Source organism: Heloderma suspectum, chromosome 1, assembly GCF_057233095.1.
Source record: "Heloderma suspectum isolate Gila_16-S chromosome 1, 16-S_ref, whole genome shotgun sequence".
In the NCBI taxonomy this organism is placed as follows: Eukaryota; Metazoa; Chordata; class Lepidosauria; order Squamata; family Helodermatidae; genus Heloderma; species Heloderma suspectum.
Genome location: NC_139458.1, coordinates 268,169,844 through 268,241,932, shown reverse-complemented (window position 1 = coordinate 268,241,932; position 72,089 = coordinate 268,169,844). Strand labels below are relative to the sequence as shown.

The window sequence follows — 72,089 nt, the reverse complement described above, 5'->3', positions numbered from 1 at the left end:
GGAGCACGGAAGTGGGAAATTCCGGTTCCAATTCGAGGCGGGTACTGCGTAGTGTGAAAGGCAGGCGGTGAAACCTCATTGGAAGTGAAAAAAGGTGGTAAGTGTAGATCCAGCCTGAGTCTTCCATTATCTTTCATTGATCTTGCTCCTCTTCTTGCCGCTTTTCCTCTTTTCATGGGGGGAACTCAAGCGGAACACAAGCAAGGTAATTGGATAGCTCATCATTTCCAATCATTAAAAAATGGAATAAAGGCCATTTAGTGCAGGAGATGCCCTGGAGGTTGATGACATCATCTAAAGGGCCCAAAAACTTCCGTGAGTGAGCAATCTCAACAGCAGGATAAAAGCTCTGTGTGAAGAAGCCCTATGTGTGTGTGTGTTTGTGTGTGAGTGAGTGTGTGTGTGTGTGTGAGAGAGAGAGAGAGAGAGAGAGAGAGAATTAAAGCTGCCATCCTATACATACTTACCTGGGAGTATGTCTCATTGCACTGAATATGGCTTACTTTTAGTAGACATGCCTAGGACTGTGCTGCAAATGTCTTTTGGGTCTTATATTCTTAATGTGATACCTTCAAGGCCGTTCACAAAGGTACCTAAATCACAATAGAAAATGCAAGCAACTCCTACAATTCTATAAAACCTGCATAACAAAGCAGCAGAAAATAATAATCTAACATTACATAAAAAAACAGTAGGAGTGAAAAAAAAAAAGAATGAAAGTTCAGCCACTGCAAGCATGAAAGGCTATTTTATAATAAGGAAAAAGGCTTATCTGCTTCCCTGAAGCCAGAAAGATAAGGGTCAAAGGCAAACTCTTCTGCTTGTGGTAAAAGTGAGAATGAGAGGCTTCCTAGGAAAGATATGTATATTTGTAAATAAACTGAATATCACTGGGTATTCCATAAATAAACTGGGTGACCAGTCAGATGGGCGATTAATAAATTTAATAAATAAATAAACTGAATATCACAACATGGCATAAGTCTCCAGTGGTCTCTTCTCCAAAGGAAACCAGAACTCAAGTAGCACAGCCCCTGGAACTTCTCACCACTTGCGAAGTGGGGAGTATGTAACAGAACTGTGTTTGAGAACTGGTCTGTGAATTACAATTACTATGGAACAAGGCATTCCAGTACGAAGTCCCCCCACCACACACACACACACGCACACGCACACACACACCAGCTACATTGCTTCACAACATTCAGCATATTGCATGGCTGGAGATATTCATTATGCAGCAAATTGTGCTCCACACTATAGCCAGGTGTATATAAGAGCATGAGAAGAGCCCAGCTGGGTGAGATCTACAGTGGTCATGTGTCCTACTTTACAGAGGACAGTCCTCTATTTGCAGGGCTGTCCAGTCCAAATCAGGTGTAAAGATAAAGAACCCCAGAAGGAAGAGCCGGGCCTTGAAGTTGCCCATCAGCAGCACCTGGACAGCAGACTGAGCAAGGCACACAGGTCCCCTGCTCACAATCTTCCACACTATGGCGAGATGTACAGTCCTTCTATTTAAATTATAACAACATTTTCTAAATTTGCAGCTGTACATATAAACTAATGTATGCAAATTTTATGCAAATTGCGGCCCTGTTTTGTCCTCTGTTTTGGTGATGCATAATCTCCTTGGAAGCCATATGTGAGTGGCCACGCAATTCAGATCAAAAGGAAGTCCTTCATGCAGTGCATAGCTAAACAATGGAATGTGCTACCACAAGATGGAGCAACTCACTTAGACAGCTTTAACAAGGGATTATACCAATTCATGGAGAAGAAGGCTGTCAAGGGCTACCACTCATGCTGCCTATATATTACCAGTTGCTGGGGAACATGAGCAGAAAGGTGCTATTGTGCTCATGTCCTGCTTGTGGGCTTCCTGCAGGCATCTACTTGGCCAATGTGGGAATAGAACGCTGGACTAGATAGTCCTTGGATCTGATCTAGCAGGGTTCCTCTTAGGTTCTAGTCCATCTTCTTGCTTGCTGATGGCTCCAGGTTTTGGAGAGCCCTTTGGCAAGATACCTTCAGTGAGCCATGTCACCACTGTCCATTTGCTCACCTTTTCCCTCTCAGTCAAATCTGCACAACCAACCTGGAGGGACAGTGCAAGGCCAGTGGAGAGTCCGTCTCCATCCCCTCACTCCTGCTGCTGCTTGCATGCTCAGAGAGGGCAAGTTAACAGGCAGCAACAGTGAGGTTGAGAAGGAAGAGGAGTGGGGCCAGGAGTCTCTGGGGGTTGGCAGTCAACCCCCTGTAGAGGTTGCCCAACAATGCAACCCCTGAAGCCACAGGGGTCAACCAGATTCTTCCAGGAAGCCCAGAAGTGCTATATGAAGGTAATAGCCCTTATATACTACATAGTTTTGTATAAAATTTGAATGAACTTTGAGAGGATTTGGGATCCTATGAAAGTTCTGTCTGTGGCAGGGGTGTTGAACCTTTTTCAGCCCAAGGGCTGAATTCTCTCTAAGTGACGCTTTCAGGGGCCTCATTCCAGTGGTGGGTGGGGTAACAGCGGGGTGTCGAAGGCAAGAGGGGCAGGGACATAATACAAAAAATGCCAGCATATGTTGGTATGAAGTTCTTCCTGCCAGTAAGTCAGTCTTAGGAGAAGCACTTCTGCCTTTTAGAATGGGAAAATATCTGTGCAAAAGCTAGGAAACCAGCAAATGATTGGTGGCCAGGGGAAAGGGGGTGGGGCCAGGGAAGGCAGGCATAGCCATCTGGGAAACCAGCAAATGATTGGTGGCCAGGGAAAAGTGGGTGGAGCCAGGGGAGGCAGGCATAGCCATCTGGGAAACCCCAAAGGGCTGGATTGGGACCCTGGCAGACCAGATGTGACCCACAGGCCTGAGGTTCAATACCTCTGGTCTAGGATGCATGCCCTGTAATGGCTCATTCACACATGCACGTTTATGCTTGGGTCTAGAGTTCTCAAGATGAAGATACCTGTGTGTGAACCTGTGTTCCTGAAAATCTCCTCCCCACAAATGTGCTAAACCTCAGGCACTGCTTCCAACAGTTCCTCTGCATGCCCATGTTAAGACAAGCAGATTGGTCTCCAAACAGAATGCTGCTGTTTGTGATAAACATCTGTTCTCTATTTTGCAGGAACCACCAAAGGGAAAAATACGGGGGAAGGGGGGAGGCATCTTATAAGAGCAAATCTTTTCATGCTCTGTGTCCCGCCCAAGAGAAGCACATCATATTTTGTCATTATTCCGCTAAGCCTGCTGCCTTTAAAAGTCAAGAAACTGATATAAGCTCTCATGGTTGTTAAATCACGCTCGGCTTCCTCCATGGTTCCATCTGTCCTCTGGGACTACAGTGGAAAATTTGTTTTTACATGAATCTGAGTCAAACTTAGCGAGGCAATGTCAATCTCAAATTTGTCTTCTGGGGATAGCACAGTTTACAGGATTGCTACTTTCTTTGTGACATTGCTTTTATTGGGGGTAGAACCAGAATACTAAGATCATTACTTCCAGATGCAAAGGTTGGAACGACCAAAAATAAAAATTGGCACTGGAAAGGTGGACAAACTGGTGGGTTAGGACTATGACATATTGAAACAATCTAGGCGGAAGATGCAACATTAGCCAAGGCTGTCAGTTATATACTTTGTTACAAGGTATTGCGTATCCTGCAAAACCTTCTGGACAAATGCTGGAAAGACTGAATGCAGGGGATAGTTGCTTGTTTCGCTGTGTACACTTACCTGGGACTAAGCCCCATTAATCACAGTAGGACCTCCTACTGATGGGTGAGAATTTACTAAAATTCACCAAGTTCTCCATAGTCAGGACAAGAAGAACTTGAGACTGAAAAAAAAATGAATGTGGGAGAAACTGCAACTGACAGATTCGTCCATCCAGGCCCAGGGTTTTGAGTGCTTTGCTTCTCAAAGTCTGAGCTTGAATTCCTGTGTCTTCAGCCATGTTACCACTGAATTAGGGTCACCACCTTCTTTTCAAACAGACTTGTCATCTTCAGCGAGTATATGGCAGTCAGGTCCTCTCCTTGCTGGGAATATCTGTAATTATTGAATTAGGCAGGTGCACATGGGTGAGGGATTTGTTTCAGTTCACTTTTGATAAGGATTTACCAAAATGCACAAAGTTCTTCATATTTTGGAGAGAAAGAATGGGAGATTTTAAAAATCTGAATGCAGTTGAAGGAAAAACTGACAGATTCTCCCATTCCTACTTGCATCTGAGTAAACATGTATAGGATTGAAGGCAAAAGGAGAAGGGGACGGCAGAGGACGAGATGGCTAGATAGCATCACCGATGCCATGAATATGAACTTGAGCACACTCCGGGAGAGAGTGCAGGACAGGAAGGCCTGGCGTGCTGTGGTCCATGGGGTCACGAAGAGCCCGACAGGACTGAATGACTGAATGACAACAACAACAACACAGGCTGAATAAACGTGTATGTATATTCTTTGCTTGCTTTTGAAACTCTTTTGGCTAGTGTCTCTGCCCCCCCCTTTCTCCTTTCCTTCCATAGAACACAAGTTGACATGCAAGGCAGGTCCCCAGGAGGTCTCTCCTCCAGGCACTATCCAGACCCAGGCTTGCTTAGTGCTTTGGCAAGTTTGCTGTACCAGGAACCTTCAGACAAATGCCCTGGGAGGGCCCACTTACTATACAAGTAATACGTTTCAAGCTACCATTTTTAAATGACTCTGGGTGCTTATAGCCCAGGATTCATTTCTTCCCTGGGTGTATAAGTCAGCCTTCCCCAGCCTGGTGCCCTCCAGGTGTTTTGGGCTATGACTCCAATCCACGGGCCATGCTGGCTGAGGCTGATGGGAGTTGAAGTCCAAAACATCTGGAGGGCACCGGGTTGGGGAAGACTCACATAAGGAATGGTGCAGAGCTTTAAATATGAATGGATCTCCAGTTCAATTCACACATCCCCCCCCAGCTGCCATATTTCCCTTTACAGAAAATGCGAGGGAAGACATTGGTTTGTAAGAGAAATCCCAAAAGCCACAGTCAGGCAATCTCTTTATAAGGACCAATACAAATGTGACAAAATCGTGCCCAGTCTTTTGAGTTCTCAAGAAATTTTCATCAGGCTGGATGTTAAGCAAAGTTGGGGGGTGGGGAGAGGAAAAATTAAGCTGAGATATGGACCAGCCTTACACTCATGCATATGGCCTCTTTCCTCTTGCACTCATGCATATGGCCCTCTTGCACTCTTCCCTCTTCCCTCTTGCACTCATGCATATGGCCTCTTCCCTCTTTCCTTCTTGGCATGCTGCAGTTAACCCTGGAAGCCTTCAGTTATCCGTGGTTTCCCATTTTGTCTTCACTGGGAAACTTTGGTCGCCGGATTTGGAAGACGCCAGGATCTTAAACCAATTTCCAACCATAGTTTAAGATTCTGGCTTTTTCTGAACCTGGTAACTAGAATTTCTTGGTTTGGATGTAATGGGAAAAGATGGTTAAATGAAGACTTCCTGGCTTATCGTAGCACATTGAGTGGGGAGGAGGGAAGGGGATACACTAGGAGAGAGCACATAGGCAAAGGGCTCATTTACATCTTGGCTTATTAAGCCAAGATAATGATCATCCAAACCAAGTCAAAGTCTGCATTTGGTTACAGTCTTAAGATGGAGTATAAGAGGAAATAGTGGACTTAACGGCAATCCTAAACACATTTCCCTGGCAATATGCCCAGCTGAACTCAGAGCAGGGCTTACTTCTGAGAAGGGAGGTATTGGATTGCAGTGTTGATTGGATTAGGCTCAACTAGGCGCTATGCAGGTCTCAGGTTGCACCTGGGGTTGCTGAAAGAAGAAATGCATGACACAAATATAAAAGCCAGCAGTGCCATCTTAAGACTGTGGCCAAGGGTGCCTCCAGACAGAGAGGGCTGTTGGCACGACCAGTCAGAAAATATTGTGCAGCTCTTCCATTATTTTCTCTTTAGTGGAGTTTCTGTGGGAAGTAAAAAGATGGAAGACTTGGTGGGAAAACATGGGAGGGTTCCAAGAGGAAGACATTGTCATCTGGACTCCCATAAAATTCCATGAATGAGGCAAGGCGATGCATGATAAAAGCCTTGTCTGGAAGCTCCCCACATCACAGCATCACAGAGCCCCTGCTCAATGCAGACTCTGCACCCTGTGAGATGGCCATGCAGCCTGTTTAAATCCCTCTAGCAAAGGAGGGCCTGCCGCCTCACGAGGCAGTCTGCTCTGCTGCTCGACAGCTCTCGCTGTTACGTTTGAGCTGAAATCTGCTTCCCTGCAGTTTCCTCCCGCTGGTTCTAGTCTTTTCCTTTGGAGCAACTGCCTTTGTTGCTACAAAATCAAGCCAGCTTCTCTTGCCCTGCCTCCCCAATTTTACTTAACATCTAGCCTGATGAAATTGTCTGGAGAACTTGAAAGCTTTCCCACTATTCTGTGCCACTTTGGTTGGTCTTATTGAAGGTATTGGACCCTGGATTTTGGAACTTCACTTTACAGAGATGGCCTTGGATGCAGATCTGAGCAACTACACTTTGTTTTTTCCCACTAGGGGGCACCTAAAGCACACAAAATTAACCACTGAGTCTGAGTCCTACATCGTGTATATCTGTATGTATATATTTTCCAGATGGTGGTGTCAGTGGAAAATGCTTAGGGCTCTCTTACTTTGACTGCCATTATAAGGTATGCAGCATGCAAACTGCCAGTGTACTAGCTAAGTTGAAAAAAAAAAATGGGAAAAGTTCCCATTCCCAACACTATGTAAGTTAAGCGAATGTCTTAAGTGTTTAGACAGTGCTTGCTTGACTGCAGATTTCTTGTGTTTGTTTGTCAGTGTTCCAAACCTGCATTGATCAAACCACTTTTAACAGAGGAAGAAAGCTAGTAAAAACAAATGTCGGCCCAATTCTCATTTACATTCACCCTTTTACAAAACTCAGTTCGCCGTTCACTAGCCATGCTGATGTGCAGGTAAATCCCATTGAAGCAAGTGGGACTTGCTTCTGGACAAGCATGCACAGAAGCTGGCTGCACAGTTGGATGCCAGCCACTCCCAAGCTGGTGCTCTCCAGATGTTTTGGATTACAGCTCCCATCAGCCCCAGCCAGCATGGCCAATGGTCAAGAATGCTGATAGTTGTAATCCAAAATATCTGGAGGCACCAGGTTGGGGAGGGCTTTTTAGACCTTTATAAGACTAAGTTAAAAAACAACTTTGTTTTCATTCTTAAAAGGGCTCATTCTTAGACTTCGTACACCGTGGTGACTAGGTAGACTTTGGTCAGCTTAGCTGGAAGGTAAAATGGCAAAGGGACCAGTGGAATAGTCTGCCAGAGACAGCAGAGGCTGGTGGCTCCCATGTCACTGGGGCTGTGAATCTGATCTGGGTTCCTGTCAGAAGCAGTCAGAACTCTAAAGGAGCTATCCAAGGTTCTGAACCTAGTTTGGGGATTGGGTTCAGCATTTTGGACCACTCCTTTAGAGTTCTGACTGGTTCTGGCTGAAACCCAGAGTGGTTTCACAGCCCCACTGATGTTAGAGCCACCAGCCTCCACTGGCCCAGAGATCCATATCCCAATTTAGCATGTGAACAGTTCAGAAAGATTCTATGCAGTGGAGTGCCAAGGTGGTGGCTTCTTGATTGCCTCATTAAACTCAAGCTGGCCAGAAATGAATGAATGAATGAATAAATAAAATTATTGTATTTATTTATATCCCGCCTTTTCCCCAATACTGGGACTCAAGGCGGCCTTACAACGTTAAAACGGCTACAGTTAAAACCTATAAATAGGAACATAAATACAACTGTACAAAAGTTAAAAATATAATTAAATCATCAATATTAAAATTGTAAAAATATTAAAACATTAAAAGACAACCAAATGGCATCCATACGTCGCATTTTCCCAGGTCCAGACTAGTTATCCCCAAAGGCCTGCTGGAACAAAAAAGTTTTTGCATGCCTATGAGAACATATCAAGGAGGGTGCCACTCTCGCCTCCCTGGGAAGGGAGTTCCAGAGCCTTGGGGTAACCACCGAGAAGGCCCTCTCCCACGTTCCCACCAGGCGTGCCTGTGATAATGGCGGGATGGCGAGAAGGGCTTCCCCTGAAGATCTCAGGGCATGAGCAGGCTCATAAGGGAGAATACGGTCTTTCAGATAACCTGGACTTGAGCCATACAGGGCTTTATAGGACATAACCAACACTTTTAAATAATAAATAAATGTCACCACACATTGAAAAAGAAGTCCAAGGACATGAATGGTCCCCTAAATCAGGGGTCCCTAAGCCTTTTGGGTTGGTGGGCAGATCTGGAGTTTTTTGAGAGAGTGTTGTGGGTGCTCCCACAAAATGGTTGCCCTTGTGGGAGGGGGACTTGCCCATTCATTAAGTGGCTGCCATGGTGGACATGGCCAGTCACAAAATACTCATTTCCCAGAAGGCAAACTAGTGAGATTGATAGGAAATAACTTGTCTAAGATCTTAGGTACAAGGCAGGCATGGGGGCTGAGCTCCAAAAAGCAAAGCCACTCTTTTGAACCTCAATAAAGATGGTGCTGGTGGACAGCCCTTCGCCTTGCAGCATGCCAGCCTCCCAGTTATTTTTGTAATTAAAAAATACCCTTAAATAAAATAAAAACCAGGAGGGGCAGGGAGCCTGGCGGGTACCAAGTGAGGTGTCTGCTGGCACACTGGTGCCCACAGGCACCAAAGTGGAAACCCCAGCCCTAAATTCATTGGTCCTGATACAATGAACGTGCTGCAGCCCCACCACCACCACCCATCCAGCAGCTAGGAGCACCAGTGTTGATAGCAGACCCTGGCAGACGTGTGTGTGCATGTGTGCGCCTGTGTGTGCGCGCGTTTGTCTCTCACCATGTGTTCACTGAATGTGGGGAGGGGGGCAGGTAGGGTGCAGCATCACCGCCACCCCTGCATTCCATTACACATCTGCATCAGTACATTGCCCATGTGTGACAGAACTTGATTATTTACAGCAGGGATGGAACCTGTTGCCACAGAGACACCTGCCTGATGCACACTCATTGTACACAAATGTCTGAGTGGGGCCTTGCACTCATCTGCTTCGGGAATAGCACGGGACACTGAATTCTCTCCCTGATCCTCTCCGAACAGATTATCAGAACTATCACTGAGAATGTTCCTGGTACTACACACATTGAGGCCTGGCTCCTGGATGAATCTTTCTGGTATTAAAAATCCAATGCAGTTTTGGTGATGGAAGTATCAAAGCTATGGTTTTCCCAGTAGCAATGTATGGCTGTGAGAGCTGGACTATAAGGAAGGCTGAGCGCCGAAGAATTGATGCTTTCGAACTGTGGTGCTGGAGAAGACTCTTACGAGTCCCCTGGACTGCAAGGAGGTCAAATCAGTCAATCCTAAAGGAAATCAACCCTGAGTGCTCATTGGAAGAACAGATACTGGAGCTGAAGCTCAAATATTTTGGCCACCTAATGCGAAGAGAAATCTCCCTGGAAAAGACCCTGATGCTGGGAAAGATCAAAGGCAAAAGGAGAAGGGGACGGCAGAGGATGAGATGGCTAGATAGCATTACTGATGCAATGAATATGAACTTGAGCACACTCCGGGAGAGAGCGGAGGACAGGAAGGCCTGGCGTGCTATGGTCCGTGGGGTCACGAAGAGTCGGACACGACTGAACGACTGAACAACAAGTCACTGTAATAAATTAAATGGGCCTGTGTACTACTAGGTACACATGTCAAAGGGGCAAATTCCTTTGCTACAAAAATGAGAGAGAGATGTTTGTCCAGGAGTGATATATTATTCACTCTAGATATTATGAAGTATGAAAAGAAAAAATAATAACAACAAAAACTCTTAAAAGAGAGTGCTTTTTCACATTTTAACCATGAAGTAATTTTGTTCAGTCCCCCGGTCCACCCAAATCTGAAATGACACCCTGACTACGTGGATCAAAATGGATCACTCATGCAAATGGTGAGCCATTAAAGCTTTCCCTAACCTGGTGCCCTCCAGACGTACTGCATTACAACTCCCAGAATCCTCCTGCCAGCTATGGAGTACACCAGGCTGGGGAAGGCTGCATTGAAGGTTTCCATATATTGGGGGTGCAGAACATCTTTCAGCCTGAGGGCCGAATTCCATTTCTGAAAAGCTTTCAGAGGTCAAAGGCAAAAGGGGTGGGGCAATGAACCAATACCAGCATATTTTAACTTATAGCTCTTACTGCCCAGTAACTACGCCTTCAGAGACGCATTTCAGTCGTTTAGAATGGAGAAAAACCGCGCCAATGCTGGGAAACCACCATTGGTGGTTGGGGGGGGAAGAGTGGGGCGAGGAAAATGGGGCATGGTATTTGGTGGAACCCCTGAGATTTGGCCCCCAGGCCTGAGGTTCTGCACCCCTGCCGTATAAGATGTGCCCACCTGGGTTGCTCTAACTTTATTTACAGTGGTATTATCCTCCAGATCAAGTCTTCCATAGGCTTGCTGGATTTGAGAACTGCTTCACAATGCATATTAGGGTAGGCCACCTGGTGAACTTCCAGATGTTTGTCATGACCAGTCCCATCAGCCGCAGCCAGCATGGTCAATGGTTAGCGGTGATGGGAGCTGTAGTCCAAAACATCTGGAAGGAGCCAGGTTGCCTACTCTGCTTCATCTATGACTTGCAGCTGAGCCTGTGAACTCTATCCATTATATATCTGAGGCGATATGAAAGCTCTGTCTGTGCTGGAGGGTGTTTCCAAACGAGGCTTTTAATGTGCCATTGCTCTGCCTCTTTCACGGAATTTCACAGAGGGTCAAGACAGTGTCGTCTTCTGTTTGTAACCCTTCCGGGTTTCCCCACTGTGTCTTCTGCCTTTTTTTTTTACTGCATGAAATCCATGAAGCAGCTCTGGATGTGTAACTGTGCTGTGGACTGTGCAATGTGCCCAGAAGGGACCGTGCTATTTGTGCTTCTAGACAATGCTTTTCTCATGCCATTTCCCTGACTTGTTCACAGGGGGTCCAGATGATCATATCTTCCACTTGTAACTCTCCCATATTTTTCCATCGCTTCTTCCATCTTTTTTCTTATTGCAGAACATCTGCTAAGGAGAAGAAGATGGAACAGCTGCACAATGCCGTCTCACTGGTAGCACTAGGAGCTCTCTGTCTGGAACATGGGCATTGTTGCGGAAAAGCACACGTGGGCATGTGCCCCAGATCTTCTGAGCTTCCTCAATGACATTATCTGCTTCAATACAACCCTACCTCTTCTCTCCGAGCACAGTAGTCTTCCAGTGGCTAGGAGACCTTTTAGTACTCACTCCCTTAGCAGACCAATAGGGGTGTAGAATGAAGGCAATGTTCTTTTAAACTGTAGGAGACACTGCCACTTTTCCTACCAGTCTGCTCGTTTTTTCTTTCTCCCTACTTTTTACTCTTACATGCCCACTGCTGGGAGCTTGCTTGCAATGAAAGTTTGAAGGAGGGGTAAGGGCAGAAAGAGGTCCCTGTGAATTACTGATATTTCATACAGCATCTCAGTGGTTTCAGCACAACAATGGGTTTAGTTAGCCTCCACAGACTTCCTTTTCCCCATCCATCTTTAGCTTATCCCACACAGCTGCAGGCAGCAAATTATACCAAAAGAAGGGTTAAGATTATGTGATGTCATGTTTGAGGAAGTGCTCAGGAGGTTGTGTGCAGAGTGCCTCATAGCGTGCTACCAGTAGATGTGGGGCTTTCAAATATGTTTTACAGTTTAAAAAAGCAAGAAAAAGCCCTCTGCTTTTTCTTCATAAAATCAATTAAGACATGTACAATCCTCTCACACCCTCGCTCTTCCCCTCCAAAATTCCTCTGAAGTGCTACCCGTCTGAAACGAGCCACTTGGCTTGGGGAATTATCTCCCTCCTTGCTCCACTTCTAATCACCATTCTTCTTTTCCCCCTCTATCCCAGTCTTTTTCTTTCTCTTCTTTATTCCATCCAGAGCAAGTCTTGGAGAATTCTCAAGACGGGATGGGCAAGAGAAGTTCTGAACTGTATTTGAGGGTTGTTGTTGTTGTTGTTGTTGTTGTTACAGACAGCAGGATTTGTCCTTCCTTCTCACCCAACTCTGAGAAAAGTGGGCTCTCATGGTTGCAGGCGAAGGAATCTGGGGCTATTTTGTTTGTTGGTTGCCATTATTCAGTAATGGAATGAGAGTTAATAAAAAGTTAATTGGGGGGGGTAGGGGGAGATAAATACTGCTCACATACAATTTTAAGTACATCTGCTCAGAAGTATGTCCCATTATATTCAATGGGGCTTATTCTTGGGAGAGTTTACATAGGATTCCAGGCCAAGTTAACTTTTGTGTGGATGTTTGCAGCTTGTCTGCATATTTATTCAGAAATACATCCTGAATTTTGAGCTTGGTACTGCAGGCTTAATAAACTGCCCATGTCATTCCACTCCATTTACTTGGCTATGCTTTCACACCAGGGAAGGGGATGCTGTAATTGCTCAGTGGTGAGACAAAAGCATTCTGCATATGCTCAAAGGTCCTTTATTTGACTGCTATTTTTGCTGGAATAAATTCTAGTAATTCTAAATTTACATGCATACATATATATAGGGGTTGGACTCGATGGTCTTACAAGCTCCTTCCAACCCTACTATTCTATGATACTATTCTATGACGATATATATATATATATATACACACACACACACACACACACACACTTGCATGCACGGGATGTATGAGCCCCCCAATGTCCAGTCCAGAGGAGGCATGTAATGGGGAAATCTGGCCCTCTTGGGGCTCTGTGGATTTCCCCGGAGGTCCTGCATGTCCCCTGGATTTTTCGTGGCTTGTTTTTCTTTAAATAGGAGTGGACAGGCTATGCCAATTGCATAGATACGCAATTTGTGTATCTTGGGCAAATTATGGCTGTCATTACTGTATTTTACACTATTTGTGGCTATAAAATGCTTACTTATGTGTAAATTGTGTTTGGGTCTGCAGCAGATTTCTCCAGCATCCCTGACACACACACACACGTGCGCGCACACACACACTTTTTTACATGTGCTAATAAATATATATGGAAATTTGTGTCATGGGCCTGTGCCCTGGATCTTTTAACTAGGGATGTGAGAACTCATCCCAGTTCGGGTTCTCCGGGTGCCCCTGAGCTTTCCCCCTGCTCGCTGGCCCTCTGGGCTGCAGTTGAGTGCCCCCTCCATGCTCGATAAGCAGCCCGCAACTTACCTGGGCCTGTTCGTCTCTGTACCGATCGCCATGTTTTAAAAAAACATGGCGATCGGCAGCACTTGCCCATAGAGTTATATGCAAAATAGCTCTGTAAACTAGAGTATATGGGTGATTCACAGTGCTTTTTGTGTATAAGTCTATGTCCCACATAGACTTATATGCAAAAAGCACTGTGAATCGCCCATAGACTATAGTTTACAGAGCTATTTTGCATATAACTCTATGGGCAAGTGCTGCCAATTACCATTTTTTAAAACAACCCATGTCGATCGCCCAGAGACGAACAGGCCCGGGTAAGTTGCGGGCTGCTCATCGAGCACGGAGGGGGTGCTCGACTGAAGCCCAGAGGGCCAGCGAGCAGGGGGGAGCTTGGCGGGCACAGCTCAGCGGGCACAGGCACCAATGGTCCGTCAAATTTGTGGACCAAAATGGGCATCTGCGACATCCCTACTTTTAATTACTTAGCAACACCCCAGGTCTGGATCTGTGATTGCATACAACCCCCCCTATCTTCCCACAGTTCCAGTTTCAGGTATAAAGGATGCTTCCAGAAGGAGGGCTCCTATTGCTAACAGTCAAAAGGCATTTTACAGCCATTCTGTCTTTTCTTCCTTAACAGAATTTTTTTCTGGCAAGAAAAAAAGACAGAAGCAGCAGTGGGAAAACATGGTAGGGCTACATGGTCTTCACCTGGACCCTCCATAAAACGTTGTGAATGAATCAGTGTGATTACACAATTAAAGCCTCATCTGGAAGCATCCGAAACTACGAGCAAAAGAAGGTACAATATCAGGCCATGCTTACAATTCCTCTGTAAAGTGTTTGTGCTTCTTGTTGTTCAAAGACACATAGGAAATCTGTAGTTTAACCAGGGAATCAATCCAGATTTTCTGAATCTTGGGTCTTGACCTCCATAACCATACTTGCTCAAAGGTGGCCATAAAGATGTGCTCTGCTGCAGTCAATTAATAGTTTTCTTTCCACTGCACCGGAAGGTTGGAGCTCCAGTCATTATTTAGAGCGTTAATAGGAATCCATTTGGTTTCAGTAGTATTGGTAAGTTATCTATACAGGTTTTCAAAACCACTCTCTCCCACCCCGGTAACTGCTCAGTTCATTAATAATTACCCACCTCCCGCCAAATGTTTCAGCTTTCCTGTGTTTCCAGAACACATGTTTATAATCACTTAGAAGTAGAACTTATGAGCAATTCCAAAAGGCTCTATTATCTCTGAAATCAAGTTTACCCAGGAGGGCTGGTTTCCAAGAGAATTTAGTCAGGATTAGAAAATGGAATTTGCTAAAGCTCCAGTGCTTTATCTGCCATCGTTTTCTGAGTTTTCTCCAAAATCCTTAGCCATTGTTCTTTTGTGCTTTGGATGCTTAGAATGCAGAGATCGTGGGAGCGTGGTCAACCCCATAACCAGAACAAGAGAACATGGAGAAAAAGTCAGCTTGATCCCAAACTGACAGAAGTTAATGGGAAAAAGTCCCTCTCCTTCAAAGGAAAGGTGGACAAGGAATATTTCTCATATAATGAAACTTAGTTCATAGAATCATAAAATCATAGAATAGTAGGGTTGGAAGGGGCCTACAAGGCCATCGAGTACAACCCCCTGCTCAATGCAGGAATCCAAGTCAGAGCATCCCCGACAGATGGCTGTCCAGCCTCGTCTTGAATGCCTCCAGTGTGGGATAGCCCACCACCTCCCTAGGGAATTGGTTCCATTGTCATATTGCTCTAATAGTCAGGAAGTTTTTCCTGATGTTCAGCCGGAATCTGGCTTCTTGTAACTTGAGCCCATTCTTCCATGTCCTGCACTCTGGGATGATCAAGAAGAGATCCTGGCCTTCCTCTCTGTGACAACCTTTCAAGGACTTGAAGAGCGCTATCATATCTCCCCTCAGTCTTCTCTTGTCAAGGCTAAACATGCCCAGTTCTTTCAGTCTCTCTTCATAGGGCTTTGTTTCCAGTCCGCTGAGCATCTTTGTTGCCCTCCTCTGAACCCTCTCCAGTTTGTCTGCATCCTTCTTAAAGTGTGGTGCCCAGAATTGGACACAGTACTCCACATGAGGCCTAACCAGTGCTGAGTAGAGGGGAACTAGTACTTCCCGGGATTTGGAAGCTATGCTTCTATTGTTGTTGTTGTTGTTGTTGTTGTTGTTGTTGTTCAGTCATTTAGTCGTGTCCGACTCTTCGTGACCCCATGGACCATAGCACGCCAGGCCTTCCTGTCCTGCGCTCTCTCCCGGAGTGTGCTCAAGTTCATATTCATTGCATCGGTGATGCTATCTAGCCATCTCATCCTCTGTCGTCCCCTTCTCCTTTTGCTTTCAGTCGTTCCCAGCATCAGGGTCTTTTCCAGAGAGTTTCCTCTTTGCATTAGGTGGCCAAAATATTTGAGCTTCAGCTTCAGTATCTGTCCTTCCAATGAGCACTCAGGGTTGATTTCCTTTAGGATGGACTGATTTGACCTCCTTGCAGTCCAGGGGACTCGTAAGAGTCTTTTCCCGCACCACAATTCGAAAGCATCAATTCTTCGGCGCTCAGCCTTCCTTATACTCCAGCTCTCACAGCCATACATTACTACTGGAAAAACGATAGCTTTGATTATACAGACCTTTGTCGGCAAGGTGATGTCTCTGCTTCTTACTATGCTGTCTAGGTTTGCCATAGCTTTCCTCCCAAGGAGCAAGCGTCTTTTAATTTCATGGCTACAGTCACCGTCTGCGGTGATCTTGGAGCCCAAGAAAGTAAAATCTGTCACTGCGTCCATTTCTTCCCCTTCTATATGCCAGGAAGTGATGGGTGCCATGATCTTAGTTTTTTTAATGTTGAGTTTTAAACCAGCTTTTGTACTCTCCTCTTTCACCCTCAACAAGAGGCTCTTTAGATCCTTTTCGCTTTCTGCCATTAGGGTGGTATCGTCTGCATATCGGAGGTTGTTGATAATTCTCCCGGCAATCTTAATTCCGACCTGTGATTCATCCAACCCGGCTGGCGTTTCTCATGATGTACTCTGCATATAAGTTAAATAAGCAGGGTGACAAAATGCAGCCTTGTCGTACTCCTTTCCCAGTTTTGAACCAATCGGTTGTTCCATGTCTGGTTCTTACTGTTGCTTCTTGACCCTCGTACAGGTTTCTCAGGAGACAGGTAAGGTGGTCTGGTACTCCTATCACTTTAAGAATTTGCCACAGTTTGTTGTGATCCACACAATCAAAGGCTTTAGCGTAGTCAATGAAGCAGAAATAGACGTTTTTCTGGAATTCTCTGGCTTTCTCCATGATCCAGCGAATGTTGGCGATTTGATCTCTAGTTCCTCTGCCTCTTCGAAACCCAGCTTGTACTTCCGGTAGTTCTTGGTTCGCATACTGCTGAAGCCTAGCTTGTAGGATTTTGAGCATCACCTTGCTGGCATGTGAAATGAGCGCAATTGTGCGGTACTTTGAACACTCTTTGGCGTTGCCCTTCTTTGGAATTGGAATGTAAACTGACCTTTTCCAGTCTTGTGGCCACTGTTGAGTGTTCCAGATTTGTTGGCATATTGAGTGCAGCACTTTAACAGCATCATCTTTTAGGATTTTAAATAGCTCAGCTGGAATGCTGTCATCTCCGCTAGTTTTGTTGTTAGTAATGCTTCCTAAGGCCCACTTGACTTCACTCTCGAGGATGTCCGGCTCAAGTTCAGTGACCGCACTATCATGGCTATCAGGGACATTCAGATCTTTCCTGTATAGTTCTTCTGTGTACTCTTTCCACCTCTTCTTAATCTCATCTGCTTCTGTTAGGTCCCTGCCTTCTTTGTCCTTTATCATGCCCGTCTTTGCACAAAACGTTCCCTTGAGATCTCCAATTTTCTTGAACAGATCTCTAGTCTTTCCCATTCTATTGTTTTCCTCGATTTCTTTACATTGTTCATTTAAGAAGGCCTTCTTGTCTCTCCTTGTTATTCTCTGGAACTCTGCATTCAGTTGGATATATCTTCCCCTTTCTCCCTTGCTTTTCACTTCCCTTCTTTCTTCAGCTACTTGTAAAGCCTCATCAGACAGCCACTTGGCTTTCTTGCATTGCTTTTTCTTTGGGATGGATTGAGTTGCTGCCTCCTGAACAATGTTACGGACCTCCACCCATAGTTCCTCAGGCACTCTGTCTATCAGGTCTAATCCCTGAAATCTATTCCTCACCTCCACTGTATATCGATAAGGGATATGATTTAGGTCATACCTGAATGGTTTAGTGGTTTTCCCTACGTTCTTCAATTTAAGCTGAAATTTTGCAACAAGAAGCTCATGATCTGAGCCACAGTCAGCTCCAGGTCTTGTTTTTACTAACTGTACAGAGCTTCTCCATGTTTGGCTGCAAAGTACATAATCAATCTGATTTCGATATTGACCATCTGCTGATGTCCATGTGTAGAGTCACCTCTTGTGCTGTTGGAAAAGAGTGTTAGCTCAGCGTGTTCTCTTGGCAAAACTCGATTAGCCTTTGTCCTGCTTCATTTTGTACACCCAGGCCATGCCTGCCTGTTATCCCGGTGATTTCTTGATTTCCTACTTTAGCATTCCAATCCCCTATGATGAAGAGGACATCTTTTTTTGGTGTTAGTTCTAGAAGGTGTTGTAGGTCTTCATAGAACCGATCAACCTCAGCTTCTTCGGCCTCAGTGGTTGGGGCATAGACTTGAATTACTGTGATGTTGAATGGTTTGCCTTGGATTCGTACTGAGATCATTCTATTGTTTTTAAGATTGTACCCCAGTAGTGCTTTTCCCACCCTTTTGTTGACTATGAGTGCTACTCCATTTCTTCTAAGGGATTCTTGCCCACAGTAGTAGATATGATGGTCACCTGAACTAAATTCACCCATGCCTGTCCATTTTAGTTCGCTGATTCCCAAGATGTCGATGTTCAATCTTGCCTTCTCATGTTTCACTACCTCCAGCTTGCCTTGATTCATTGATCTTACATTCCAGGTTCCTAAACAATATTGTTCTTTACAGCATCAGATTTTCTTTTCACCACCAGACACATCCACAGCTGAGTGTCCTTTCGGCTTTGGCCCAGCAGCTTCACTCTTTCTGGCGCTACTTGGAAATACTCTTTCTGGCGCTACTTGGAAACCTGCACGGCATAGCTTATGGCTTCACTGAGTTACGCAAGCCCCTTCGCCACAACAAGGCAGTGATCCATGAAGTGGATGCTTCTATTAATGCAGCCCGAAAGATCATTTGCCTTTTTTGCAGCCACATCACATTGTTGGCTCATATTCAGCTTGTGATGGCAACAATTCCAAGATCTTCCTTGCTTGTAGTGTTGTTGACCCACGTATCCCCCATCTTGTAACTGTGCATTTGGTTTCTTTTTCCTAACTGCAGAACCTGGCATTTATTTCTATTAAATGTCATTCTGTTGTTTTCTGAGTTACAGGATTGCTACACATCCCTAGTATGCAGCTCTAGTGGTACCAGCACCGGTAGCACTTCGGAACATAAATGACGTAGGAGAAGCAAGAACAGCCCAAGGCTTCTGAGTTACTGAGGTGGAAAATCCAAATGGCCCTCCCCAGGGATGTTGCTAGGCCTGGGCCAATGGGGACCCAGCCCAAAATCTATTTCCTGGGGGCCCTAGATGTATTCCCCAGAACTCTGAGGGTCCACTGGTGCCAATAGAAGGCACTTTTTTTAAAGCTAATCTTAATTGCTATGCAGGGACCGATTTTCAGGGGGCACTGTATCTCTCACCACATGCTGCGACATCCCTATCCCCCTGCCCCCGCCCCCACCAATCTCTCTCTGCATAGCAATTAATCTTAGGGGAAAAAAAAATCCCCATTGGTTTGGGATGATTTGGGAGCAGGGTGCAAATTAATTGAAAATTGTATTTTATTTGATATTATTTGGATGAGAAACTAATTGGCTAGTTTTGCCTCCTGTGAAATTTAAATATTTTTATTTATTTATTTAAAATATTTCTTGGCCGCCTTTCAGGGCAGAAGCCCTCCCAAGGCAGCTTACAACAATAAAATACATAAAAACTGTTGAAATATTAATAGTGTTAAAAACATAGAAACAATAAATACAACAATAAAAGCCAACAATTAAAACAACAATTAAAACCAACAATTTTAAATAAATCCTAGTAAATATGTTTAAATATGTAAATATAGATATAAATCAACATATGCAGGTTTGTGTCCTGTGGGCCTGGGCCTCGAACCTTTTACAGAGGGTTTCGTCCAACAACATTGCCTAGCAACACCCCTGGCCCTCCCTCCATCCTTACCGTGCCCCCATGCAACTCTTATTTGTTTCAATGGGGTTTGTCCTAAAGAACATCCTGAAGGATTGTACCCTGTGGTTCAAATTTATCTGTCTCTCCACTCTGTCCCATTACTGACACTCAGAATCTTGCCTTGCCTCAAGGTGAAGGCTTTTATTGTGCAATTGTCCTTCCTCCTTCACAGAATTGTATGGAGGCTCCTCACAACATTGTGATCCATTTGTAATCTCATTCTTTATGTATTACCCTTTTAAAAACATTTATAATTCTATATGATCATGCACATTTGTATGATTTATGTGATATACAATAGGGGACATTTGAATGTATAAGCATTATATATTGTCTTTTTAGAGTACCCTGAAGAAGGACCTGAGGTTCCGAAATGTGTTGGAGTTCTTTTATTGCATTAAACATCCTTTTTTCTACCCCTTTGCCCTTTCTGGCAGTTCCTGTGGGGTTTCCCCTTTTTCTTGGTTTTGGGTTCCATTTGTAATCAGCCCATGTTTTTAGCTGACTTTTTTCTAACTTGCTGCAAATAAATGAATGAATGAATAAAAATTGTACGGAGGAAAAGAGCAGAGTAGCAGTGCAAATTTTCATCAGGTGTGGACAGGCAGAGATGGGTGAGAAATTCATTCAGTTCACATTTTAGTGCAAACTTACCTAATTTTGCACTTCTGAATTAATATGTGAATGGAACCTCAGTGAATTTTCGAAATTTGCACCCCTACGACTTTTATCCACTTGCTGGAATCCACTTGACCTGCTCTGAAGGTACTGTTTTTTTTTAAAAAAAATTAAGATACACACACACACACACACACACACACACACACACTCACACACAGAATAGTGCTGAGAAGCACCTGCTTCAAAATGTCAGAAGGGGGGTGACGACCATGAGGGGTTGGGAAAGAGGAGGGGACAACATCGCCCACTCAGTTATGTCATACCCACTTTGTGAACATAAAACAGAACACACACACCCCAAATCACTAGACCCCATGAAGTATGGCCTGTCAATGGAAATTCCATTTTTAGCTTACAGTGAAAGAGCAATGATTGGCAGGACTACAATACTGGTATTCTAAAACACCAATTGCTATTTGCTAGGGGGCATCAGTGAGATAAGGCTGTTGCCTTAAAGCTTGTGGGGTTCCCAGAGGCATTGGAGTGGCCACTGTGCAAAGCAGGATGCTGGACTAGATGGTCTGATCCAGCAGGGCTCTTCTTATGTTCTTATACTCAAATAATTTCAAGAAGAGGGTGTATCGAATGAGGAAAGAAATAGAGAACAGCAGCAATATCACTGTGCATTAAAGGGGAAGGGCCATAGCCCAGTGGTAGCGCACATGTTTGCAGTGGAGAAAGTCCCAGGCTCAATCCTTGGCATCTCCAGGTAGGGCTGGGAAAACTGCTGCCTGAAACCCTGGATAGCTGCTGCCAGTCAGTGTCGGCAATACTGGGCTAGATGGATCGATGCTCTGGCTCGGTATAAGGCAGCTTCCTGTGTTCCTAAGCAGTGTGGCCCCAGACAACACACACAAGCTCATCTCACTTTTAATAACAATCAACAATGCAATGTTTAGACAGCACTCTGGGTGCTAAAACATGAGTCCCTTACATGCAATCGTATATATGTCTACTCAGATGCAAATGTGAACAGGATGGAGAATTCTGCTGCAGTCATTCTTCAGTCTGGAGCATTTGGCCATTTGTTGCCACTGTCCATCTTCTTGAAGAAAGATTTACATGGGACTATTCCAAAGGAAAGGCCTGAGCAAAGCAAGAGTAAAGCACCGGGCTCCCAGAGCATCTGGATCATCTTTCCTCTCAATCCTATGGCTTTCTTACCAATTATGTGAGTTAAACATATGGATCTGATCCAGCTCAAACCCCAATGATTTCAATGAAGAGGGTTGACCATGTGCTTCAATATTGAAATTAATGGGACTTTGCATTGCTTCACTTTAGCTGGATTCATGCCCTACCTTGGTATTTGGAAAAACTGAGAAAGTGGCCAAATTATTTCATATTAAGAACAGAAACTTTCCATACTATTTAAATACCTAAGTTACATTTTTTAATACCTGCCCTGAAATCGTAAGTGCTGGAGGAGGTATTTCAGGCCTGAGATATCCTTGGAATATTTTATGTAGCCTTCATGTGAATTTTCTAAATTATCCTTCTCAAGAGGTTTCACATATAGCGATAGCAGGTGGAGGTGCTACAAACTGCACATCAGCTGCCACCAGTCACTGTGCCTGGTGATGTTCCATCGGCATTGGCTCTTCCTTCCTTCTCTATGCTCATGTTCATTGCAGCTTTGTCTCCTGTTGCTGTTTAGCATCCATGGGTCTTCACTGCATTCCTTTATGTCAAAACATTGGTCCTCCAGCAGTTTATCAGATGTGACAGTGATTAATAGGGACAGAGCAAATATGTCTGCTTGCACTGTGCCGTGGTTTTGGCATGGATTTTGTCTTCAGACTTTCCCCGTATCTTCCAAGGAAGCAGGAATTAGCCTCTGCAGCTGTTTGGCATATGATATTTTGATCTTCTTATTAAGTGATTTGTTCCAGGCAGCCAATCAGACTGCTTACGTTGTCTACACTTTTTCTTCCTACCATTTATTTAAACTTTCCTCTTCAAACAGAGGAGGGAGATGGAGATATTGCACTCCAATTTTAATAAAATGAACGTTTAATGTATTATTTCAGTGCCTGATAAATTGTAACATATTACTTATGGGTTCTTCTATTGCTCACCTATTATAAGGTGTTTCATTTGTGATCCAATTAGGATGGAGCAGTTCCATTTCACTTAACAGGCCTGTACTCTGAATGCAGATTGCTCACATCATACTGTGAAATATAAACATAAGTAATTCCTGGTAATATATATATACATGATTTCCCATAATGCTATAAGTGTTTAAATAGCAGGGATTTTAATTTGTGGGGCGTAAGAAGCAAAATGTACCTGTGGCATAAGGGTAGACACACAGTGCTACTCTGCTACTCCAAACCTAAACACAATTACTTGGAAGGAAGTACGTTTCATGGGTTTCAGTCCAACGTACTTCAACGTAATCTTGCTTAGGGAAGTTTGTTTTAAACCAAAGCTGTTGGGTAAGCCTTAGGATCAGGCTTAATGCCTTGTACAGATTTCCCGCAGAGACTGGATGGCAGCCCTCCCCATCCTGGTACTTCCCAATGTGTTGGACTACAACTCCCATCAGCCCCAGAGCACACAACCAATTGTCAGGATGATGGGGCTTGTATTCAAACATATTTGGCGGGTGCCACATTGGGGAAGGCTGGGCTAACATAAGCTGGTCTGTTTGGGTGGATATTCGATTGAACAAATCTATATGAATCTCTGAACTGGTGTTATTAGAGAGTCAGTGTAGTATAGCAGGTAAGAGTGCTGAGCTGGGAGGTCACATGCAAATCTCACCACAGCCTTGAATTCACTAGGCAAGCCGTAAGCAAGTCGCTCCCTCTCAGCTTCAGCTCCCCCAGCCCCGGCGTTGCATTCGGGCACAGCGAATTAACTCTGCACTGCCCACTTTTAAAAACAAACAAACCAAAAACCCAGTTGCCAGAACCTCAGGCCTGGGGGCCAGATCCAGCCCTGTGCAGTTCCCTAGACAGCCATGCCCCCTTCCTTGGCCTCACCCCCTTTCCCTGACTACTCATTATTTGGTGGTTTCCGGGTTTTGCGCAGTCCCCCCCCCCCTGATTCTGGACGGTGGAAATGTCTCTTCCAAGACTTAGTTACTGGGCAATAAGAGCTTTAAGCTAAAATATGCTGGGTATTTTTTGTATGTTTGAACCCACTCTTTTTGCCTTTATTCCCCCTGCCCCCCGGAATGAGGCCCCTGCGAGCTTCTCCAAAATAGGATACAGCATCGTGCTGAAAGCTGGAGCATACCCTTGCTCCAAACTCCCTCTTCCCTCTTTTCCCTTGGACTAGAAGAAACCTTGCTGCATTAAGATCAGAGCCAGCCCAAGACATTTGGCTGCCTGAGGCAAAGGACAAGATCTCCCGCCCCCAATCCCCATATGTGGAATGCCCCCCATTCCATGGACAGCAACTATTCAGACTAGCGGTGGAATCTTTCTTCAGCACTGTTGACAGGACAGGGTTCTCCACTGCACCTGTGGGCAGCAGGCTAGTTTAGGGGATGCAGGGCAGGGCACATGGCACACACAGCTGTGTTCTCCAATGCCCTGGAGAGGGGCGGTAGCTCGGTGGCAGAGCACCAGCTTTGCATGCAGAGGGTCCCAAGTTCAATCCCCAGCATCTCCGGTTAGAGCTTGGAAAACTCATGACTGAAACTTTGGAGATCTGCTGCCAGTCAGAGTCAACAATACTGGGTTGCATGGTCCAATAGTCTGACTCAGTATAAGGCAAGTTCCTATGTTCCTACCTTATACTTCCTCCCTGTCCCCCTGCCAACATCTGCTAACTGAAGTGGCTGCCTCACTCTGCCTGATGGTAGGGCCAGCCCATGCCCACCAGTGTTGTATATGACCCTGTTAATACTATTAATACAGGGATAGTAATACATGCCTACCATATAGGATGGTTGTAAAGCAGGGGTGGGGAGTCTTTTTCCTGTAGTGGTCTGCAGTAGTCCACTCAAAGCTTGTCAGGGTCTGTGTCCCAGCAGTGGGTGGGGACCGAACCAAAGTGGGTAGGAGCTGGAGCCAAGGTGGGAAGAGCTGGCAAAAAGTGCAGGGTTCGAAAGCAGGCCGAGGTCCATCTGTGGCTCTTGACCTGGAGGTTCCCCACCCCTGTTGTAAAGATTACTAAGTGCCAAGCTACACGTGATAATGGAAAGATGTGAATGCCTTTCCTTCTCTTTAATTTTTTTTTTTTCAAATCCTAGTTGTGGGAACCCTGATTTCTGGTTGGAACCATGATGTTAGCCAGGAGGGCAGAACCTCTTAGCATGAGGGGGAATCTGCACAAAAGCCAGGAAACCACTAGACTTGGTCCACGGGTCTGAGGTTCTGCACCCCTGGTGTAGAGCGGGAGAGGGTTCAACCCTTTTCCTTGCATCCTTTCCCTAATGCTGCTATTGGCCCAACAGAAAAACCTACATGGCTATGTAATGTATGGGGTTTTTTTTTCCTACCAGGGCAAATGGCAGCTTGGAGGGGGTGATTTTTGATGGGAATTATTTGGTAATGATGCTTCCTGTTAGAAAGGCAGTTAGCAGAGAAAAAACAAAAGGAAGAACAGAAGGAGCATTTACCAGTCCCACATACACACAGGCTATAAAAGAGGTCCATGCCCTTCTTTGGTAAAGAAAAGGTAAAATAGTTTACTCACAATATTCTTGCATAAAAATGCAGGTACAGCATATAGTTTCAAAAAACAGTTTGTTCAGTCCATTTGTGTTCTATAACACTGGCAGGAGCGAGACAACAAACACAACTGCTCCCAGCAATGGAAGAGGTTGGGGGGGGGGGAGGAAGGGGAGGAGCAAAACAAACAAATCATAGGAAACCACACTGTAGGTTATAGAGATCCTAAGGCTAGCAGTTGCCTAAAATTCCCATGAACTAACTAACTGCAACACTGCCCCCTTCCAGCAACTTGCAGATGAGGTTGCAATATTCCCAACAGTTTTCATTGGGAAGATGATGGATGACAAGGCTTAAACCACCCACCTGCCATGCTGCACTCTCAGTACAGATTGCCCTCTTTTACAGCTGCTATTTGCAGTGTGTGTGTGTGTGCCTAAAGAGACTGAGACACATTCACACATCTCCATCATATGTAGTCTGGCTCTGAGAGAATGGATGAGATGTGCTGGGAGATAATGGATATGCAATATATGTGCAAAGTGTTACTAGTATTGCTAGATCATATTGCTCGTACAGGCCATACATATACGAAAATGTACATACAAGAGAAGAATCCTGTGAACAAACAGATACGCTGTCATACAAACCTGGCAAATAATCTATGTATTCAGATTAGCACGTGAGAGCGCTAAGCAGCTGAGTAGTGCTAAGGGGTCATTTGCAGGGAGAGCGAAACAGCTAAATAGTTCTAAACAGCCTTGGAGCATTGTCACTTGTTAGTTGTCACTTAACACCTGATCAGTGGTAAGCTTTGCAAAATGAGTGCTTGATGCTGGGACAAGACAGGCCACTAGGTGCAATGTCTGTTCCCATTTTAACAATGCCCTGTTAATAGTACATTCTACCAATCCCATCTGTGCTTATTACGGCGACCAATTCTACAAGGGGGAAGAAAGGTAACCAGTTGCTCATCTGGATGTTGCTTTTCTGTTCACGTGAAAACGTTCTGGCCTGACCAGCCATTTACAAGTATGTGCTGCATGTACAAAAACGATGGGTTGACTGAATGATAGGGATGGGTGAACAGTGCATTTCAGATTGAGTCTGATAAGAATTTACCAAGATTTGCAAAGTTATCCATATTCAGGAATAAAAAGAACTTGAGATTTAAAAAGGGTGAATGTGGCAGAAACCGAAACTGACAGATTTGTCCATCCAGGCCCAGGGTTTTGAGTGCTTTTCTCTTAAAAGTCTGGGTTTGAATCCTGGAGTATTCAACCATGTTAGTGCTGAACTGGGGTTACCACCTCTTTTTTCTAACAAGCTCCTAATCTTTAACAGCTATATGGCAGACAGGTACAACATGGTCCTCCCCGTGCTGGGAATAACTGTACCAACTTAACTTGATTGATGCAGATAGATGAGAATTTCATTTCAGTTCGTTGTTGATAAGAATTTACCAAAAATTCATGAAGTTCTTCATATTCAGAAGAGAAAGAAATTGAGATATTAAAAATCCAAATGCAGTAGAAAGCAAAATTGATAAACTTGCCCATCCCTGAGTGATCCCGGTTACTGGCTGGTAGAAATGTCTGTGATTGCAGCGGATGGGCAGGTGGGGGTGGACAGAAGTGCGCTCGTGGTGACTATTCAAGTTGCTGCCTTCCAAACACCATGGAGAGTTGCCATAACTCAATGGCAGCAAACATTTTTGGTATGCAGAAGGTTCTACGTTCAATCCCTTTCCTCAGAAGTTAAAAGGTTGTCGGGTAACAGGGCAGGACTGGAAAAGAAGCCTTGTTTGGGTAACGGCTTCACGTGTTCGTGTTCATCCCAAATCCCTCAATTAGCTCACATTAGCGTACGTGGTATGAGGATAGTGTCCCATGCATGGCTTTGGACAAATCCCTATGCTTTACTTTAGCCACTTAAAAAGCACAGATAACCTCTCCTTTGTGAAACAGCTCTTTAACTTGGTAGATAAAAATGTGCTGGATAAGGGCAGGCAAGCTTAGCACTTACTTTCGTTCTTCTGGTTTTTCTATCGACTGGATGCCTTCCAAGTTCAAAAATAAATGAGGCCCACTAATGGTAGCCAAGTGATGCTTTCCCCTTTCCCTTTGTTCTCATTAAGACTCATTATATGGATGTTTTTCATGTAGTCTTCCTAAAATGGGCATATACACTGCATGGTGCTTGGCACAGAATCCTTCTAAAATGAGGTTCAACTATTGGTTTAAAACAAGGGTGTTGAACCTCAGGCCCAACTGAGGTCCTAATGTGGCCCTGTGGGGTTCCCCAGTTGGCTGCGCCCCCTTTCCCCCTACTGCCAATTGGTTGTGGTTTCCTGGCTTTTGCACATCCCCCCCCCCATTCTGAAAGGCCAAAATGCTTCTCCTAAGGCTTAGTGGCAGTAGGAGCTTTAAGCCAAAAGACACTGGCCTTTTAAAATTTTTAACCCTACCCCTTGCTTTTGGCCCCACCCCCTTTGCCTTTGACACTGCCCACGACTGGAACGTGGTTCCCAAGAGCTACTCCAAAACAGAATCCAGCCTTCGGGCTAAAACCTGGTTTAAAATATTCTTTAGTGAACCTTGGTGTGGTGTCCTCTTCAAGGAAATGAACAATGCTGCTGCCTGCTGAATATCTGAAAGCTGAGCAAGGACTTCGTCTTTGTCTTGTCAAAAGGACTTTTAATAACAATGAATCAAAATGCCTCGCTCAGCTTTCAGGCACTCAGCAGACAGCCGTACTGGAATGCCCCAAGGGAGGAAGTCCTCTAAGGGGCTTTCCAAGAAGCTCAAGTGGCGTAGAAGCTGCAAGGACAGAACAGGTGTGTGTGTGTGGGGGGGGGACTAGTAAAAGAAAGATCTTATGTACACACCCCTCAGCCACGTCCGTACAGTAAGGCAAGCACTGAAGCCCTGTACCCTGAGAAATTTCTCCTAAATTCTCAACATCCCAGCAAAAGACACAGAAAAACACTTGCCTCTTTCACAGGGAAATGAAGATGTTGTGAAAGGGCAGGTGGGCTTTTGTCACAGCATTATTTAAAACACACACACACATTAGTTAACATTGTGAGGAAGTAGATAGGAGTGACATCCATATGTACACAGAAAAAATGAGTCATTTGAAAAGCACTTCCTTTGATCCAGCAAAGGACATCCTTGCACACCCCTCCACATGCTTATCTGATGTGTGTCCTAATCCGCATCAAAGTTTTATCCAGTGCCCTTGAATTGGCTTTTTATTGTCTTGAACTGGCAGTTTTGAATATTGATGACGATGTGCTACAACTTCTGGTGCCATTGTGTTACAGTGTTATATTATGTATGATTGGTAGCCCTTGACTGTATTTGACTATAGCTGGACTGGGACCAAGGTTTACCATTTTTGAAAGATCCATGGCATTCACAGACAAATAACTTATTGAAAACCTTTTAGTCACAACCACTAAAAGTTAGCTAAACTCCCATTAATTGTAATGTGGTTTGTTATAGTGACAGTAAGATGGATAAATGATCTACTATGCAGCACAATCCTATGTATTTTTACTCAAAAAGTAAATTCCATTAAGTTTAATAGGTCTACTTGCTCCCAGGCAAATTCTTTGTGGATAGAATTGCAATCTTAGGGTGCTTATAGCTGGACGGCTCTTAGCAGTACCAATCAGAAGACATTGTGCAGCTATTCTGTCTTTTCTTCCTTAACAGATTTTCTGCGGTAAGACAAATGATGGAAGAAATGGGAAGAAAACATGGGAGGGTTATGAGTGGAAGGCATCATCTAGACCCGACCCCCCCACATAAAATTCTGCAAATCAGGCAGCATGATGGAAGCATCCTTAATATGCCTTTGTAAGTGAATTGGTAGAAGTAATGATTCTGTGGCATGATGGGTTTCATTGTCAATCACTGGAATAGATAATTTTTGGAATATTTGTATGGAAGAATAGGGGTGGGTTTCCCCCCCCCCAGTTCTACAATGTTACTGGTTATTGGTTAGGGGTTGCTTATGTGTTAAACAACCACATTTCTTCTTTGCATTGCAGTTTAGTTAACAAAATATTTTTAGAATTATTTTTGAAATGTCATACAAAGGTCTGCTAGTCAAACAGTATGAACTGTACACTAACAAACTTCTGATGGGGTTCATGGTTTTAAAATTAAAAAGGTACTTTCTGTTTATCTATTCCTTGTTCAAATAAAAGGAGTTGAAATAACGTGAAACATGTCAAGTTATGTTATCAGTTGCGCCAACTTACATAGCCAGAAAAATATTCTAAGCATTCCAAGGCTTTAACTGGAATGTTTTCATAACTGAACATTTCTAATCTCCTTGGACTCTCAAGCAGATGTTTGCGACTTCAAATTGTTCCCTTTCAAAAGAAATAATTGATCTTATTACAATATTTGTAATATGTTCCTTTTGATCCCAGTATTGTGACATAACTCAGAGCTCATCATTGTTTGCATGCTGTTTCTCCAACACCGTTTACAGATGATGTCATTCTGACCTTGATCTAGAAGGCTGGATTCGGGCACTGGTCTATGTTACATGGGGCTTGAAACCAACACAGTTGTTTAGGACTTGCAGGATTTGAGTCCCAAATTAGTCTGGAAAATAAGACAAGGAAAAAATGGCTGGAGGGAAGCTTCGGCAAAAGTCGCTGTAGTACCAGGAAGGATGGGAGCCTTGGAAGTAAAGGCTTGCAGCTGTGGATTCAGGACACAATAGAAGGAGATGTATAACTGGAGAGTCCCAAATCAGATGCCCATCTTTACAGTTTCTAAAGAAGTCAAGCTGACATTTCTTTGAGGCACGCCAGTTCTGTATTTTGGCATTTTCAAAGTATTTATTTATTTATTTATTTTTAAGGTGGAATGTCACAGCAACTCAACTCCCCCCACTCCACCAAACAAATAATTTTTAAAAAATTCCAGTTCCAGATCTATCATTGGAATCCATTCCGTGGCGATACTGAAAGAGTGTAGTGGCCTGTGTCTGCTATACTTTAATGTCAGGGTACTGTTTCCTATGTTTATGCAGGCATATTTGTTCACCCAGGCATTTGTTCGAGATGTAACTTGGCTCTGGGACCTTACTGCTTTAAGACTGTGTGTTGTTTTCAGTTTTGTTCTTAGTTTAGTTTTATGCTTGATGTTTTAAATTATGTATAAATGATATATTTTAATTATGTTGTATAACAACAACATGCCCAACTTAAAGCAATAGTCACAGCATCCACATCAGTTTCCTGTCATCTGTCACATTCTTGAAACATTTTGTCACACTCTAGTGTGACCAAGAAACAGAATCCAGGATGGGGTGCTGTGCAGAGAGATGCAGGCGTGATTCTCAGTGACTTGGGTCACAGAGTCAGAGAATAGGTTTAGTTCTCCACCACAGTGGTGACCTTGAGTGGACCCCTTTACTGTCTCCTATATAACTGAATGGCTGCCATTCACTCCTATGGAGAAATATATCACTTGGTGCCACTGGCAATAACAGCAAAATTTGCCCTCTAATACTGATCCTGTGTGGTGCAGCTCTCGCTGGCAGGTAATCTTACAGAGGGTGTAGTGTCTGTGTGTGTATGTGTGTGTGTGTGTGTCGGTGTGTGTGTGTGTGTGTGTCAGTGTGTGTGCGCGCGCGCAGAAGACATTGAATTTATTATTATTATTATTATTATTATTATTATTATTATTATTTATATATCTATACCGTCCAATAGACAAAGCTGTCTGAGCAGTTGATATCCTTTGTATCTCAATGGATCCTTGCAATATACAAGCCTGTGTGTTTCCTCTCCCTCCCTCCCTCCTCCACATACACTCACTCATGCACACACATACCATAGGGCTAGTTCTCCCTGAGGTAGTAAACCTGAGTCTGGATTGTACCACCTCAGCTGCAACTAGGAACTCATGTGACCGAATGCTCGCTCACACAAAACATTCCCTCCACATAGAAAACTGGCATTTAAGAGCAAGGTTCCCCAATCTTCTAGGGTTCAGTGGGCACATTTAGAATTCTTTAGAGGGTTTTGTGGGCATTCTCACAAAATGGCTGCTGTTGGAGGGCTTGCCCATTCACAAAATGGCTCCTGTGGTGGATATGGCACCCAGAATGCAAACTGATGAGACCAAAAGAAAAGCAACCTGGCCAAGAAACTGAGTACAAGGCAGAGGTGGGGTGTGAGCTCCAAGTTTGAAATAATATATTTGTCCCCACAAAGTACAACAATTAGAAGGGAGCTTGGCTAGCCTTCTAACTGACATGCTTTTTTTTTTTTTGCAGGGAGTGTTTTTTTGGATGGAGAAGCATTAAATCAGTACGCTAATGATGCTCAGCTCTATTTCTCCTTGTCATCAGAGTCAGCTGGGGCGCTGAAGGTGCTGGACCAGTGCCTGGAGGCTGTATTGGGCTGGATGAGGGCCTATAAACTGAAGCGGAATCCTGACAAGATGGAAGCTCTGTGGATTGGAGGTTCCCAATCCAATTGGGTAAGTGACCTGTTCTGGATGGGGTTGCACTCCCCCTGAAGGAGCAGGTGCATAGCTTGGGAGCACTCCTAGATCCATTTCTGTCACTGGAGCCCCAGGTGGACTCCGTGGCCCAGTGTACTTGGGGCCAGCTTCGGCTGATCCACCAGTTATGACTTTTCCTGGACAGGGATAACCTAGCCACAGTAGTGCACAAATATTTACTATGTAAATATTTACATAGGCTATTACAGCAAAAAAAAAAGGGGGGAATGCAAATGGCGTAGTGGCTGCCATTTGCGTTCCCCCTTCTTCTTTTTTGCCGTAATAGCCTACGTAAATATTTACGTAACCTATCACGGCAAAAAAAAAAAAAAAAAAGGGAACGCAAATGGCAGCCACTATGCCATTTGCATTCCCCCCATTGCATTCCCATTTGCATTCATGGCATTTTTTTGCCATGATAGGCTACGTAAATATTTACATAGCCTATCATGGCAAAATACAGGGACGCAAATGGCGGTGGCTATGCCAGCCACCATTTGCATCCCTACAGGCTGCCCAGCAACCAGATGTCCGGCTGCAGGTGGCCCCGGCCAGCGGCTCCACAGAATCTCCGCGGAGCGGAGCCGGCCAGAGAGAATTTCGGGGGGAGGGACGGAGCGCCTCCCCCGCCACTGCAAATGTCACCCTTCGAAAAGGTAAGTGACTTACATGTTATTAGCCCATGCAGGCCTGGTGTCAGGACCTGGCACGGTCAGACAAATGTCAGGGCCCATGGGCCCCAGGAGGGCAGAGCAGGCTGATGCCCATCGCAACATCCTTTTTCTTTTATTGTGATATGTTTAGTGTGGTGGGTGCATGGTGCCAGATGGTGTTGGAAGAGTGGCCAGGGTGGCATGGTGGGAGCAGAAGAACCTTGACCAGAGCCTACTCAAATCTGGCAACAGGTCTTAGCCCACATGATGGTGTGAGAGGGTGTCACACTTGTCTTGGCGATGGAGAGGACAATTTAAAGGGGCAGCGGGGGCAGACAGACGAGAAAGCTGAATGTTCCCTTCCTTCTCTCTTTTTTTAAAAAAATCTATTTTTTGGCCAATGGAGGAAAATTTCAGCCCATTCTGTGATGGGAAATAACCCTTTGCAAGAACACCCCCTGCCCCGCTACAACAAAACTAATTTTGGGTGGAAAATCATGGGCAAGAGGAGTATTGAACATTCCCCCTCCTACCCATGCTGCTGTTTAAACCCTGCCCCTTGATAGGGAATTGGCAGGATGCTGCCACTGTCACATCTGGTTGCATCCTGAGCTTTGCTTCATACACTGGCTAAGATGCGTTCCAAAGTTGTAACTCTGATTATTAATGATAGTTCCATTTTTATTGGGGGGGGGGGGATTATATGCCAGCAGCTTCTGCCAGTACTTTTAAAATAGTAAGCTGGATCTGAATCGTTGGAATGGGCTGGCTTCCTACGCCGTGAGTCTAGCCAGATGGCGGATTGCGCTAATGGGGCACATTTGTAATAGTTCAGGCACTGAATTAATAATAGTTAGTTTAGCCCAATGGGAATACGAACCTAATAGAGTGTCTCCTTCATATATCTGGTCCTTATCATTTTGATTGCTTTGTGCCAATGAGGTTTTCCACAAGGCTTAAAGGTGATCTCTCAAGGAACTTTTGGGGTTAACTTTGTGATTACCTAAGAAGGGCTGGAAAAATAGTTTTAAAAATGTTTTATGTCCTTAAAGAGAGAGAGAGAACATAGGAACTGAAAGTGTGAAATCTGATTTTCATAGAATTTATTGGAGAACATACTGAGATCCATTGCTTATTAGAGGAACTATGAAGGAGAGTGCTAAAGAAAAGAACACCCAATCCCCTATTCATGCATTATAAAAAATGGTGAAACTCACTATGCAAGCAAGAACAGGGCCGTCTCGGGTAGCACTGCCCCTGATGGTATGCCACATCATAGCCCCTCTCATAGGTGCCCATTCCGAAAGCACAAATGCCGACAGCGGAGATGCCTTTGCGCATACAGCCGCATGTGCATAGGCTTCCCTGTGATTTGGAACCCCATTCCTGCTGATGTGGTGCATTTCACCACCTTTTCTAACACATGAATAGGGCTTCTGCCTCCCTTGTTTTCATTATCAGTTACAGTAGGGTGGTGTGTGAGATAGTGAATGCCTTAAATTGGGGGCGGGGAGGGGGCATGGCCATCATCATTTGATCCCTGGCTGATGCGCCAGGTGGAACATCCATTGGGAGGGCAAACAGCACACAGGGATCCCCTTATCTCTGATCACAGAGCAAATATATCAAGGGGATTCCTCCCCCCACCTCCTCAAGCCCACAGTAGCCTCCAGGCCAGGGGAAGGGGCTTGGAGATGAGGAGGAACTTGGATAAGGGAGTGGGCAGGGCCTGCAGAGGGAGCCCAAGCTTCCAAAGGCTGTATGAGGAATCTCTGCAGGCTGGATTAGACCCCTGGGCTGGAGGTTCCTCACCACTGTTTTAAACAGACTAACTAGCAGCATTATCCTTTGAGCTACTTGACTTCCATTGGGCTACCTTTTGGAAGAAAGAACATAATCATTTCAGTCATGAATCCTAGGGGCCTTCACTCTTTACATGACTGCTATGTCTATGAAATGAGATGGAGCTTGCTGACTCCACCCCACACTTCCTAGGAAAACCCTGTCCACTTCAGAACATGTTTTGGCCTGTACAGCTATGTTCTTCTTGTCTCTGCAGTTCCTGTTTCTTTATTTTGCTCTTGCCAGTTGGATACTTGAAGCAGCTAACAATGTCGATATTGGCAAACAACACTGAAAACTAGTAAACCAGAGGGTTCAAGAGGCCTCCCTACAGAATATTGTTTGAATATGTTGCTTGGGTTCTGCCTTTCCAGCTAGTCAGCCTCACTTCCACTTTCTTTTTCTGGAAGCACAACACTTTTTGGATCACAGCAATTATGAGATTTTTGAAGAATTTGATCTTTTGGACCTTGTATAATGAAATGACCTGGTCCCCACCACTTGGACAATTGCGCTGATTGGAAATAAGCTATCCACTGGATTTCATACTATTCCAAATGTGGCACTGTTCTTGGCTGTTTTAAATGTATCAGAATACACATTTAAATACACACCTTGAGAGAAAGAATGCGTTTAAATATGTACTTTGAGAAAAAATACATACTTAAACAGGTATTTTGTGAAAAAATACATATTTAAATAGGTATTAAAACAGGCATTTAAATATTTTTTAGAGGAAATTTTATTTTAAAATGCACAGATTAATGTAGAAGCAGAATGGGATTATGGGTAAAAGCACGCAAAAGTGACACAGCCAAGAAACAAACACATTCACTTATCCCTAATTGTAAAGGATGTGTTTAAAATGTGGATGTGCTTTCCATTTCAGCTGGTCATTACAATAACAACTATTTAATTGTAAGAATCAGCGCCCGAGTTTGCTTCCCCCCCTTCCTCCCCCCCCCCCCATTTTTCCTTTTGTGTTGCATCATGAGAGCCTTTTCGACTGAAGTGCTGGGTAAAAAATTTTAAGGCTGCAATTCTATGGTCCCTGTACGGGTGACCCAGTGTCGTAGGATTCACTGGATTCCCACCTCCAAGGGTGGGAAGAGAGGTACATCCTCAGAGGGGGAGATCCAGCCTTGGATTCCTTCCCTAACCACCAAATTTCTGTGGAGGTTCCTTTCTGACATTGGAAATTTGACACTGGGGAGGAGTAAAGGGAGGCTTGCCAGAGGTGGGCTATGGGGCATGCTGGGAGGCCATGGAGCTGCAGGATCCACAGCTCTCCTGGCCCCAAATCATTATCCCCAAACTAGATGATTATTTCCACCAGCCCTGGAGCAGGTGTAGATCCTTCCGATTGCTTTCAAGAGAGGGAATTCATTTTGTTTTTTTTAACAGCCTGGGGGAGGAAGGGAAAAACAACTGCCGCTCCTCCCTCTCTTCCGCCCTGCAGGCTCACACTGGCAGGGCTTTGGATTTGTGAGAGGCTCCAACATGGGCGTTCTCTGCAATAGTGGGTATGATCGCCTTGTAAACAAGCAAGCAAATAAATCTTCTCCCTCAAAAAGGGAAAAATAAAGGCAGGTGCTGAATGTGCAAACCAAGTTTCATCCCACAAATGTTCAACAAGAGATACTCCATCACAAACATTATTTTTAAAAAAACATTATGTCCTTAAATCTAGGACCATACTGTTCATCTTATGCCTATGGTTCACCCTCGTCCTTTCCTTAGCCCCTGTGTGGTGGGGCAAATTTAGCAGGGGGAAGTGGCTGAATGGGAAGGTTTAACACCCCCCATCCCATGTGCACTGCTCCAAATCCAGATTGAGCCCTTGCATGCTCACAACAAATAACAAAAAAGCTAGGATCAGCTACACGTTACCCATTTAATGCAGTGTGTAGTTTAGCCCACAGTATCAGGGTATTAGGCCAGACCAAGGCTGAATTTGAAGTAGTGCTGTGCAGAAAATTTCACCACCTTTTTTGTCAACCATTTTAATTCCATTTGATAGAAAAGAAATTGCTTTCAAAAAGAAATTCAGTGAAGAAAATTTCAGAGAGATTCTCATGGTTTGGGGTCCTTACATAGCAGCTAGCCATGCAGTGTGCCCAAGTGTCTCGTTTTTCATTCCCAACCTTCTCTCCAGCAGCCAGTCTCCTCAGCTTCCCACACCCAGGGGAAGCCCAGAGGAAGACATCGTAAGGTAATTCCTCCCATAGGGCTTTTTCAGATCGGGGAGTGCAGGCAGCTTGGGAGGCCGCAGAGCAGTGGAGAGATGTGTAATAGAAAGAAAACGTACAGCACCCTTGGCCGCCTCACAGTGCTTAGGTGAGCTTAGAACCACCACTAAAACAAACTATAAAACACCTGAAAATGAGGCAGAACAATGGAAGCCCCCTCTCTCCTTTTAGGGGGAATGAAAACTTTCAGGAAGACAGATTTTGGCCCAGCACTAGCTCCACCTTTTCCCTGGAGCTGGACACAACACTGCCCCCCCACACACACCTGCGTTGTGGAGGATGCAAAATGGGGACCAAGCTGCCATCACAGTTGGTGCTGTTGCCACTTGCAGTGGCAGCACAAAAAACCCAAAACCCTTATGAAAAAAGAAAGTAGCTGTGCTACAACCACTGCCAGTGGCAAGCCCTACCTGTGAGAAACTCTTTGAGAATTTCTTATCCCCGGGGAGAAATTCAGTGAAATTGTCCCTCCCCCGCCCCATTTCTCTGCCGGCAAAAAGTGTGGGGAATTTTGAGAGGCCATTTGCACACAGCTCTAATTTGAAGCCATGTTACCCTGGAGCTAATAGCCCATTGGAGTTCTCCAGCTTTGAACTGTCACTGTGAAAAAGAAAGAAGGACAAAGCAGAACCAAGGCATAAAAATAAAGGAAGGAATGCAAACCTACTATTTTACTTACTTGAATAGCCTCTTTAAAAGTCAGAGGGGGAAATGCTAATTGGCATTGTCCAGGAGTTAAGTGAGAGTCTGAGGCAGTAAACAATTATGACCCTCCCTCAGATATCAAATGACGGCTGCAAGCACAAAAAGAAAAATTAGGAGGACCCAAGACTGGTGAATTAGAAGTTAACAAGAAACAATGTTTTAATTCATGGATATAAAACAGAGCCGCCTGTTAAGCCCATGCACAAACACATAGCCATGCCCCGTTGCAGTTTTAAAACAAACAACATGCTATACACGAGGCAGTCAATTTGCTCCCTCATTCCAGGAAACAGGCAAGCTGTTTTAAGTTGCTGAAAGGTCCAAATGCGTGATGGAAGTGTTGTGTTTAAAGTTAATCGGTTTAATAAAAGCCAGGGCTCTGCTCTTCTGGATTCCAAACAGACCTGTGATGCAAACTGACAAGAAAGCGGCCCTTTTCTGTGAAGCACAAAGGCTCTTCAGAGACAGGGCTCTCTGGGATACAAGCTGCCTGGACAACCATTCTCCTTCACAAATGACTCACTGATGTGACCTGCTCTTAAGCTCCTAAGCACATTGCCTTGGAAGCAGGTCCCGATGATGTCAATGGGAGAGGGGTGCATTGCATTCCCCAGTTCCAGGGAGTGTTTATCGGGTCACTTCTCTTTGGGAGGCGAATGCTGGATGTGATGTACCTGTAGCGGACCCCAAGTTCCTAGAAATGTAATTAGATCTGAACAACAAGGCAAGATCAACACAAGGAAAGAGTAAGTACAGAATTTAGATAATAAAGGTCAATATATATCACAATGATGCCAGAATAAACAAGTGCTTCGAGTAGTAAAATAGTTTCAATACAACATTAATGCTTATACCACAGTTAAGTTTGTTACAGTTCTGTCCCTCCTTCCCCCACCTCCAGAGGTGTTCCTTCAGAAAATGCAAACCCCTAAGTCACTCCTTCAGCTTCAGGCTTAGTGTCCTCAAGGTATGTTGGACTACAACTCCCATAATGTTCCTAGTGGTTCCACATGGACCCATGACCCAGTTGGAGTCCACCAGGAAAAGAGCCTTCAATGTGGTGGCCCCCTTTCTGTGGAACTCCCTGCTTGTGGAGGTCAGGCAGGCGCCAATGTTGCATTCCTTCCGGCGCCTCTTGAAGATATTATTTCAGGAAGGCTTCCTTGAGTGACCAACCGCCGTTTATTAAATCCGGCCTTATTGGAACTTGTCTCTTTTAATTGTTTTAACATGGTATTTTATTCTTTTATCCTTGCTGTTCACCACTCCAAAATCTTTTGATGATATATTGTAAATAAATACATAAACAATCCCATAATCTTGCATTAAGACTCCAAAGCCGTTTGCAAAGTAGTAGAATCCACCCCCATCCCATAGTCTTGAGGTATTTTGTAAGCTCCTATTTGTTTACAGATGTACAAATGAGCACAGGGGTATGGAAGCAAGCACACAGATCATATTAGCCCCAAGCCTACTTGGGCCAGCCAGAAAACTCTTGGTAATGTTTCAACCAACTGGGAAACTGAAACGGCTTCCTTTGCCAAGTATTTTGGTACACACCCCACGCACAGACTGAGCAAGCCCATGTCACAGCTTCGTCCTGCCAACAGGTGATCTGTTGTATGGACTGTGCATGAATTAGCATTCACTGTTTGTAGGCAAGTCGTACACAAGCTGAGTTTTGAGTATCACAGCGTGGCTCACAGGAGAGGTGAAGACTACAAAAACGCCATCCAGAAAGGCTAGGCAGGAATATTATTCCTGATCTTTTGGGGAGGAGCAGCAAGAACTATGAAAATGCCAGTTGCTGCTGGGAATTAACAGTAGTGGTTCTTGATAGATGACTATATTAGTAACTGAATGGCTGGGAAAGACCTTATGGAGAGCCCGCAAAGCGAGCATTTCAATTATGACCCCCATGTAACCTTGAAGTGTTTGTGATGGCTTGCAAGAGATGAATCATCTGCCTCAATGAAAGATATGGACCGCAGAAGCACCTTGTATTTCAGTGAGTCTGACAAAACTCTGGGTTTGCCTGTAGAAATGCTGAATCTGAAAGGTCCACCCAAGTGCAGCATTAGATTAACCTTCTGCTCTTCTGATTCTTGCCTTTTCTCCATTCTCCCCAACCTCAGGCTTCAAGGCTGAAATCCTGTATACCAGGGGTGGGCCACCTGTGGGCCGCGTGTGGCCCCCACCTCACCCTCCAGTTGCCAAATTTCAGTGGCAGCACAAAAGCTGCATTATCACTTTAACAGAAGTCTCATTGAACTCAATGGGGCTTACTTCTGAGTAGACATGTATACCATTGCGCTGTCTGTTTTCAGCATGGAGCCTAGCACTTATTTATATCTCGCCTTTCTTCCAAGGAGCTCAAGGTGGCGTGCATTGTTCTTCCCTCCCTTTGATCCTCACAACGACCCTGTGAGGTACGTTAGGCTGAAAGTTGGTGACTGGCCAAAGGTCATCCAGCAAGCTTCATGGTTGAAAGGGAATTTGAACCCAGGTCTCCAAAGTCCAGCGGGCATTAAAATGGCAAACATATTTCAGTGTAAGCAAATGTAAAATGATACGCATTGAGACAACAACCCCCCCTCCCATATATGCTGATGGGGTCTGAGCTAGCAGTGATTGACTGGGAAAGAGATCTTGGGGTTGTGGCAGATAGCTCAATCAAAGCATCAGCCCAGTCTGCACCTGCTGTGAAATGGGCAAATTCCACGTTAGGGATCATTAGGAAAAGAATCAAAGATAAAACTTCTATGGTCACACACCCCTTATACAAATCTATGATGTGACCATACTTGGAATGCTGTGTACTGTACTGGTCACCGCACCTCAGAAAGGATACTGTAGAGCTGGAAAAAGTGCAAAAGGGGGGAACCCAAATGATCAAGGGGCTGGAACAGCTCCCCCATGAGGAAGGTTTGAGGTTTTATAGCTCAAAAACAGGTGAGTGGGCGGAGGGAACATGACTAAAGATGAATACAGACACGCATAGTGCGGAGACAGTAGATAGGGGGACCGTTTTCTCCCTCTGTCATAATACTAGAACCCAGGGTTATCCCATGAAGCTGACTGGTGGGAGATTCAGGACAGATGAAAGGAACTACTGCTCTACAATGCATAGTTAAACCATGGAATTTGCTGCCACAAGGTGTAGCAATGGCTGCCAACTTAAAAGACTTTAAAAGATTAGACAAATTCATGGAGGACAATGTTATCAGTCATGATGACTATACATTCCCTCCAGTACCAGAAGCACCATGTCTCCAAATACCAGTTGCTGGGGAACATGAGCAGGAGGGTGCTACTGCATTCGTGTCGTACTTGTGGGCTTCCCACAGGCAGCTAGTCTGCCACTGTGTGAACCGAATGCTGGACTAGATAGAACTTTGGCCTGATCCAGCAGGACTTCTCTTATGTTCTTAAGTCATAGTTCAACACTGTAACCAATATGCTACCCTAGCTATATATTACTTGCAAATATTGAAGAAGTAATTATGCTAAACTTACTGACCTTAAAAAAACCCCAACTACTGTGCTTACCTCCTGAAGAATTATCAGAAACAGAGCCCCCCCGCCCCTTTTCTGGGTGCTGCTTAAAGTATTTGGAATTTGTTCAAAATTCACACAAGTTCTTAGATGTTAGGCCAGTCACAGCAGACGTGAAGGTGCTGGTGGTTGCTGGGAGAGGGGATGGAATGAGGCCGTTTTCTGCTATAGAAAACAACGGCTCCGTTCTCAAAAATAATATTCTGCTGTCTAGGTCTCTTGGACTGTTTTGCCAGGTGAAGAATGCTTATAAGATTAGCCTGAAAAGAAAACTATATGAAAAGCAGAGAACAGGCTAAGATTATGATTTAAATTTATTTGAAATACTTGTGGAATTTAATTTTTTTCCATCACCTTAAATGGAAAGGAATCAAGGGAGTCCAACTGGGAAATCAACTCATTTCCTGACACCCTGGTTCTAAGCCTATTACTTAGAAGCAAGCCCCATTATTTCAACACTTATTCCCATAGAATAACCTTATGAATGGAAAGCACATATAGAAACAACCAAGCATCCCTGTCCAGTTTTCATCAAAAGGCTATAAAACTGCTTCAAATTGCACCATCAGGGTGTCATTCAAGACCTGATGGCATCCAGGCACAGGTGACTTTTTTTAAAAGGTGTTTATTATTTTTTAAATTGCCAATTATATGGGCTCCTGTCACCCTTAGCACTCAGCTGCATGTATTTTAAGCTGCCAGAAGAGTTTCCTACAAAATGCTTTGGCTCTTTGGAGCATGGAATTTTACATTTGAAAAGGAACCAGTGGCCTCTTTTAACACCACACTTATTTGTCCCCTCTTACAGGTCTCACTTAAAGGAGTTGGGAGTATTCCTGCAGGTAACAGCAGCGCAAAGGAGTACAAGAGCAGGGATACTCCTGCAAGTAAAAATAAACACTGGAAGGATTTCTACATGTGCGTACCCATACACCAGACAAGCTACATCTTTGTGCAGTCCTAGGATGCAAGTTTCAATGGAACCAGCAGGAGTTACTTCCAATTAAATCCATTTCGAATTCCACATATAAGGATTTTAACTGCACAATAGTAAGCATGTTTCTTCAGAAATAAACCCCAGCTCAGTGGGATTTACAGCACAATCCTATCCACATCTACTCAGAAATAAGCCCCGTTATGTCGAATGAGGCTCACTCCCAGGTTAGTGTGTATAGGATTGCAGCCCTACTCCCCAGTAAGCATACTTAAGATTGGAATATAACAGTGCAATCTTGTACTTCTCTCTTCAAACAAAAGTCCACTCAGTTCCATGCTGCTCGCTCCAAGGTAAGTTGGTACATAGGATTTCAGCACAAGTGTCTTGCCCTGCATCGAGCTCTTAGGGAAGGGGCACAGTTGAGTGGTAGAGCATTTATTATGTAAAAGGCCCCAGGTTAAATCCCTGGCATCTCTAGGTAGGGCTGGGAAAGCCTCCTGTCAAACCCTGGAGAGCTGCTGTTAGTCCAGGGGTGCGCAACCTAATGCCCTCCAGATGTTTTAGACTATACTTCCCATAATCCCTGACCATTAGCCATGCTGGTTGAGGCTGATGGGAGTTGTATTCAAAAACTTCTGCAGGGCACCAGGTTATACACCCCTGTGCTGGTCAATAAATCAGCCTTCTCCAACCTGCTGCCCTCCAGATGTTCTGGGCTACAACTCCCAGCATTCCTGAGCAGTGGCCATACTGTCTGGGGCTGATGGGGTTTGAAGTCAGAAATATCTGAAGGGCACCAGGTCAGGGATAGCTAGTATAGACAATACTTAGCTAAATGGACCAGTTGTCTAACTTGGTATAAGACAGCATCCTACATTTGATAGGCAGAACCACCTATGAGTGGCTTATACCTGAAACTACTTAGGGACCAAGTCTGCATGGCAATTTTTACTGAGGAAGCGAGCTGAGAACTACCTCCGTCCCAAACACAGAAGGTGATGCTCAAATTAACACACTGATGGCATTAACTGCACTGAAACAAATCTTCATCCCTGCATTGTTGGAGGGGGTCCAAAACAAAAGGATCTTCCTTCCATTTGTGGTGGGGATGCTCATTCATACAACTGTTCTGGCAGATGTGCATTCAGATCTCGTACATAGTAATTCAGACCATCTGCCCAGACCCAACCCTGGCCCTTCTACTGATTACAGCCTGCAAGATCATCTCCTTCACAAAGAACGGGTCTGTTGTCAGCAGTGGTGCAACACTAGGAAACCCAAGCAGGCCAGGCAGTCTTCCTCAACCTGGTACCCTCCAGATGGGTTGGACTGCGACTCCCATCAGCCCCAACCAGCATAGGCATTGGTGGGATAGGAGCTGCAGAAGGTGCCATCTGGAGGGCACCAGGTTGAGGGAAACCTAAATTAGAGCTTTCTGAATTGCTGATGCATCCCAGGTGGCTTCTGAGGGAGAGAGGTGTGTGTGGGGGGGGTGTGAGTGAGAGAGAGAGAGAGAGAGAGAAACATGACAATTTCATTGATATCTATCTGTTCATAATTTATGTGAATAAAAATACACACCATCTCAGAACACCTGCATCTCAGGTGTCCTTTTGGAAAGATCTGATGCAGTAACTGCAGTGGGGGAAAACCAGGGGAGTGTCATAAGGTAAAAGTTTGATATAGATGCTATCCCAACTGTTTGCTACACGGCACATAAATTGTGTGTTATGGTACACTAAGGACACAATCCTAGGCATGTTTAGACAGAAAAAAGTCCTACAGCTCCCAGCATTTCCCAGCCAGCCATACTGGCAGGGGTATGCTGAGAGTTGTAGGACTTTTTTTCTGTCTAAACATGCCTAGAATTGCACCCTAAGTTTTCTAACCCTCTCAAACCATCCTGCCTTTCTTGTAAAAGATTGCGCTCTGTTATTCTGACTTTTTGTTATTACAGACATTGCTGCAGATTTAAAATGTACAAAACTTAAGATAAGGAAACACATCGATGATGTCCACATGTAACCTTTAATATATATTCATATATATTATTTAGGATATAGCTTTATTTACGAAGAACAACATGAGGCACCTTTATGTAATTTAAGCCAAAACTAAATACTGTAAAACATTAACAACTAACTCCGCACAGCAGAGGTTCTATATAAAGACTTTCTAGCTGGTGTCACTGAAGAGCGAGTCAGACACATTCCGAAGCGTGCCTGTCTGTGCATTAAAATTCATGTCAGTCAGTGCTACTGCATAACAACACAGACAGTTGATCAGTTCAGTGACTTGGGAAGACCAAGGCTACATCCTAGGGCTGGCGCCTAAAAAGCACTCAAGCCAACTCAGACCCCAGTGTGACACACAGATGCCATTTCCATCTATGGAACATGCTCGAGATCAGTATGTTGATCCTACAGTATTTAACAGCACTGAACTACTAAGTGGAAGCAGGGCACCTTAGGCCACAATCCACAGCCTGCTTACTCTAACTACTTTAATGGGCTTACTCTAATGTTAATGCATTACAGCTGGCACTTATGGATTTGTAGTTTATGGATTTGTAGTTTATGCATAATTATTTATATGTCATGGACATCTTGTGCTTAAGTGCATTTGGACTGAGGTTCTAGTTTCCACTTTATTGTGATGCCCCCATTCATATTTCATTAATACACACCACTCAAAATTACCCGGAAGACATAGTACCCTGGTCTTACATATATAAGTAGCAAGTTCCATAGATTTCAGTGAAACCTACACACAACAATGCTTAATATAACGGCTGCAGTCAACAGGTGCAGGTGTGCCGGTCTCACGTGATTCTAGAAAAACGACACTCCTACTTCACATGTGCAAACTCGGCAATAAAATAGGCTGTTGTGGATTGGTACTCAGCATGCATTTCCAAAGCAACAGGTTTGACCCTTGCCGTACAATCAATCTACAGGTTTTGCCAAATGTGTTCTGTGAGGTGCTGCCTAGCCAAAGAAGAGTGCCTAACTGATAAGCCTTGGGGTTGGGTGTGTGTGTGCAACGAGTCAATAACTGATGGAAGCATCATTAAGCAAGACAAGCAACATTAAAGACGCAATCCATTGTTACTGAAACATGTGGGACTTAAAAAATACACCATTGTGTCCCACATCCTGGTCTAGAGAACCAGCGTGCAATGGTGTTATGGCATCACTGGCCAGGTTTTCCCATACTCTTTTGGGCTGGCTTTCCTCCTCCCAAAAGAAATATACACACTGATTGAAGCATTCATGTTTCTCTCCCTAATATTCTTGGTACTCTTTTTAGAATACAAAAAAAAAAGCTGCCATGTGTTTCGAATACAGTACCATGCACAGCTAATTCTGATATGAAGCACTGAACTATCAGTACACACATTGCAAAGCAGGAATCTTTCCTGCGTGTGCGCGTAGAACATCTACATATCTCTCAATCCTGAAACATACTAAAATTACCTTAAATTCTCATTCTTTTCCTTAAATATTACATTTCTTTTCTACTGAGAATATTTTCTTTAAAAGGGAAAGGAATCTAGATCCTGCATTATGAATCCCAAGAAGAGAACAAAATAGCTTGGGTTTCCTCTGTCTCAATGGAATAAAAATAATAGATGCAAGAAACTGTGAAGTCTTGAAAAATATCTATTTACACTACTTTTATACAGTGCTTCTCCTTCGAATTTATTTTAGTAGCCCGACCATCACTTCACTGATATCCCATAGTTTCCTTGCAACTAAGTCATCTGTGCCTTTAGGCAATAGTTGCTCCTCTTTACAGTCCCCAAAATATTTCCCAGATACGCCCTCTACTTCAGGAGAGGAAGCCAGATAAATAGACGTCTGGGCTCCTTCCAACGGAGACTTGAAGAAAGCCCAGGATACCAAATTGAAGAGGGGCCTTGCCAGTAAAGGAATATGTATGTGCCTACCTAGGTTTGTTCGGACAATTCCAGGATGTAGCACATTGACTGTGACTCCTGAGCTGTCCAAGCGTCGGGCTAACTCCCTGGTGAACAATATGTTAGCCAGTTTACTTCGACTATAGGCAAAGCTTTTGTTGTAACTTAGCTCACTGTTCAAGTCATCAAAGTTGATCTCTCCGTATTTGTAAAGTTTGGAAGATACCACCACAATCCTGCTGGGTGCAGTGCTTTTCAGAAGTCCAAGGAGGAGGTTTGTGAGCAAGAAGTGACCTAAGTGGTTAACGCCAAACTGCATCTCAAAACCATCCTCTGTCTTCATATAAGGGCACTGGAATATCCCAGCATTGTTGATCAGGACATCCAGCCTAGGTTCTTCCTTTACAACAGAAAAAAGAGAGGAGCAAATCAGATACTTTATATTAAAGTTATTCACATTTTTTTAAAAAATGAGAGATTAAAAAATCTGGTCTTCTAAAGCAGACGCAGCAAAAGCTTTCATTTGGCCCCTTCAAACGCTTGCAACATCTCTGTTGATCTGGCCAGATGTGGCTTCTCATTTCCCGGAGGGATAGTCGTGTTAGTCTGTTGCAGCAAAAACAACAGTCTTGTGGCACCTTAAAGACTGACACATTTGTTATGGCATAAACTTCTGTGGACAGTGTCCTAGAAACCTCATGCCATAATGAACGTGTTTGTCTTTAAGGTGCCACAAGACTCTTTGTCATTTTCATGTTCTATTCGCTCCATTTCTAAGGCCTGTATAACCGGTTACATGTTTTGTGACAGAGACAGTTTCAGGGGTGTGCTTTGGGAAAGCTATGCCCCACAACAAAAAGAAAACATGTCCCCCATGAAAGCGTTCTGCAGATTCCAACCAATCTGGTGCTGATGAAAGAAAAAGAGTACGTACATATCTGCATTCATGGGAACGGGAAATTTTGTTTGAAAATATATTCCTACCTGACTGTGAGAGTTAATATGGCATGGGGCACAGGGGGGCAATTTGTGGCCCTCCAGATGTTTTACCTACAACTCCAATTGGCCCTTTGGCTATGCTGACTAAGTCATTGCCTATGCTGGCTAAGTCTGAAGTAAATTATGTGCCAAAATAACTGGAGAGCCACAAGCTGCCCACCCCTGGTGTAGGGGCTAGAGAGTGTTGGACCATTACTGGAAGAGCTGGATTCAAATCCCCTCTCCACCATGAAGCTCAGCCTTCAGCCACTGACATTCTCTCATCTTAACCAACCTCACAGGAGGGACCTTTGCAGCTCCCTGAGATCTTTGGAGGAAGGGTGAGATGAAAAGGTAATAAACAAAAATGTGACCTCCAGCATCTCTGAGAGGCTATGGCTGAAAGGAAAAGCAAATGGTTTGCATGCAGAAGGAGCCAGGCTCAATCCTTGGCATCTCCAGGTAGGGCTGGGAAAACTGCTGCCTGAAACCCTGGATAGCTGCTGCCAGTCAGTTTCGGCAATACTGGGCTAGATGGATCGATGCTCTGGCTTGGTATAAGGCAGCTTCCTGTGTTCCTAAGCAGTGTGGCCCCAGACAACACACACAAGCTCATCTCACTTTTAATAACAATCAACAATGCAATGTTTAGACAGCACTCTGGGTGCTAAAACATGAGCCCCTTACATGCAATCGTATATATGTCTACTCAGATGTAAGTCCCACTGAGTTCAACAGGGCTGACTGCCAGGTAAGTGGGTATAGGATTGCGGTCCTATTTACCAAGATTATTAAGACATCCAGGCCTTTCAGATCAATTATTTCAGAACATCGCATTTCCATAAAAGAGAAAAGAACCTCCCAGATCCGTGAACCCTTGGCTCTCCAGGACAGGGACAAAGGCCACACAGCATCTCTTTTGATTTGGAAACCTTTAATTGGCTCATTTGAAATCACCTGAGGTTCTTCCAAAGTTTAATTTACTGGATTAAATGCCAGGAAAGGTTCCAGTGATGCTCCAAGCAATGACTAAGCAAGCACATCTTATGGATTTATCTTTGCACACCAGTGACTGTTTCACTTTGTTATGATGTAAATAGTTATTTGGCAAGATGTGACGCTGCAAGGTCGGTTGTTCTTCTCGGAATGATTTCGCAGTATCCTCCCTGTTCCCCCTTCAGATGTACCAGACACCAACATTTTTCTACAACCCTCTATGTAGAAACACATTCTTCTCTCACTCTGGGATAATAATTTTAATTAAAATGGTTTTTTGTTCTTTTTGTAATTATTATTTACCATGCCCAATCTTCTTGGGGTGTGAGGATACTCTGCACCTCCCAAAACAAGCTATATCACACAGAAAAGAGGCCAGGCAAACTAGAATGACAAGCACCTCCACTCTATCCACCCACTGTTGCTTGTCTTTAAATCAACAGAATCAGGTTGCAACTGTCCTAAGTTTGTAGTATCAAGGTGGTGCTTGGGTAAGAGTCCATTCAGCACACAACACATTATTTTAAGGTAGGCACACTGGCTGGTCTGCACTGCACGTTCCATCCCTATCTAGAGCCAGTGTGGTGTAGTGGTCAGAGTGTTAGACTGGGACTCAGGAGATCTGGGTTCTAGTCCCCACTCAGCCATGAAACTCACTGGGTGATTTTGGGCCAGTCAATGGCTATCAGACTAACCCACCTCACAGGGTTGTTGTCAGGATAAAATGGAGAGGAAGAGGTCCATGTGAGCTGCCTTGGGTTCCTTGCAAGTGGAAAAAATGCAGGATATAAATGTAATAAATAAATACATCCTCCCCACTCACAATGGGCTAAGACCACTCCTCAGTGCTAATACAACTGCTGCAAAAGGGAAACGATTTGGTGCCATGCTGTTTGTGGAAATAGCAGCTACATTAAACTATGACATCCACAAATCCCATTATACTGCAGGAGTGTACAGACCAAATCTGTGTGGTCCTGGTGCCTCAAGTGCTCTTTTGAAAAGGATGTCAAATTAGACTTTGGCTCAAGTTATCAGAAAGTAATATCAACTATGCCTGCCCCTTCGCTAAATAATGAAGGGATTTAGGGCGTTTTCATTCTTTTGGCAACATCTAAAAGAATTAAGTTGCTTGATGTGGTATACACACAGGAAAAATCACAGCCAATTTTAGTTGACCAGCATGTGTACACACAACATAATACATGCGTGCATACTTATTTATACACGCTAATTCCCACACACAGAATCAGTTTCTCTGTAAGAATAGTCTAATATTTAAAACAGCCCTGACTGTGAAGAAGCATCTTTGGAAGTGCATACCCAGGGCATATCTACGCCAATGGCTCAGTCCTTTCAACAGGTCTTAAACTGGGTCAGATTATTTGTTCATCTAGCCCAGTATTGTCTACTGAGGCTGCAGCTCTCCAGGGACGCAGGCAGAAAAGGGTCTTCACCATCACCTACTATCCCCAGAGTCTCTTTTTAACTGAAGATGCCAGAGATTAATCTTGGGCCTTGTGCATGTAAAAAATGTGCTCTGGTCCCTTCCTAGTTGCAGCAGGTTAAAGAGTGGCAAAAGGACTTCTCTTTACCCCCACTCTTCTCTCGCTCACAGTTGGGTGCAAGGCAGATTCTGATCCATAGTTGGCTGAGGAGGAAATGTTATAGCCTCGATCCATGTTTACGCAGAAGTCAGCCTCGCTGTGCCCAATGAGGTTTACTCCCAAGATAGGAGGGGGCGGGGAAGTCTACTTCCATCAGCCCAGTTGACCCAGCATAGATCTGGATCCAGCCCAGTGCCACCTTCCCCACCCTCCTGACGTGTTGAACTACAACTCCCATCTTACCCCATCAGTATGGCAGTGGCCATGCTGGGTGGGGATGATGGGAGCCATACTCAGACACGCATGGAGAGCACCAGGTTGAGGGAAGCGAATGTGTATCATGGAGTATTTCAGAGGCTGCCCTTCATTTTAAATCCACCCCTGGCGGGAAGGCCCCTCTCCTCGTCTGCCAGCTGCTTTTGAATGGCGTTTTATTTTATTTGCTTTTTATGCTGCAACGCAGATTTCCCCGATGCCGTGGTCAGGCATCTCCCGTATCTCAAAGCGACCAGCCTCCTCCCTCTCCGTTCTCCCGACAGCGCAGAGCAGCCTTGCCCAAGCTGGCGCCCGCCAGAGGTGCTGGGCGACAACTCCCACAACCCCATGCTGGCTGGGGATGGTGGGAGCTGCAGTCCAGCACACGGGGATGGCGCCAGGTCGGGGGAAGCTGGCGCAGAGGAGGCGCTCCTGTCCCCCACCCCGCCCGGGTTTACCTGCAGCACCTGCTGGCAGAAGCCGCGCACGGAGCGCAGCGAGGCCAGGTCGAGCTCGCGCACCAGCAGCTCCCCGCGGCACTCGCCCCCGCCGCGCGAGCACAGGCCCAGCTCGGCGCGGAGCTCGCGCGCGGCCTCCTCGGCGCGGCCGCGGTCCCGGCACGCCATGATGACCCTCGCGCGTTGCCGCAGCAGCTCGGCCGCCGCGGCCCGCCCAAGGCCGCTGTTGGCCCCGGTGATGATCACCGTCTTGCCCTCCATGTGGCCGGCGGCGGCCGTGCCCCGCGCCGCCTTCCCGGCCGCCGACCACCAGCGCCGGGCGAGCAGGAGCAGCCCCCCGCCGAGAGCTGCGGCCAGCGCGACCGCGGCGGCGGCCATCGCCCAGCGCTCCGGCAGAGGGCGGGCTCTGAGCGACCGGGCCGACCGAGCGGCAGCGCGGAGTCCCGACCTCGGCGCATCGCGCCGCGGCGGAAGGCGGGGAGGCGCGCCGACCCGCCCTCGCTGCGCAGGGAAACGCGCTGCTCGGCCGGCTCGCGGCGCTCGGCATTGTGGACGCTGTAGTTCACGGGGCCCTTCTGGGCGCGCCGCCAAGTGCACGGAGAGGCCGCCGAAGCGCGATTCATCGGTTCTGTCGCCTCTGGATGGAACGGAGATCACGAGTTGTTATCCCACTCCAGGTGTTACTTAACTTAGCCAGGATGTTCGTGTTTTGCCGACGACTGCTGCCGTGAACGCTCACTGCGCTTGTTTTGCATACTTTCAAGTTTGAGCGTGATTGTCACACTTTGCTTTTTGCAATTCATTTCCATCTGACCTCACTGTTTAGATATATATCCCTGTACACCCATGTAAAGCTCCGTGTATTTGATGCAGAGGACTCTCATCTACCTAATCTGTGCAAAAGTACATTTTAGTCTTTAAGGTGCAACAATACTTTTGTCATGATTTTGGTGTATAGAAACAGAAAGGTTATATAAACCCACTCCTTTTAGTTTCCTGTTTGATTTGGGATCTCCATTTTATGCTGCTAAAAGGGAAACATCTGCATTCAGCTGAGCACTGGCTTTGGGGCTGGGAAGGCCGAATTAACTAGAACTACGATCACTGCCTTGTTATGGCGAAGGGGCTTGTGTAACTCAGTGAAACCATAAGCTATGCAGTGCAGGGCCACCCAAGACGGACAGGTCATGGCGGAGAGTTCTGAAAAAATGTGGTCCACTGGAGAAGGAAATGCCAACCCACGCCAGTATTCTTGCCAAGAAAACCCCATGGAACGTATCACAAGGCTAAAAGAGATGACGCCGGAAGATGAGCCCCTCAGGTCGGAAGGTGTCCAATATACTACTGGGGAAGAGCAGAGGGAATTTCCAAGTAGCGCCAGAAAGAGTGAAGCAGCTGGGCCAAAGCCGAAAGGACACTCAGCTGTGGATGTGTCTGGTGGTGAAAAGAAAGTCCGATGCTGTAAAGAACAATATTGTTTAGGAACCTGGAATGTCAGATCAATGAATCAAGGTAAGCTGGAGGTGGTCAAACATGAGATGGCAAGATTGAACATCAACATCTTGGGAATCAGCGAACTAAAATGGACAGGCATGGGCGAATTTAATTCAGGGGACCATTATATCTACTACTGTGGGCAAGAATCCCTTAGAAGAAATGGAGTAGCACTCATAATCAACAAAAGGGTGGGAAAAGCAGTATTGGGGTACAATCTCAAAAACGATAGAATGATCTCAGTACGAATCCAAGGCAAACCATTCAACATCACAGTAATTCAAGTCTATGCCCCAGCCACTGAGGCCGAAGAAGCTGAAATTGATCGATTCCATGAAGACCTACAATACCTTCTAGAACCAACACCAAAAAAAGATGTCCTTTTCATCATGGGGGATTGGAATGCTAAAGTAGGAAGTCAAGAAATAACCGGGATAACAGGCAAGCATGGTCTTGGTGTACAAAATGAAGCAGGACAAAGGCTAATAGAGTTTTGCCAAGAGAACACGCTGACACTCTTTTCCAAGAGCACAAGAGGTGACTCTACACATGGACATCACCAGATGGTCAATATCGAAATCAGATTGATTATGTACTTTGCAGCCAAAGATGGAGACGCTCTATACAGTCAGTAAAAACAAGAGCTGGAGCTGACTGTGGCTCATCATGAGCTTCTTATTGCAAAATTTCAGCTTAAATTGAAGAACGTAGGGAAAGCCACTAAACCATTCAGGTATGACCTAAATCATATCCCTTATCGATATACAGTGGAGGTGAGGAATAGATTTCAGGGATTAGACCTGATAGACAGAGTGCCTGAGGAACTATGGATGGAGGTCCATAACATTGTTCAGGAGGCAGCAATGAAATCCATCCCAAAGAAAAAGAAATGCAAGAAAGCCAAGTGGCTGTCTGATGAGGCTTTACAAGTAGCTGAGGAAAGAAGGGAAGCGAAAAGCAAGGGAGAAAGGGGAAGGTATATCCAACTGAATGCAGAGTTCCAGAGAATAGCAAGGAAAGACAAGAAGGCCTTCTTAAATGAACAATGCAAAGAAATCGAGGAAAACAACACAATGGGAAAGACGAGATCTTTTCAAGGAAATCGGAGATCTCAAGGGAACGTTTTGTGCAAAGATGGGCATGATAAAGGACAAAGAAGGCAGGGACCTAACAGAAGCAGATGAGATTAAGAAGAGGTGGAAAGAATACACAGAAGAACTATACAGGAAAGATCTGAATGTCCCTGATAGCCATGATAGTGCGGTCACTGAACTTGAGCTGGACATCCTCGAGAGTGAAGTCAAGTGGGCCTTAGGAAGCATTAGTAACAACAAAGCTAGCAGAGATGAAAGTATTCCAGCTGAGCTATTTAAAATCCTAAAAGATGATGCTGTTAAAGGGCTGCACTCAATATGCCAACAAATTTGGAACACTCAACAGTGGCCACAAGACTGGAAAAGGTCAGTTTACATTCCAATTCCAAAGAAAAGCAACGGCAAAGAGTGTACAATTGCGCTCATTTCACATGCCAGCAAGGTGATGCTCAAAATCCTACGAGCTAGGCTTCAGCAGCATGTGAACCGAGAACTACCGGAAGTACAAGCTGGGTTTCGAAGAGGCAGAGGAACTAGAGATCAAATCGCCAACATTCGCTGCATCATGGAGAAAGCAAGAGAATTCCAGAAAATCGTCTATTTCTGCTTCATTGACTACGCTAAAGCCTTTGATTGTGTGGATCACAACAAACTGTGGCAAATTCTTAAAGAGATGGGAGTACCAGACCACCTTACCTGTCTCCTGAGAAACCTGTATGAGGGTCAAGAAGCAACAGTAAGAACCGGACATGGCACAACCGATTGGTTCAAAATTGGGAAAGGAGTACGACAAGGCTGCATATTGTCACCCTGCTTATTTAACTTATATGCAGAGTACATCATGAGAAACGCTGGGTTGGATGAATCAGAGGTCGGAATTAAGAGTACCGGGAGAATTATCAACAACCTCAGATACGCAGACAATACCACCCTAATGGCAGAAAGCGAAGAGGATCTAAAGAGCCTCTTGTTGAGGGTGAAAGTGGAGAGTGCAAAAGCTGGTTTAAAACTCAACATTAAAAAAACTAAGATCATGGCATCTGGCCCCATCACTTCCTGGCTTATAGAAGGGGAGGAAATGGAAGCAGTGACAGATTTTACTTTCTTGGGCTCCAAGATCACTGCAGACGGTGACTGTAGCCATTAAATTAAAAGACACTTGCTCCTTGGGAGGAAAGCTATGGCAAACCTAGACAGCATAGTAAGAAGCAGAGACATCACCTTGCCGACAAAGGTTCGTATTATCAAAGCTATGGTTTTCCCAGTAGTAATGTATGGCTGTGAGAGCTGGACTATAAGGAAGGCTGAGCGCAGAAGAATTGATGCTTTTGAACTGTGGTACGGGAGAAGACTCTTACGAGTCCCCTGGACTGCAAGGAGGTCAAATCAGTCAATCCTAAAGGAAATCAACCCTGAGTGCTCATTGGAAGGACAGATACTGAAGCTAAAGCTCAAATATTTTGGCCAACTAATGCGAAGAGAAAACTCCCTGGAAAAGACCCTGATGCTGGGAAAAATTGAAGGCAAAAGGAGAAGGGTACGGCAGAGGATGGGATGGCTAGATAGCATCACTGATGCTATGAATATGAACTTGAGCACACTCCGGGAGAGAGCGGAGGACAGGAAGGCCTGGCGTGCTATGGTCCATGGGGTCACGAAGAGTCGGACATGACTGAACAACTGAACAACAACAACAACTTTTGCTGTAACATGAGGTGTGTTTCCCCTTCATGGATCACTGCCTTGTTGTGGCGAAGGGGCTTGCGTAACTCAGTGAAGCCATAAGCTATGCCGTGCAGGGCCACCCAAGACGGACAGGTCATGGCAGAGAGTTCTGACAAAATGTGGTCCACTGGAGAAGGAAATGGCAACCCACTCCAGTATTCTTGCCAAGAAAACCCCATGGAACGTATCACAAGGCTAAAAGAGATGACGCCGGAAGATGAGCCCCTCAGGTCGGAAGGTGTCCAATATACTACTGGGGAAGAGCAGAGGGTATTTCCAAGTAGCGCCAGAAAGGGTGAAGCAGCTGGGCCAAAGCCGAAAGGACACTCAGCTGTGGATGTATCTGGTGGTGAAAAGAAAATCCGATGCTGTAAAGAACAATATTGTTTAGGAACCTGGAATGTTAGATCAATGAATCAAGGTAAGCTGGAGGTGGTCAAACATGAGATGGCAAGATTGAACATCGACATCTTGGGAATCAGCGAACTAAAATGGACAGGAATGGGCGAATTTAATTCAGGTGACCATCATATCTACTATTGTGGCCAAGAATCCCTTAGAAGAAATGGAGTAGCACTCATAGTCAACGAAAGGGTGGGAAAAGCACTACTGGGGTACAATCTCAAAAATGATAGAATGATCTCAGTACGAATCCAAGGCAAACCATTCAACATCACAGTAATTCAAGTCTATGCCCCAACCACTGAGGCCGAAGAAGCTGAGGTTGATCGGTTCTATGAAGACCTCCAACACCTTCTAGAACTAACACCAAAAAAAGATGTCCTCTTCATCATAGGGGACTGGAATGCTAAAGTAGGAAGTCAAGAAATCACCGGGATAACAGGCAGGCATGGCCTTGGTGTACAAAATGAAGCAGGACAAAAGCTAATAGAGTTTTGCCAAGAGAACACGCTGATCATAGCAAACACTCTTTTCCAACAGCACAAGAGACGACGCTACACATGGACATCACCAGATGGTCAATATCGAAATCAGATTGATTATGTACTTTGCAGCCAAAGATGGAGAAGCTCAATACAGTCAGTCAAAACAAGACCTGGAGCTGACTGTGCCTCAGATCATGAGCTGCTTCTTGCAAAATTTTGGCTGAAATTGAAGAACGTAGGGAAAACCACTAAACCATTCAGGTATGACCTAAATCATATCCCTTATGAATATACAGTGGAGGTGAGGAATAGATTTCAGGGATTAGACCTGATAGACAGAGTGCCTGAGGAACTATGGACGGAGGTCCGTAACATTGTTCAGGAGGCAGCAACTCAATCCATCCCAAAGAAAAAGAAATGCAAGAAAGCCAAGTGGCTGTCTGATGAGGCTTTACAAGTAGCTGAGGAAAGAAGGGAAGCAAAAAGCAAGGGAGAAAGGGGAAGATATATCCAACTGAATGCAGAGTTCCAGAGAATAGCAAGGAGAGACCAGAAGGCCTTCTTAAATGAACAATGCAAGGAAATCGAGGAAAACAACAGAATGGGAAAGACTAGAGATCTCTTCAAGAAAATTGGAGATCTCAAGGGAACGTTTTGTGCAAAGAAGGGCATGATAAAGGACAAAGAAGGCAGGGACCTCACAGAAGCAGATGAGATTAAGAAGAGGTGGAAAGAATACACAGAAGAACTATACAGGAAAGATCTGAATGTCCTTGATAGCCATGATAGTAATGTCCTTGATAGCCATGATAGTGCGGTCACTGAACTTGAGCCGGACATCCTCGAGAGTGAACTCAAGTGGGCCTTAGGAAGCATTAGTAACAACAAAGCTAGTGGAGATGACAGTATTCCAGCTGAGCTATTTAAGATCCTAAAAGATGATGCTGTTAAAGTGCTGCACTCAATATGCCAACAAATTTGGAACACTCAACAATGGCCACAAGACTGGAAAAGGTCAGTTTACTTTCCAATTCCAAAGAAGGGCAATGCCAAAGAGTGTTCAAACTACCGCACAATTGCGCTCTTTTCACATGCCAGCAAGGTGATGCTCAAAATCCTACAAGCTAGGCTTCAGCAGTATGCGAACCGAGAACTACCGGAAGTACAAGCTGGGTTTCGAAGAGGCAGAGGAACTAGAGATCAAATCGCCAACATTCGCTGCATCATGGAGAAAGCAAGAGAATTCCAGAAAAACGTCTATTTCTGCTTCATTGACTATGCTAAAGCCTTTGATTGTGTGGATCACAACAAACTGTGGCAAATTCTTAAAGTGATGGGAGTACCAGACCACCTTACCTTTCTCCTGAGAAACCTGTACGAGGGTCAAGAAGCAACAGTAAGAACCGGACATGGAACAACTGAGTGGTTCAAAATTGGGAAAGGAGTACGACAAGGCTGCATATTGTCACCCTGCTTATTTAACTTATATGCAGAGTACATCATGAGAAATGCCGGGTTGGATGAATCACAGGTCGGAATTAAGATTGCTGGGAGAATTATCAACAACCTCCGATATGCAGACGATACCACCCTAATGGCAGAAAGTGAAGAGGATCTAAAGAGCCTCTTGTTGAGGGTGAAAGAGGAGAGTGCAAAAGCTGGTTTGAAACTCAACATTAAAAAAACTAAGATCATGGCATCTGGCCCCATCACTTCCTGGCATATAGAAGGGGAAGAAATGGAAGCAGTGACAGATTTTACTTTCTTGGGCTCCAAGATCACTGCAGACGGTGACTGTAGCCATGAAATTAAAAGACGCTTGCTCCTTGGGAGGAAAGCTATGGCAAACCTAGACAGCATAGTAAGAAGCAGAGACATCACCTTGCCGACAAAGGTCCGTCTAATCAAAGCTATGGTTTTCCCAGTAGTAATGTATGGCTGTGAGAGCTGGACTGTAAGGAAGGCTGAGCGCCGAAGAATTGATGCTTTCGAACTGTGGTGCGGGAGAAGACTCTTACGAGTCCCCTGGACTGCAAGGAGGTCAAATCAGTCAATCCTAAAGGAAATCAACCCTGAGTGCTCCTTGGAAGGACAGATACTGAAGCTGAAGCTGAAATATTTTGGCCACCTAATGCGAAAACTCTCTGGAAAAGACCCTGATGCTGGGAAAGACTGAAGGCAAAAGGAGAAGGGGACGGCAGAGGATGAGATGGCTAGATAGCATCAGCGATGCAATGAATATGAACTTGAGCACGCTCCGGGAGAGAGCGCAGGACAGGAAGGCCAGGCGTGCTATGGTCCATGGGGTCACGAAGAGTCGGACACGACTGAACGACTGAACAACAACAACGAGGTGTGTTTTGTATGGGGTATTTTGTTGTTGTTGTAAACCCAAAATGATGAAGTGCATGTTGGTCAAAAGACAGATATTTATTATTAGATTTATTATTATTACATTTATATCCGACATTTTTCCCTCTTGCGCAGAACCCAGTGTGGCTTACATGGTCCTCCTCCTCCTTCTCCCTTTATCCCCACAACTCTGAGGTAGGTTAGGCTGAGAGTCAGTGACTGGCCCAGAATCACCCAGTGAGTTTCATTCATGGCTGAGTGGGGACTACAACCCAGATCTCCCAAGTCCAACATTCTAACCACTACACCACACTGGCTCTAGATGGGGTTGGATCCTGTAATACAGACCAGCCAGTGTGCATTCCACTGTTTTTCTCTCACACATACTCACCCCATTTAGACAGACCGACCACTCACACTCCCTTCCCAGAACCCCGCTTCTTCAGCTGATCCATGCAGATGAGCTGAGAAACGGGGGTGGGGGTGGGCAGGACCATGAAAAACAGGCCGATCAGGGAAGGCAAGGGGGAAGGGAAGTAGATTACCTTGAGGTTCACTCCTTCAGGTTGTGGCTGCTGGGAGATGCTCTCCTACCCCCTCTTCCTTTTCTGAGGGGCCTCCCGCAAATTCAGTGGGCCAAATTTGGCGTGCAGGCTAGAGGCTCCCTATCCATTTTAAAGTCTGTTGTGTAATGTGAAGACAATGAAGAACAGCAGATTCTGGTGGAGAATAGGAAAGGGTATGACTTCTGGCCATCAACAGACTCATTTTCATACCATTGTTGGCTTAAAATAAAAATATAAACATTACTGATGTTCCTTCCTGACTTTCTGCTCCCACTTTGGTGGAGGTGTGCCAACAACAAAGGAGGTTTAAGAATTACCTTTTAAATAATTTGATAACTTTCTCTATCATTTTAAGAGGCTGCAACTGCAATCCTAAGTATACTAGAGAGTAAGTCCCATTGAAATCAAAGCATTTTACTTCTGAGCAAAAATGCTTAGGATTGCACTCTATGTAGCACAGTCATTATATCCCACATGGACATCAGGGGAGCAATTCCTGGGTGGTTTAACCCAGGAATTGCCGGGAAAGATCAGAACATGCGAGTCATTTCCATTTTCAATAAACAGTCCGTTCCTGGGATGTTTTGTGACATCTGAACCAGGAAACGGGGTTGTTTAGAGGTTAAACAACCCAGAGTTAACCCAACAATTACCCATCATTTGTTGTTGGGTTAACGCTCCTTTATTTTAAAAAGGCTCTTAAATAAATAGAAAAAAATGCTGATAGTCTCTAAAACCAGCTTTTATTAAAGTTGACAAGTACTTTTAAAAGAGGAGATGTCCCAGTAAACAACAAGGTCAATAATCCTGACATTTACATTACTATCGCACAGCACAAGTCACATAGCACACTTAAGAGAATGTAGGGCCCAATCTGCTGACCACCAGTGACAGTTAAGTAAAATACACCTTTGTTGTTTTTTGAGGTGTGGGGTGGGACCTTAATGTGCACAGATCTAGTTCTAAATAATGCACTGGGAATGTATTCAGAGTTACAAAATGAAACAAGTATCATCTAAATCCCATTTCAATCAAAAGAAACACTGTTGATTTTATTCTGGATTGTATTCTATTGACTTGTTCCTGCAGTCCTGCTGGGTGTGCATAGGGGACATCAGACAGCATTATTGGATACAGTAATACACACAAAACCTCAAACAGATTTCCAAAGCCCGTCTGCAATTTGTGCACTAGGCACCATTTTTCTACCAACACAGCAGTATATACACTGTATTGTGCTATTCCCACGATGTTGTATGGCAAGGGTGGGCAGGAAGTAGATCTCCAGCTGTTTCAACTCCCAGCATTCCTGACCCCTGGCCATGCTGGCAAGGGTTTCTGGGAACTGAAATCCCAAACATCTGGAGATCTACCTTCTACCCACCCCTGCTGTAGAGCAGAGAGAATGGTTTAAATAGCAGATGCTAAAGTTTTCTAACACTAAAAAAGCCCAAGCTAGAAAGGTTAACAAAGAATAAAAATGTTTAGGAGCATTCCAAAAATGTGTGTATAGTAAAAAAAGAAAAAAAAAGCATCCCCTCTAAAAAAAACCCTGGGGGTCACACTTAAAATATAATCTTCATACAAGTCCAAGTATGGAAATGTCAGACTAACAGACCTTCAAGGCTAAGTTAAAAAGAACTAATGTTTGGCAGAGCTGTCTTTCAGTTTGGATTTGTGGTACTTCTGCCCAATGCCATATGGTACATGTGCAGCAATCGTACCCAGCTGCCGGGCACCCTCTATGTGAAACATCTGATCATCAAAGAAAATGTGGGGTCTGATTTTTGCCAAGACTGGTCCCTTGGGTGCCCCGGCGAGGAAGAGGGCTTCATCGATCTGCACTCCCCAGCTGCGGAGAGTCTTTAGCACTCTGGCTCCAGAACTGGCAGCACTTCTGGCTGTCACCAGATAAGTCCTGATTGGCGAATCCAACCGTTCGTTCTTTACATAGAACTTCTTCTGGAGCCTTCCAAGATCTTCCAGGAAACCTTTCAAAGGACCCTAAAGGCACAAAATATCAGAAACACATTTAGCATATGGAGACTGGTGAGTCAGAAGAGAACTACAAGAGTTGTTTAAAAGTCTAAAATATGAAGAAGACTGAAGGAAACTTAACGGGAGAAAAGGTACATAGGAAGCTGCATTATGCCATGTAAGACCCTTAGTATATCTTGCTCAGTATTGCCTACACCAGGGATAGGCAGAAGGTAGATCTACTGGTACCACAACTGAATTTCTGTGTGAAAGGAATTGTGAGCTTGGTCACAAATTCCTCAGCTAAGCCTGTCCTCAGAGGCACCCTGTTCTTTAATTCTTAGTGTACGTCTACCCACTCAAACCAGTATTTTGCCCACGGCTCCAGCTGATGGGCCTCAAGTCCCTAGTAAAAAAACAAAAACAAAGTAGATCTCGCAAGTCTGATGTCTGCCCACCACAGATGTTCATCTGTTCTACACCAGAGAGGTTGTTCTTGTTGTTCAGTCGTTCAGTCGTGTCCGACTCTTCGTGACCCCATGGACCATAGCACGCCAGGCCTTCCTGTCCTGCGCTCTCTCCCGGAGCGTGCTCAAGTTCATATTCATTGCATCCGTGATGCTATCTAGCCATCTCATCCTCTGCCGTACCCTTCTCCTTTTGCCTTCAGTCTTTCCCAGCATCAGGGTCTTTTCCAGGGAGTTTTCTCTTCGCATTAGGTGGCCAAAATATTGGACCTTCAGCTTCATTATCTGTCCTTCCAATGAGCAGTCAGGGTTGATTTCCTTTAGGAAGGACTAATTTGACCTCCTTGCAGTCCAGGGGACTCGCAAGAGTCTTCTCCAGCACCACAGTTCGAAAGCATCAATTCTTCGGCGCTCAGCCTTCCTTATAGTCCAGCTCTCACAGCCATACATTACTACTGGGAAAACCATAGCTTTGATTAGACGGACCTTTGTCAGCAAGGTGATGTCTCTGCTTCTTACTATGCTGTCTAGGTTTGCCATAGCTTTCCTCCCAAGGAGCAAGCGTCTTTTAATTTCATGGCTACATCTGCGGTGATCTTGGAGCCCAAGAAAGTAAAATCTGTCACTGCTTCCATTTCTTCCCCTTCTATATGCCAGGAAGTGATAGGGCCAGATGACATGATCTTAGTTTTTTTAATGTTGAGTTTTAAACCAGCTTTTGCACTCTCCTCTTTCACCCTCAACAAGAGGCTCTTGAGATCCTCTTCGCTTTCTGCCATTAGGGTGGTATTGTCTGCATATCGGAGGTTGTTGATAATTCTCCCGGCAATCTTAATTCCGACCTCTGATTCATCCAACCCGGCATTTCTCATGATGTACTCTGCATATAAGTTAAATAAGCAGGGTGACAATATGCAGCCTTGTCGTACTCCTTTCCCAATTTTGAACCAATCGGTTGTTCCATCTCTGGTTCTTACTGTTGCTTCTTGACCCTCGTACAGGTTTCTCAGGAGAAAGGTAAGGTGGTCTGGTACTCCCATCACTTTAAGAATTTGCCACAGTTTGTTGTGATCCACACAATCAAAGGCTTTAGCGTAGTCAATGAAGCAGAAATAGACGATTTTCTGGAATTCTCTTGCTTTCTCCATGATGCAGCGAATGTTGGCGATTTGATCTCTAGTTCCTCTGCCTCTTCGAAACCCAGCTTGTACTTCCGGTAGTTCTCGGTTCGCATACTGCTGAAGCCTAGCTTGTAGGATTTTGAGCATCACCTTGCTGGCATGTGAAATGAGCGCAATTGTGCGGTAGTTTGAACACTCTTTGGCGTTGCCCTTCTTTGGAATTGGAATGTAAACTGACCTTTTCCAGTCTTGTGGCCACTGTTGAGTGTTCCAGATTTGTTGGCATATTGAATGCAGCACTTTAACAGCATCATCTTTTAGGATTTTAAATAGCTCGGCTGGAATACTGTCATCTCTGCTAGCTTTGTTGTTACTAATGCTTCCTAAGGCCTACTTGACTTCACTCTCGAGGATGTCCGGCTCAAGTTCAGTGACCGCACTATCATGGCTATCAGGGACATTCAGATCTTTCCTGTATATTTATTTATTTTATTTATTTATTTATTAAATTTATTAATCGCCCATCTGACTGGTCACCCAGCCACTCTGGGCGATGTACAACCCACCATAAACAATTTAAAACAATAAAATTTTACCATAAATTTTTTTAAAAAAAAATACCCTAACCCACCCCAAATGCCTGCCTGAACAACCACGTTTTTAATGCACGACGGAAGCTCATTAAAGAGGGGGCATGACGGAGTTCCCTAGGGAGGGAGTTCCACAGAGTGGGGGCCACCACAGAGAAGGCCCTCTCCCTCGTCCCCACCAGTCTAGCTGTCCTGGCTGATGGGACAGAGAGAAGGCCATCCGAGGCTGATCTTGTTAAGCGGCCTGTCTGGTGTTGCTGGAGGCGCTCCTTAAGATAGGCTGGGCCGGAACCATATAGGGTTTTAAAGGTCAAAACCAACACCTTGAATTTGGCCCGGAAAACAACTGGTAACCAGTGCAACTCCTTCAGCACTGGAGTGATGTGATCTCGCCGGCGGCTGCCTTTAATCAGGCGAGCCTCCGCGTTCTGTACCAGCTGCAGTTTCCGAACCGTCTTCAAGGGTAACCCCACGCAGAGCGCATTACAGTAGTCTAAACGAGAGGAGACCAGGGCATGTACTACCGATGGGAGCAGATGGTCGGGAAGGTAGGGGCGCAGCCGCCGTATCAGATGGAGTTGATACAGCGCTGTCCGGCTCACAGCTGACACCTGAGCCTCCATGGACAGCTGGGAGTCCAAAATGACCCCCAGGCTGCGGACCTGTTCTTCTGTGTAGTTCTTCTGTGTATTCTTTCCACCTCTTCTTAATCTCATCTGCTTCTGTTAGGTCCCTGCCTTCTTTGTCCTTTATCATGCCCGTCTTTGCACAAAACGTTCCCTTGAGATCTCCAATTTTCTTGAAGAGATCTCTAGTCTTTCCCATTCTGTTGTTTTCCTCGATTTCTTTGCATTGTTCATTTAAGAAGGCCTTCTGGTCTCTCCTTGCTATTCTCTGGAACTCTGCATTCAGTTGGGTATATCTTCCCCTTTCTCCCTTGCTTTTCGCTTCCCTTCTTTCCTCAGCTACTTGTAAAGCCTCATCAGACAGCCACTTGGCTTTCTTGCATTTCTTTTTCTTTGGGACGGATTTCGTTGCTGCCTCCTGAACAATGTTATGGACCTCCATCCATAGTTCCTCAGGCACTCTGTCTATCAGGTCTAATCCCTGAAATCTATTCCTCACCTCCACTGTATATTCATCAGGGATATGATTTAGGTCATACCTGAACGGTTTAGTGGTTTTCCCGACGTTCTTCAATTTAAGACGAAATTTTGCAAGAAGCAGCTCATGATCTGAGCCACAGTCAGCTCCAGGTCTTGTTTTGACTGACTGTATGGAGCTTCTCCATCTTTGGCTGCAAAGGACATAATCAATCTGATTTCGATATTGACCATCTGGTGACGTCCATGTGTAGAGTCGCCTCTTGTGCTGTTGGAAAAGAGTGTTTGCTATGATCAGCATGTTCTCTTGGCAAAACTCTATTAGCTTTTGTCCTGCTTCATTTTGTACACCAAGGCCATGCCTACCTGTTATCCCGGTGATTTCTTGACTTCCTACTTTAGCATTCCAATCCCCTATGATGAAAAGGTCATCTTTTTTTGGTGTTAGTTCTAGAAGGTGTTGGAGGTCTTCATAGAACCGATCAACCTCAGCTTCTTCGGCCTCAGTGGTTGGGGCATAGACTTGAATTACTGTGATGTTGAATGGTTTGCCTTGGATTCGTACTGAGATCATTCTATCATTTTTAAGATTGTACCCCAGTACTGCTTTTCCCACCCTTTTGTTGACTATGAGTGCTACTCCATTTCTTCTAAGGGATTCTTGCCCACAATAGTAGATATGATGGTCACCTGAATTAAATTCGCCCATGCCTGTCCATTTTAGTTCGCTGATTCCCAAGATGTCGATGTTCAATCTTGCCATCTCATGTTTGACCACCTCCAGCTTACCTTGATTCATTGATCTGACATTCCAGGTTCCTAAACAATATTGTTCTTTACAGCATCGGATTTTCTTTTCACCGCCAGACACATCCACAGCTGAGTGTCCTTTCGGCTTTGGCCCAGCCGCTTCACTCTTTCTGGCGCTACTTGGAAATACCCTCTGCTCTTCACCAGTAGCATATTGGACACCTTCCGACCTGAGGGGCTCATCTTCCGGCGTCATCTCTTTTAGCCTTGTGATACGTTCCATGGGGTTTTCTTGGCAAGAATACTGGAGTGGGTTGCCATTTCCTTCTCCAGTGGACCACATTTTGTCAGAACCCTCTGCCATGACCTGTCCGTCTTGGGTGGCCCTGCACAGCATAGCTTATGGCTTCACTGAGTTACGCAAGCCCCTTCGCCACAACAAGGCAGTGATCCATGAAGGGGACACCAGAGAGGAGGGAATAGGATTGTGCCTTTAATTTCTTTACCTTTTTGCCCAGGTCTGTTTCAACACTTTGGGGTGGATTGCAACATTTAAAAACAACAACAAAAGCAAGTCTTTACACTTCTAGGTAAATACACTTCTAAAATACAAAATTAAACACCATAAAATCCACCCCTGATGTTTAAAGTAACAGGCAGAACAACTGTTTACCACTGATCTAACACCTGATTCATTGTATGTATAAGGGCACCAATAGGTTTCTCTGGCCTGCAAAGGCTTCATCATTAATCTCAACTCCATGTGTACAAAGGGATGGATGGATCCCTTGGAGAGAGAGAGAGAGAGAGAGGGAGAGAGAGAAAGAAACTATCCATCCATAGATGGTACATGTGCAGCAGTCGTACCCAGCTGCCGGGCGCCCTCTATGTGAAACATCTGATCATCAAAGAAAATGTGGGGTCTGATTTTTGCCAAGACTGGTCCCTTGGGTGCCAGATAGATAGATAGATAGTTTCTCTCTCTCTCTCTCTCCTCCAGTGAAATAAAGAGAGAATGTAGGAGCTCTGTCTGGATCCTCCATGTCCTGGTCATTTACCTGCAGAGTATGAGGCAAGGAGGAGTGGGTTTAAATTATGCGACAGGTAGGTTTACATTAAACATCAGAGATAACTTGCTAATTATAAGATTTTTCTTATGTCTTCCTTGGAGACTGAAAATGTGGGCAGTCATCTAACAGGGTATCAGGATAGGAAGGTGAATTTAGCCCTCACACACACACACACCGGTTGTTTCTGGTTTAAGATGCCATGATTCATCCACTGATGTTCCAGCTCTTCTTAAACGCTTCTGATAACTGATCAAGCAACATTATATTCCTGTTGAGCATGGCAGCATTCATCATGGGAGCAAAGAAAAATGCAACGTTGACCACCATACCTGTGCCAGAGGCTTATTCTCGTTTATCCGCTCGTGCTCAAAAAAGGTATCCAGGCCGTGTTCTTTCACAATTATTTCGGACTCATCAGAAAACAGAACAGCATCCCCGTCAAAGGCCACTCGGAGCTGCTTATCATCATATGGAACATTTTTATTCCCTGAAAACAATGTGGCAGCAGCAATTCCTGCAAAATATTGAAGAAGCTATGAATCTTACATCTTATGTAAGAGGAGGAGCAGCATGCATAGGATTGGGCTGCATGAATTTTTATGTTGATTAACCTTGCTCACTACATGTGCTAATGTTGGCCACATTTTCATAATTTCTGATTACAGAGTTGTGTGTAACTTAAAAGCTTCCAGTTTCTTAAACCCACCAAAGTTAGTCCAATGAAAGATAGCATCTTGCTATCTTATTTCTTAGGAACACCATGACAACAGACGCCTGTAGAATTCTTTTGATGAAAGCCTAGGAGGTCAATATTGTAATGGCGGACTTGAAGGGCAGCATCCAATGGCGCTGCTGCACACCTATTGCGCCAGCAGGACGCACTGCTTGCATACCAGGGAGTCAGCGCTTCGTAAAAGAACCCTGGAAACGAGTGGGAGCGCTAGTTCTAGACAGAAACCCTTCTGTGAGCTCTGTTGACCCGGCCCTTTCTGGAAACTAGCATTTCTGTTTGTTCCGGGTTGCTTTAACAACCGCTAGCTCCCCGTTATGCTAGCTGTGGGTCCTGCTGGCGCATGGGCAACATAGGATGCTCCCTATTATCTGTACTTAGTATAAAGCTATTGTGTTCCAGCTCCATTATTGCTGAGCCTCTAAGGAAAATTGGTCTTTAGACCTTGTACATGCTGGGAACAAGCTAGAAATAACTTAAATGTATACATTTTTAGTTAACCTTGCTTTAGCCTTTAGTTAAGTTTAGGCTTTTTAGCCTCAGCCATCTGAACATAAATCCATTCTGGCTTCCTGACCCTTTGGACACTCTCCTTGCTTTGATTATGAAGTGGCAGACCCTTACATAGGTCCTGACTGCAGGCTATTCTTGAGTTTAGACTTATTCTGCCATCCTCATCTCCCATTTCAAATTCTGCAAGCAGAATAAGTTATGAACAAACATTCCATTTGCCTATCTCTACATTTTGTGCAGAATTATTCTGTTTCCAAGATTTGGAGTTTGGAGAGAACAAACAAGGGTAAAGGGTCTCAAAGCCCCTCTTAAGCAAGCACTCTTGAAGGTTTCCGAACAACACCTGAATCCTAACAATGCTTGCTTGGAAGATTCTATGGAATGAATGAGACTCGCTTCCAATTAAGTGCATTTAGGATCAGGCTGTTATCAACAACCTCAACAAAGCCAGAGAATGCTTTGGAGCACTTTGAACACTTATAGCTGGCCTATGGAAGAATACACCAATATGGCAGTGGAAGCATATGAGAAGGAACAGCCGTAGTCACTGAAAGCATAAAAAGGGCCAGATGATACAAGAACAATCTCCAAGTTGTTTATAAATAATAAATAAAGTTGAATCATAATTTTAAAAATGAATCAATCCCATTTGGGGTTTATAACCCCATAAATTGCAACTACAATACCCTGCAGAATATACATGCAGTTAATCAGTACTTTGGTTAGCACTCTATGGCTGAAGTAAGGGAAACCCCCAATCCAAACCTGCTTCTATGGCTTCTTGAACTTTTTCAGAGTCAGCAGAAAGGTACAAATTGGTAAGGTATGCTTTCAGGTAGCCGACAGGACTCTTTCCTCCAGTCATACAGAACCGTTCAATTAACAAACCTGGCATTGGATAAGAAAAATTCTCAGACCCAGCTGATGGCCAGATACATACAGTTTGGTATAACACATTCATGTGGTCACTGTGTCAGTTCAGAAGGAAAGCAGAGACTAGTTTAAATGGGGGACACCTTCCAATGTAATGTTCATTTGTGATGGCTTTGACATCACCCTGGGGACATGGATCTGGAAGGAATGACCTCACCACAACCATGCAGGAGTGTGACATCACAGCTCTGGCTTTGCATAGATAACCCAGAGCTTGATAAAACTACTGCTATTACAATGTAATATTGATATAGAACCGGAATTAGATTCTGTCCCATACCCAGGAAAGCCACGAAACCCATTTGTTAAATTCAGCTTCCATCCAATTATATGTTTGGGCAGAGAAAGCTACGCTGTGGGTAAGCTGACCTGGGAGGGTGGATCTTCTTTGACAAGGACTCCTGTGTAGCAACCTGTACTGCCATGCTCCATTCTACCCTGCTGTTACCCCCTTCCTGAGAGCCTCCTCTTTTTCCTCTGACTAGGGTAATCTCCCTCTAGATTAGGAGTCCCTAACCCTTTTGGGTTGGCAGGCACATTTGGAATACTGAGCATATGTTGTGGGTGCTGTCACAAAATAACTCCCATGGAGAGGGGGCTTGCCCATTCATAAAATGGCTGCCACAGTAGGCATGTTCTGTCACAAAAAACCCATTTCCCAAAAGGCATGCTGGTGGGACTAAAAGAAAAGTAACTTGCCCAAGGACCTAAGTACAAGCAGAGGTGGGGGCTGAACTCCCAAACACAAAACCGATCTTTTGAACCCAGAGTTTTCTGCTCTAACATCCGTTTCCCACAAAGCAAACTGATGAGGCTCAGAGACAAGTGACTTGGCCAAGAAACAAGGCAGAGGTGGGGTCCGAGTCCCAAATGCCATATCACATATTTTTCTCTACATAGCACAAAAAAAAAGTAACTATTTTACGGAAGGCAAACTGCTGATGCTCAGTGAAACAAGCACACACACACACACACACATGCACCAGGCAAAACACATACAGAGAATACAGGCATCCCCCTGGATGCTCCCTAACACCCTCCCAGCTTATCTTTTGCTTTTTTCTGGGTGGCTGGGCACACTTCAAAAAGTGGCTACAGCCACCCATCATTTTTACTTCTAAGAATGTCTCTGGGGCCCAGATGGGAGCCAGGGGCATTCTTAGAAACAAAGCTTTCACTGAAAGGTGGTGCTTTGCTTTGCAGTGTGCCAGCCTCCCGGTTAATTTTTGGTTTTAATTTTATTTAATTAAAAATAAAATAAAAATCAGGAGGGGGTAGGGAGTCTACAGGGCACCAAGAGAGGTGTCCATGGGTACATGGGGTCAGGAGGTGCCCCCATCTAGCCATTTTCAAGGCTAGGAGCAGAAACATCGTGGATATGCCAAGGGAAGGGAGTGGGTTAGCCGAGGCAAAGAGCTGAACCATATTGGAGGGGAGGGGGGATGGGGATTGAGGTGGAAAACATTTTGTATTTCAGCCAGGGCACCAGACGTTTCACAACAGTAATCTGCAGTACCTTACAGTAGGGGTGGGCAGAAGGCAGGTCTCCAGATGTTTGGGACTTCAGCTCCCAGAAGCCCCTGCCTGCATGACCAATGGTCAGGAATGCTGGGACTTGGAATCCCAAACATCTGGAGATCTACCTTCTGCCCATCCCTGCCTTACAGACCTCTGCTGCTGCAGTTATGGCAGCATCCTGTATCTGACAAGGGGACCCTGTTCGTAGCACAACATGCTGGCCTTCTACTTTTAAGCAGTGAATAAACTGGACTCCACAGAACTATACAAAGCAAGAGAAAATGTGGGACATTACATGCTAAACTAAGTTCTTCCAGTATATCAAGTCAATCTGATGCAAGCAAATTCTCTCCCCTCAAATGTATTTTTTAAACACTAAGTGGAGTGGAAAACTTGTGGCCCTTCAGATGTTTGAGCCTACAACTCCCATCAGCCCTCATCCTTAGCACGGCTGGCTAGGGCTGATAGAAGCTGAAGGCCAAAACATATGGAGGGCCACAAGTTGCCCACCCTTGCACTAAAGGAGCTGCCATCTAAGCCACCTTGTGTACTTGGTTAAAAAAAAAAGTGGGTATAAATCAATAAAATATAAAGAGAGAGAGAGGGGATGTACCACCAGCAGCAGCACCAAATTTATTTATTTATTTATTACATTTATACCCCGCCTTTTTTCCCCTTTAAGGAACCTGAGGCGGTGTACATAATCCTCTTCCTCTCCATTTTATCCTCACAACAACCCTGTGAGGTAGGTTGGGCTGGGAGGCAGTAACTGGCCCAAAGTCACCCAGTGAGCTTCCATGGCCGAGTGGGGACTAGAACCCAGATCTCCCAACCCCCAGTCCAACACTCTCGCCACTACACCACACTGGCTCTGTACATAAATGTACATAAATGTCACGCTCACCATAATGATTGATGCTGTTGATAAGTCTCACCCCTACTTGGGCATGATTATTAGTCATGAGCACAATATCAAACAGATCTTCGTCATTTGGATACAGCTCACGAAGTCGGGCATTGACCTGCTCCAGTGCCTATGGTAGCAAACATATGAGTGAGTGCATTAGCTCCATGATCTGTTTTTATCAGGAGATCTGATCAGGACATGTGGGGCTCTGCCTAGAAGAAGAATGCACTTGCCAGACCGACTTGCATAACGTGTTCTACTGATCCCACTTCTTGACCTCTCCGTGGGGACTGCCAGGGCTTGTTGCACAAGGAATAGACACTAAATTCACCTTCTAATAACTATGGAATGTGCATTCTGCAGTTTGCAGTCTTTCAATTAAAATGCATACGACTGTATATTTATTGTAAGCTTAGCCTTAGTAATGACATATTAGCACACCGAGGGCTCCTCAGATGGGCAACTATTATTTCTGGGTGGGAGGATCCTTCCTAGCAAGCTCGGGCACTCAGCCGCAGGCAGTAAACACGAATGACTGCATGTACATTTTGAAGAAATGAACAAAATAGAAATGTTTATACAGGCCTTTCCCAGCCTGGTGCCCTCCAGATTCTTCGTACTACAACACCTATCATCCCTGATGTAGTTGCTTAAAATACCTGAAGGACACCAGGTTGGGGAAGCAGAGAACTTAAACAGCTGCCAATCTTGCTTTCAAAAGAGTGAGGAACACAGGAAGCTGTCTTCCATCAAGTGAGACCATTGGTCCATCTAGCTCATTACTGTCTACACCAGGGGTGCAGAACTCCTGGCCCTAATCCGGCTTGCCCAGCTCCCCAATTTGGCCGATGGAATCATGGATTCTTCCAGGACTGGGGCTTGCATCCAAGCCCCCAAAGGAATCCCTACTATTATCTCCAGTCTCAGACTGGATATTACAACAGGGATGTGGGCAGTGGGGGATTGGCCAAACCAGCTGGGGATTATGGGAGTTGTAGTTTAATACATCTAGCAGGCACCAAGCTGGGGAAGACTGTTATAGGGTGTTACTCACAGATGTTGATGTATGTCTGTTTGCATTTATTTATTTCATTTATATTCCACAGTTCCTCTAAGGAGCTCAGTGTGGTTTACAAGGTTCTCTCCTCCCTTTTCATCATCACAACAACCCTGCGAGGTAGATTAGGCTGAGACACAGCAACTGGGCTAAAGTCACCTCATGGGCTTCATAGCTGAGAGAGGATTTGAACCTGGATCTTCCCGGTTCTAGTCCAACACTTTAACCACGACACCGTGCATTGGTTCTCCTTTCTAGTGGGATTCTGTATGGTGGTGTTTGGGTATCAAATACTGCAGGTCAACACTTAAGAATGACCCAGGGAAAAGGGCTTTTAAAATTGCTAATAATTTTATACCTTGTCAACTAAGACCTGAAGGTGTTGTACAGCTTTTATGCAGGCACAATTCCAACAAACAGAGCAAAGGTTTGAGCACAGGTATTAAAACTGCTGGACAAAGAACTAAATGTACATGATTTTTCAATCTACCTCACAATCTGAATATAAATGGGCTTTGGAGTCATAGAATCATAGAATTGTAGGGTCAGAAGGGGCCTATAAGACCATCGAGTCCAACCCCCTTCTCAAGGCAAGAATTCAAGTCAAAGCATCCCTGACAAGGGGCTGTCCAGCTTCATTTGGATTTGAAGGTTTGATTAAAGGAGGCTAGTCTGAAGTCTATAACAGGTGTCCAATGGATGAGGTAGGGATTGCAATGTCAGTGTCACAAAAACAATGTTGTATTAAAGATCCACTCAAATCCATGAGACTCACCATCTAAGTAGACATTCACTTTTTTGGTCTAGGTCGTATTCCAGTTTTATAGTTTCTGATCCCATGCATCTATCCTGATTCAGCTCAGAAAGAGTAGTGCAGGGCTTGTAGGCTGAGACAGAGTAGCTTTTTCTCAGGGTTGAAAGCAGTTTTAAAGCGGAATCACTGCTTCTGTACATACAGTCATCCCATTTTCAATTCAGGTCACCTGAGTTTGCAGGTTTGGGGATTGTTTCATAAAGCCTGCTAAACCAGAGGTGATGGTGGGACAAAAGAACTGCGTGTGTGTACATCACGGGAATCAATGCCTCTCCACATTATTACTTTAAGATCCCCTAACAATTATTACCCGTCTATAGCCCTGGTTTAAACCTTAAAATCATGATGCTGAACCTAGTGATTGAAAAGTATTTGCTGGAGTGGTATAGCAGTGTTCATTTAACACTCTGTCTTCTCAATGTGGCCTGGGGCTCTCAGCGTCCTCTCCAGTGATGTTGCTTCCAGGGAAGTTCCTCCCTCATCACAGAAACCAGGAAACCATCTTTGATGCATTGAATGTGTGTGCATCTGACAGCAAGATTATGTAACATACAGTTGAATTATTTACCAGCTGCTTTGGGCAGAGGGCGAGGCAGGAAAAGGCAAGGTAAAAGGAGGCCGGGAGAACTACAGCTCTGGGATAATGCAAGCAGTAAAGCCCCACAGAACTGAACATCTTAAGAGGAAGAGAGTTTACCTTCACCAAGGCAAAAGCTGGTCCAGGTTTCAGGGTGACGTTCTCATTTGCCTGTTGATACTCCACATACTTCTCCACACCTTGTTCTTCATAGATCTTCCTCTCTTCCACCATATCGAAGAGGGCCCGGGAGGACACAGCGACGGTGGTGGCATTTTGGGGCTTGGGCTGTGTGTGGGTGTGAGAGA

At 44.8% G+C, this 72,089-nt stretch overlaps 2 protein-coding genes across 2 annotated transcripts in view; both read right to left on the bottom strand.

The window, feature by feature from the left end:
- Positions 1-36,928: 36,928 nt before the first annotated feature.
- On the bottom strand, positions 36,929-49,927 carry RDH14 (retinol dehydrogenase 14). Its single transcript, XM_084826566.1, has 2 exons — positions 49,537-49,927; positions 36,929-45,642 (listed from the first exon to the last, which is right to left on the bottom strand). Exons 1-2 carry the CDS (start codon positions 49,912-49,914, stop codon positions 45,025-45,027), a joined length of 996 nt encoding a protein of 331 aa, XP_084682692.1. The 5' UTR covers positions 49,915-49,927; the 3' UTR covers positions 36,929-45,024.
- A 7,222-nt stretch (positions 49,928-57,149) lies between these two features.
- NT5C1B (5'-nucleotidase, cytosolic IB) overlaps positions 57,150-72,089 on the bottom strand; it is a 15,716-nt gene continuing 776 nt past the window's right edge. Inside the window, exons 2-6 of the mRNA XM_084826565.1 lie at positions 71,902-72,069; positions 69,331-69,460; positions 66,741-66,863; positions 65,062-65,246; positions 57,150-59,658 (exon numbers count right to left, since the gene is read on the bottom strand). Coding sequence (XP_084682691.1) covers positions 59,296-59,658; positions 65,062-65,246; positions 66,741-66,863; positions 69,331-69,460; positions 71,902-72,069 — 969 coding nt within the window. The 3' untranslated portion in view covers positions 57,150-59,295. The remainder of the gene's footprint in view (positions 59,659-65,061; positions 65,247-66,740; positions 66,864-69,330; positions 69,461-71,901; positions 72,070-72,089) is intronic.

Coding starts and splice junctions, on each gene's coding strand:
- RDH14 (XM_084826566.1), bottom strand. CDS start 49,914: ATGGCCGCCGCCGCGGTCGCGCTGGCCGCAGCTCTCGGCGGGGGGCTG. Junction 45,643..49,536: donor TCTGCCAGCAGGTGCTGCAG/GTAAACCCGGGC, acceptor TCTGTTGTAAAG/GAAGAACCTAGGCTGGATGT.